General features: G+C 34.7%; 1 protein-coding gene and 1 pseudogene across 1 annotated transcript; one reads left to right on the top strand and one right to left on the bottom strand.

Moving 5' to 3' along the window:
- Nucleotides 1-25488: 25488 nt before the first annotated feature.
- LOC131415783 (killer cell lectin-like receptor subfamily I member 1) lies at nucleotides 25489-38213 on the bottom strand. Its single transcript, XM_058557597.1, has 7 exons — nucleotides 38084-38213; nucleotides 35503-35772; nucleotides 33297-33389; nucleotides 33084-33152; nucleotides 26608-26759; nucleotides 26155-26258; nucleotides 25489-25600 (listed from the first exon to the last, which is right to left on the bottom strand). Exons 2-7 carry the CDS (start codon nucleotides 35714-35716, stop codon nucleotides 25489-25491), a joined length of 744 nt encoding a protein of 247 aa, XP_058413580.1. The 5' UTR covers nucleotides 35717-35772; nucleotides 38084-38213.
- A 4832-nt stretch (nucleotides 38214-43045) lies between these two features.
- LOC131415587 (TGF-beta-activated kinase 1 and MAP3K7-binding protein 2-like) lies at nucleotides 43046-44670 on the top strand (annotated as a pseudogene).
- The last annotated feature ends 27419 nt before the right edge of the window (nucleotides 44671-72089 follow it).

The following is a 72089-nucleotide window of genomic DNA, read 5'->3' as shown; positions in this document are numbered from 1 at the left end:
AGGGATTAATGGTCAGCTGGGGTAACAGCCAGGGTTGAAGGGTAGCATAAAGGAATTGCTTTGTTGTGATGGAGCAGTTTGTCTCTTGATTGTGGTGGTGGTTATACAAACTTATGTATGTGGTAAAATTGCTTAGAACTATACACAAACACACATGAACATACACAAGTGAGCACAAGGAAAAACTGGTGGAGGAATGAGGTCAGCAAGATGGATCACTAGAAAACTCCAGGTCCTTGGTTCCCCACAGAAACTTCAAATGAAAAATATATGGACCAAAATAGCTTTGTAAGGGCTCTAGAAACCAGTTAAGAAGTGGTTGCAACCAAATGTTCAACCAAAAAGAAAGCCTGCATTCACAATAGTAGGAAATGTCACAGCATTTTTCATACCCTTGTCCCACCTCCTCCCAAGCACAGCAATGTGTGGTTGGGAGGAAACTGCCAAATTCCTAACTCCTCCCTCAGGACACAAGGAAAAGAGTGGAACTTGATTTTAGCATTCTTGCTTGTCTGGGGGCTGCTGGAGGAACTTATTTCTGTTTCACTTGACTAAGAGCACTTATGGGAATGGTTGCATAGTTGAATACCAGGTTGGTATACTAGTGACAGGTGATGTGTTACATTAGAGCTACAGGGTTTCGCAGTCCCATGGGCTCCTGAAAGCAAGATAATTGGGACAGAATAATACAGTAGAAATTGAAGTCATCTGAAAAGAAGCAGTAATGAGATTCTTAGGGAAATTAAGGCATTTAAAAGCAGCTATATATTAAGGGAACTGGAATAAAAGCACACAAACCAATCCAGGAGAGACACATCATCAGAAAAGGTTTGAGAGAACCATTAACCTTTATGCCAGACTAATTAGTGAAGGCCTCCCCCTGTACAAACCAGGCTGTAAATACTGGGAGAGGTGGATTTTTCTTCATGTGCTCAAGTCTCAATGCAATATTACAACGCATACAAAGAAACAAGGAAACATAGTCTACACAAAGGAGCAAAATAAATATCCTGAAACTAACCCTAAAGAAATGTAGTCCTCTGAGTTGCTTGCAAAGAATTTAAAATAACTTAAAAAAGATGTTCAATGAGCTAAAAGTGAACAAAGACAGAAATCTAAAGCTAAACAACTTCAAGAAAAGGATTTATGGAGAATATGAGAATATCAATGAAGATATAGAAATTACATAAAAGAAACAAATTCTGGAGCTGAAAGATACAATAACTGAATTAAAAATCTGCTACACGGATTCAGTAACAGAATTGATCATGCAGAGAAAGAATCAGTGAACGTAAAGACAAGTCTTTTGAAATTATTGAATCTGAGGAGAAAGAAAAAGAGTAAAAAGAAGTGAACAGAACCTAAATAACTTGTAAGACACCATCAGTCAGACCAATATACATATTCTGAGAGTCCTAGAAGAAGAGAGAGAGAAAAGGGCAGAAAGCTTATTTGAAGAAATAAAGGCCAAAAAATACTCAATTTTAAAGATATAGATGTAAAATATAAGAAGCTCAGCAAACTCCAAGAAAGATAAATCCTCAAAACCCATACTGAACATTTTATGATCAAGCCTTCTAAAGACAAAGACAAAGAGACTCTTCAAAGCACAAGGGAAACATGACTCATCACATATAAGAGAACCTCTATAAGATTATAAGCCAATTTCTGACCTTGCAGGACAAAAGGCAATGAGATGATGTATTTAAAGTTTTGGAAGAAAGAAAATGTCAGCCAAGAACACTATATCTGCCAAAACTGCTCTTCAAAAATGAAGGCAAAATTAATATCTTCCCAGATAAACAAAAGCTGGAAGCATTCATTACCAAAGACCTTCCTATGCTAAAGGGAGTCCTTCAAGTTAAAATAAAAGGATGCTAGACAGTAACTTAAAGCCATAGAAAAATATACAGTTCTTTGGTAAATGTAAATATATGGACAAATATAAAAATCTATGTTAGTGTAATTTTGATTACTAAATTCCACTTTTAATTATTTTATAGGATTTAAAAGTCAAAAGCATAAAAATAACTATAAATGTATGTTAATGAGTACACAATATTTACAGATCTAAGGAGTGGCTTCAATAACTTAGAGTGAAGGGTGAAGCTATAAAAGAGTAAAATATTTTTATGTGATTGAAGTTAAGTTGGTGTTGGTATTAGTTTAAAACAGGTTGCTATAATGTTAAGATATTTTGTGTAATCTCCATGGTAACCACAAAGAAAATACCTGTAGAATATACATAAAAGGAAAAAATAGAAGAGAATCAAAACATTTCACTACAAAAAAAATCAATGAAACACAAAGAAAGGCAGTAAAGGAGAAAATGAGGGACAAAAAGCAGCAAGACATATAAAACAAATAATAAAATGGCAATTGTATGTCCTTCCTCTCAGTAATTGCATTAAATGGAAATGTATCAAATTCCTCAATCAAAAGATATACATTATATGAATGGATAAAAAGACAGAATCCCACTATATGCTGTCTACAAGAGACTCACTTTACATCTAAGCATATGCATAGGTTGGAAGTAAAAAGATAGAAAATATATTCCACGCAAATAATAACCAAAAGAGAGCAAGAAAGGCTGTACTAATATCAGAAAAAATAGATTTTAAGTCAAATACTATTACAAGAAACAAAGAAGTACATTACATGATAATAAAAGGGTTAATTCATCAGGCAGATATAATAATTATAAATATATCACAGCTCCTAAATATATGAAGCAAACATTTACAAAATTGAGGGGAGAAATAGATGGATCTACAATAATAATAGGAGACTTCAATACTGCACTTTTAATAATAGATATAGCAACCAAAAGATGATCAATAAAAAAATAGAAGACTTGAACAACACTATAGATCAGTGGACATAGACACATCTAGGACACACTACCCAACAACAGTAGAATACAAATTTTCCTCGAGTTCACATGAAACTTTTTAGAGGATACAACATAAAATCTGAAGGGACCCTGAATAGTCAAAACAATCTTGAAAAAGAACAAAGTTGGAAGTGTTACACTTCCCTGCTTTAAGAGTTTATTGCAAAGCTAAGAGAATCAAAATAGTGTGGTACTGGCATAAACACAGACATATACACCAATGGAATAGAATAGAAAGTCCAGAAATGAACCCTTGCACAGAGGTCAAGTGATTTTCAACAAGGGTGGCAAGAACATTCAATGAAGAGGTGATGTCAGCATCATGGTGGACTGAATTGTTCCCTTTGTCTCACCCCTCTAAGTTACAACCAGAGGGACATCCATTGACAGCAAAGGACTCTCTACACAGCACACCAGAATGCCTGAGAGATCCATACACCTATACATCTGAAGGTGGGTGGACTGGACCTCCTGGAGGCAGCGGAACTAGGGAAGCAGTGATAGAATCCCCTGAGACTGGAGGTTTCAGGATCTGTGATGAGTCCTGTGAACAGAGGTCCCAGAAACTGAGGTAATGCCCATGAACGGAAGCTCCAGGATTTCAGGGAGCTCATGCTCCCAGAGTCACCAGGAATCACTGTGGGCCCATGACCAGAAACTCTAGCAACTGTGAGACACCTGTGGCCCAGCCCTCTCCCCCTCCCCTGGAAGCAGAGCCTCCAACACCAGCCCTTCCAGTAGCAAGGAATGCATCCAAGACATGGATACTTCCAGTAGTGGCAGTGGTACCTGTGACCTGAACTTTAAAAAAGTCCCCAGTGCCAGACACTAGATGCTGCAGGAGCAGCAACGGCACTCATGATTCAGCACCTACCCCTCCTCCAGAAGTGGTGAGTGCATCCCATGACCTGAGGCTTCAGGAAATGCAGCGGTGTCTGTGACACAGCCCCCTCTTTCTCCCCTCGTGTAGCAACTCTGTCCCCAGCCCTTCCAGCAGTGGAGGCTTCAGCCAAGAAGAGGATACCCCTGGTACTGGTGGCGATGCCTGTGACATGAGGTTTCAAAAAGTGGACTGGTGCTGGATACCAGAGTTTGCAGGAGAAGCAGCTGTACTCATGGCTCAGCCCCTCCCCCTCCCCCACCAGTGGTGGGTGACAGCTGTGACCTGAGGCTTCAAAAGGCACAGCAGTACCCACAACCCAGCCCCCAGTGGCAGCATCCCCAGCAACAACCATACAAGACTCCAGGCCCCTGGCAGTGGTGACAACACTCATGAACCCAGTACCTTTGGCAGTGTCACTGCCAGCACCTGTAGATCATCCGGGAGCAATAGCACAGGAAATGCACATGGCAACAACACCCAAGCCTATGGAGAGCCCAGATAACAGTGACAGTGAAGCCCATGACCCCTGTCCCCCCCAGCAGCAGAGGTGCCTGTAACTTCACCCCCTCTACTCATAGCATCAGAAACTGTGGACCCAACTAAGCTGAAGGTGGCAGAGGTGCCTGTGACCCAGTCCTCATCCCACTGTCCCCCTCCCCCTCCTGCATTGAGGGAAGAAAGACCTAGGCAGCCCTGAGAGCAGCAGAAGTGCTCTCAGCCTGGTTACCCCAGTGGTGACACCTGCTACTGCAGTGACATCATATTCAGTGAGGCACCAGTAACTTCAGAGTCACAAGCAGCACAAAAAGGTCACTGACAAAGCCTGAGGCTGAGGCAGTGGAGGGTGGAAAGTGCTGGATCTCAAATATAACCAGAAGAAGCTCAGAGTCAAAGTAACCAAAGCCTTACCCAAAGAAGAAAGGTGTTTGCTCCCACAAATGCACTGGCAGAGGAACAGCTCATCAAGCACCATGAAGAAATACAGTAAAATTGTAGTACAAAAAGAAAATGGCAACTCTCCAGAAACAAAACTTGAACTCACAGGAGGTGGTGATCTAATTGACAGAGAATTCTAAATTACTAACATGAAGAAAATCAGTAAGTTACAAGAAAACTCAGAAAGGGAGTTCAATGAGCTCAGAAATAAAATTAATGGACAGTAGGAGTACTTCAACAAAGAGATTGAAATTCTAAAAAAAAAAAACAAAAACAGAAATTCTGGAGCTAAAGAACACAATTAATGAGATTAAGAATAAAGCAGACAGCATCGAAAATAGAGCAGACCATATGGAAGAGAGAATTAACAAACTAGAATGTAGAAATTCAGAAATGGCTCAGGTGCGAGGTCAGCCCAGTGGCACGAGCAGTTAAGTGTACGCATTCCTCTATGGCAGCGTGGGGTTCACCGGTTCGGATCCCGGGCACGAAGTGACTCACTGCTTGGCAAGCCATGCTGTGGCGGCATTCCCTATAAAGTGGAGGAAGATGGGCACGGGTGCTAGCCCAGGGCCAGTCTTCCTCAGCAAAAAAAGAGGAGGATTGGCAGATGTTAGCACAGGGCTGATCTCCTCACAAAAGAAAAAAAAAAAATGGTTCAGGGGGAAGAGGAAAGAGAACTAAATTTTTTTAAAAATTGAGAAATTCTACAAGAAATATCCAATTTAATTAGGAAAAACAACATAAGGATACTGGGTGCCGCAGAGGAGAAGAGAGGGAGAAAGAAGCAGAGAGCTTATTTAAAACAATAATAGCTAGGAATTTCTCAAACCTGGGGAAGAAACAGGATATACAAATACACAAAGCTAATAGAACATCTAATTATCTCAATGCAAAAAGACTTTCTCCAAGGCATGTTATATTAAAACTGTCAAAAGTCAATGACAAAGGAAGAATGTTAAGAATGGCCAGAGAGAATAAAATAACTACAAAGGAATGCAAATAAGGCTATCAATAGATTTCTCAGCAGAAATTCTACAAGTTGGAACAGAGTGGAATAATATATTAAAAAATATTAAAAATATTAAAAAATAAAAGCTATCAGCCAAGAATACTCTATCCAGCAAAGTCATCCTTCAGATATGAAGGAGAAATAAACTTTTCCTCCAACCAGCAAAACCTGAGGGAGTCCATCGCTACTAGGCCTGCCTTACAAGAAATGTTGAAAGGAGCCCTCCTACTTTAAACAAAAAGGCAAAGGTATACTAGGCTTTAAGCAAGGTGATGAACAGACAGACAGAATCAGAAAATTGCAATTCGATATCAGAATAGGTTAGTAAACAATTATAACATAAAGGCTAAAGAGAAAGAAAACCACTTAAATTTGGTAACAAGGTGACAATACAAAAGGAGATAATTTGTGACCAAAGAGGAAAAAAAAAAAAAATAGACGGGGAAGAGAAAAAGAATGGAACCTACATAGGCAAATGGAGATAAGATGCTATCAGCAGAAAAAGGGCTATCTCATCTTTGAGATAGGTTTTATATAAACCTCATGGTAACCACAAAACAAAAACTCAGAGCAGAGTCACAACATACACATGTGAAAAAAGATGAAACCAAGAAACATATCACAGAAAATCATCAAACTGAAATGTCAGACAGAGACACGAGGAAAAAGAAACAATGGAAATATAGAACAACTAGAAAACAAGAGATAAAATAGCAGAATTAAGCCCTCATATATCAATAATCACTCTAAATATAAACGGATTGAATTCAACAATCAAAAGACAGAGAGTGGCTAGATGAATTAAAAAATGAGACCCAACAATATGCTGCCCCCAGGAAACACATCTCATCTATAAAGACTAATGTAATCTCAGAGTAAAGGGATGGAAGATGATACTACAAGTGAATGGCAACCAAAGAAAGTATAGGTAGCCATATTTAAATCAGACAAAATAAATTTCAAACCAAAAACAAACAAGAGAAAAAGATGGACATTATATGATAAAAGGGACATTCCACCAAGAAGACATAGCATTTATTAATATATATGCACCTAACATAGAAGCACCAAAGTATATAAAGCAACTATTAACAGACCTAAAGGGAGAAATTGACAGCAACACAATAATAGTAGGGAACTTTAATACCCCACTAACATCAATGTAATAGGTCACATAGAGAGAGAGTCAACAAGAAAACATTGGCCTTAAATGAAACACTAGACCAGAAGGGCTTTATATATATATAACATATTTATAATATATATACAAATATATATCTTTATAAATATAACCTATATAATATATACATATCTTTATATATATATAGTGTATATATATATACATTGTGTATATATACATATAAACACATATATATATTGTGTGTGTATATATATATGTGTATATATATATATATATATATATATATATATACACACACACACAATATTCCATCCAAAAACAGCAGAATATACATTCTTCTCAAGAGCACATGGGACATTCTCAAAGATAAACCATGTTGGGAAACAATACAAGTCTCAATAAATTTAAGAATATCAAAATACTATCACACATCTTTTCCAACCACAATGGTATGAAATTAGAAATAAACTTCAAGAAGAAACTGAAAAAGTCACAAATATGTGGAGACTAAATCACATACTATTGAACAACTATTGGATTAATGAAGAAATCAAAGGAGAAATCAAGAAATACCTCGAGCCAAATCAAAATGAAAACACACCATACCAAAATCTATGGGAAGCAGCAAAATCAGTACTAAGAGGGAAATTTATAGTAATACAGGCCTACCTCAAAAACCAAGAAAAATGTCAAACAATCTAACACTTCACCTAAAAGATGTAGAAAAGGGAGGACAAACAAAGCCTAAAGTCAGTAGAAGTAAGGAAATAATAAAAATCAGAGTGGAAATAAATGAAATAGAGACTAAAAGACAATAGAAAGGATCAATGAAACTAAGAGCTTGTTCTTTAAAAGTTAAACAAATTTGACAAACACTTAGCTAGACTCACTAAAAAAAAAGAGAGAAGGCTCTAATAAATAAAATCAGAAATGAAAGAGAAGAATTTACAATGGATACCACAGAAATACAAAGGATTATAAGAGAATACTATGAAAAATTATGCACCAACAAATTGGATAAACTAGAAGAAATGCATAAATTCTTAGAATCTTACAATCTTCCAAAACTGAATCAAGAAGAAATAGAGAATCTGAATAGACTAATATTAAGTAAAGAGATTCAAAGAGTAATCAAAAACTTCCCAAAAAGTGAAAATCCAAGACTAGATGGCTACTCTGGTGAATTCTACCAAACATTCAAAGAAGATTTAATACCTATCCTTCCCAAATTCTTCCAAAAAACTGAAGAGGAGGGATGTTTCCTCACTCATTTTACAAGGCCAACATTACTCTGATACCAAAACCAGACAAGAACAACACAAAAAGGAAAATTACAGGCCAATATCACTGATGAACATCGATGCGCACATCCACGACAAAATATTAGCAAATCAAATACAACAACACACTTAAAAATTCATACAACACAATCAAGTGGAATTTATTCTAGGAAAGCAGGGGTGGTTCAACATCTGTAAATCAATCAATGTGATACACCACAAAATGAAGATTAAAAATCACATGATCATTTCAATAGATGCAGAGAAATCATTTGACAAGATTCAACATTCATTTATGATAAACACTTTTAATAAAATGGGTATAGAAAGAAAATACCTCAACATAATAAAGGCCTTATATGACAAACCCACAGCCAATGCCATACTCAATGGTGAAAAACTGAAAGCTATTGCCCTAACAACAGGAACAATATGAGGATGCCCACTCTCACCACTCTTCAACATAGTATTGGAAGTCCTAGCCAGAGCAATTAGGCAAGGAAATGAAATGTAAGGTATCCAATTTGGAAAGGAAGAGGTAAAACTTTTACTCTTTGTGGATGACCTGATTCTATACATAGAAAACTCTATAGAATCCACCAAAAAATTATTGGAAATAATTAACAAACACAGTAAAGTTGCAGGGTAGAAAATCAACATATAAAAATCAGTTGCATTTCTATATAATAACACCAAACTAACAGAAAGAGAACAAGAATAGAATACTATTTACAATTGCAACAAAAGGAATAAAATACTTAGGAATAAGTTTAACCAAGGAGGTGAAAAACCTGTACTCTAAAACTATAAGGCATTGTTGAAAGAAATTGAAGAAGACATAAAAAATGGAAGCATATTCCGTGCTCATGGATTGGAAGTTTTAACACAGTTAAAATGTCCATATTACCTAGAGAAACTACAGATAGATTCAATGCAATTCCAATCAGAACCCCAATGACATTTTTCATGGAAATAGAACAAAAAGTCCTAAAATTTATATGAAACAAGAAAATACCCCAAATACACAAAGCAATCCTGAGTGAAAAAGAACAAAGCTGGAGATATTACAGTCTCTGATTTCAAAATTGAGTACAAAGCTATAGCAATCAAAACAGCCTAATAGCAGCACAAAAACAGACACAGATCAGTGGTACGGAATTGAGAGCCCAGAAATAAACCCACACATCTATGGACAGCTAATTTTCAACAAAGTAGCCAAGAACATGCAATGGAGAAAGGAAAGTGTCTTCAATAAATGGTCTTGGGAAAACTGACCTCAATTAAAAAAAAAAAAAGAAAGAAAAAAGAATATTTCATAGGGATGCTGGATACTTTCATGATAGCGGATTGTCCTGCTTTTAGTGAAGTAAGATTGGCCAGTGGGTTCAGACGTATTCAGCTTGATTTATCCACTAATAATGTTCTCATAAACCTTTCAAAAAAAAATTCAGTGGAGAAAAGATAGTATTTTCAACAAATTCAGCTGGATAAACTGGATATCCACATGAAAAAGAATAAAGTTGGACTCTTACCTAACACCATATATAAAAATCAACTCAAAATGGATTCATGACCTAAATATAAGATCTAAAACTATAAAACTGTTAGAATAAAGCAGAACAAAAGCTTCACAACATTGCATTCGGCAATGATGTCTTGGGTAAAACTCCAAATGCACAGGGAAAAAGAGAATAAATAGACAAATTAGACTTCATGAGATTTAAAATATTTTTATCAAATAAACTATCCACAGAAAAAATTAAGATTCTCTTATATATATTTTAGCATAGCTCTATAACTGAAAATCCATGTTCCCTGTACTCATTGCTCAATTTCACAAAATGTTAATGTTTTGTTTGGTGTGCAAGACATTAACTTCAGTGGGAATAAAGTATACTAACGTTTGAAATGTCAGCAAACTCTTTCTGTGCTGAAAGCGAGGCTAGCATTGGAAGCTTATGCTCTTTACATATTAATCTGAGACACAGGAAACTGGAGATATTTTTATATCTAGTTACAATGTGTCACATAACAATTTTACTATATTTAGTCACTTCTCAGAAATTTCAGAAGTCTCAGAAGAATTTCCCAAATGTACAAGTCTAATGCAAGTATATTGTCCACCCTTCACTACCTTTTCTACCTCTTCTTCGTCTTCAAGCCCATTGGCAATGTTACCCATTAGTTTTATAAACAATTGCATCTATGGTTTAATAGCTATATTTCTGTCACAAGATTTTTTTGTATCCACTGAAATAATAACACCTATGTCTTAAAATTTTGATAATACGATTTTGCCTGGGGAATGAAAAAAAGAAAAATATTTTGTAATTCAGGGCTTCTCAACAGACCACCACACCTGATGCAAAATGTGGATAAATCAATCCAGTAAATATTATTAGTGCTATCTGTGCTACAGTTTTGAATGTATTTGTGAAAAGAAGTTTACCTGCCTTGCTACTTAAAGAATTACTAAAATCAACGTCTTAATGTTTTCATTCTTTAATAACTAGAACTTTAAAAATACTTAGGATATTCACCCAAATCAGACAACTATGCATGATTTATGAAGAATTATTATTTTTTAAAACATCCTTGAGCAGAAAAAACAAGAAGTTTTATGTATAGTAAAATTAGATAAATCCGAGAAATAAATTTATTTCTTTTAAATGCCAAGAACCAACAAATCAGAGAACATGAAAAATGTGTTTTATTGGGTGAAAGTTTTATATTAATTTTTCCTTAATCATTTAATTGAATTTATTTGAGTAAGTACATAATACATTAACATTGTTCAAAATATAAAAGGTACAAAATGATGAACTGTGAAAACAAATTATCGTTTTCCATCTTCCTAGTCACTTATCTCAGAGGCAAACATGTAACTAGTCTCTTGGATATTATTCCATAGATATTCTAGGAAAATACAAACATATACAATCTATATGGTAAACCAAATGCTACATAACTGTACATAATAGTCCTGCTTCCTTTTTTAAAAAATATATCTTGTAGATTATTCCATATCAGTACATAAGGAAATGTCTCACTGTTTGTAAGCAGCTACAAGTATTACAGTCCTGCCATTTGTGATGACTTGGATGAATCTTGAGGACATTATGCTAAATGAAATACCAGACAGAAAGACAAATACTGTATGATATCACTTATATATAGAATCTAAAAAAGCTAAATTCAGAGAAATATAGAGTAGAGTGGTTGTCACCAGGGGCTAGGGGTGGGGGAAATGGGGATATATTAGTCAAAGACTATAAATTTCTAGTTATAAGGTTAACAAGTTCTGGGGATCTAACGTACAGCACGATGATTATAGGTAATAATACTGTATTGTAAACTTGCAAGTTGCTAAGAAAGTAACTCTTAAAAGTTCTCACCACAAAAAAAAGAAATGGTACTTATCTCATGGGATGAAAGTGTTAGCTGATGCAATGGTGGTAATCGTTTTGCAATAGACAAATGTATCAAATCAGCATGTTGCGAACCTTAAACTTACACAACGTTCTATGTCAATTATACCTCAATAAAGTTGGAGAAAAAATTTAATTCTTTATGATTATTGAAAGACACTATTACAAAAGTGAAAAAACAGGTGACAAATTTGAAAAATGTTTGTTGCAGATGTAACCAACAAGAGATTAATCGAGAATTTGTAAAGAATTCCTATCAATCTATAGAGAAAACTTAAGGGAAACCTAAGAGAAATAGGAACAGAAGCAAAAACAGGCATTGCACAGAAGAATCTGTTAGGCCAATAAACAAATATGTTTCCTTCTTCAGTTTGAAGAAGGAAATGGAAATTAGCATCATAGCAAGATATCATTTTACAATCATTCAATTTGCAAAAATAAGAGTGATATTATGATATGTTGTAGAAGCTCAACAGCCCTGGGATTGCTTATACATTGCTGGTAGGATATGAGATGTTATTATGGCTTTTAAAAATTTGAATATTTGAAAATCTTTTAATAACACTGTCCAATAGAAATTTCTGTAATGAGGGAACTATTTTTATCTCTACTGTACAATATGGTGGTCACTAGCCACTCATGGCTATTGAGCACTTGAAATGTGGTTAATATGACTGAAGAACTGGATTTTTAAATATATTTAATTTTAATTAATTTAAAGTTAAACTTAAATGCCACACACATGTACTCGTAAATCACATTCACCATGTTGCTTGTTGTTTAGAGAGAGAGGGATACACTTATGCTTACACGTAAATTTAAATTTTGATGCCCTGTTAATATATTAAAACCTGTTTTTCTTAGCCTGGCTAGAGGCTTACTGATTTTCTGGATCTTTTCAAAGAACCAACTTTTGATTTCATAGACTTTCTCTATTGATTTCACATTTTCAATTTCTTGATTTCTACTCTAATTTTTATTGTTTCTTTTCTTCTGCTTACTTTGGATTTAATTTGCTCTTTTTTAAAGTTCCCTGACATGCAAGCTTAGATTATTCGTTTTAGATCTTCCTTCTTTTCCAATATATGCATTCAATGTAAAAATTTTCCTCTAGGCACTGTTTTCATTGCATCCCACAGACTTTTTTGTCATATTTTCTTTCTCCTTTAGCTCAAAATATTGCTTTAATTTCTTTTTAAACTTCTGTGATCCATGTGATATTTAGAAATGTATTCTTTAATCTCTAAATTTTTTTTGAGATTTTCCACTATCTTTCTATTATTGATTTTGGTTAAATTCCTTTGTGGCATGAAGGAATGCTTTGTATAATTTCTGCTCTTTTAAATTTGTGCAAGTGTGTCTTATGGTCCAGAATGCCATCTATATTGGTGAATGTTCTGTATGACCTTGCAAAGAATATGCATCTACTGTTGTTGATCCAGTTGATCAATTGCACTTTTCAATTCAACCACATCCTTACTGACTTTCTGCCTGCTGGATCTGTCATTTCCTAATAGAGGGCTGTTGAAGTCTCCAACTATAATAGTGGATTTATCTGTTACTCCTTTCAATTTTATCAGCATTTGCCTTATGTATTATTGTAGCTCTGCTGTTAGGCACATATGCCTTAAGGGTTGTTACGTCTTCTTGGAGAATTGACACCTTTATCAATATATAATGCTCCTCTTTATCCATGATAATCTTCTTCCTCTGAAATTAATAGAGGTACTACAGCTTTCTTTGGGTTTTTGTGAGCATGGTATATCTTTCTCCATCCCTTTACTTTTAATCTATATGTGTCTTTATACTTAAAATGAATTTCTTGTAGACAACATATAGTTATGTCTTGTTTTTTTATCCACTCTGAGAGTCTCTGTGTTGTAATTGGTGTATTTATATCATTGACATTTAAAGTAGTTTATTGATATAGTTGGATTAATATATACAATATTTGTAATAGTTTTGCATTGCCCTTGTTCTTTGTATTTTTTTGTTGCTGTTTTTCAATTTTTTTACTTCTCTCATTTTAATTGAGCATTTATATGAGTCCATTTTCTCTCCTCTTTTAGTATATTAATTATGCTTTTTTTTTTTTTTTTTTTTTACTTTTTTAGTGGTTGACTCATAGTTTGCAGAATACATTTACAACTAATCAAAGTCCACCTTCAAATAACATTGTTTCAGATAACTACTTTTTCACAGGTAGTGCAAGTATCTTGTAACAGAGTATTCTCAATTCCTTCTTTAGGTCCCTCAGAATATTGCTGCCATTCATTTCACTTATCCATAAGCTACAGTCACTAAGTACATTGTTGTTATTAGTATATTGAACAAACTTTTATCTGTTAGATCAATCAAGAATAAGAAACATGCAGTGCTTCCTTTCTTTCTTTAGATCTTAGTTTCTGACCTATATCATTTCCTTCCTTCTGAAGAACTTCTTCTAACATGTCTTGCAAAGTAGGTCTAGTGGCCCAAATTCCCTCTATTTTTGTCTATCTGAGAAAGTCTTTATTTCTCCTTCACTTTTTTTTTTATTGATATTTTAATGGTTTCTAACATTGTGAAATTTTGGGTTGTACATTTTTGTTTGTCCATCACCCCATATATGACTCCCTTCACCCCTTGTGCCCACCCCCCACCCCCACTTCCCGGGTAACCACAGTCCAGTTTTCTCTGTCCATGTGTTGGTTTATATTCCACATATGAGTGAGATCATACAGTGTTTGTCTTTCTCTTTCTGGCTTATTTCACTTAACATAATACGCTCCAGGCCCATCCATGTTGTTGCAAATGGGACGATTTTGTCTTTTTTTATGGCTGAGTAGTATTCCATTGTATATATATACCACATTTTCTTAATCCAATCGTGAGTCGAGGAACACTTAGGTTGCTTCCACTTCTTGGCTATGGTGAATAATGCTGCAATGAACATAGGGGTGCATAAGCCTCTTTGGATTGTTGATTTCAGGTGCGTTGGAGAGATTCCCAGTAGTGGGATGGCTGGATCATAGGGCATCTCTATTTTTAATTCTTTGAGGAATCTCCATACCGTTTTCCATAGAGGCTGCACCAATTTGCATTCCCACCAGCTGTGTATGAGGGTTTCTGTTTCTCCACATCCTCTCCAACATTTGTTGTTTTTTGTCTTGGTGATTATAGCCATTCTAACGGGCGTGAGGTGGTATCTTAGTGTTGTTTTGATTTGCATTTCCCTGATGATTAGTGATGTTGAGCATCTTTTCATGTGCCTATTGGCCATCTGTATATCTTCCTTGGAGAAGTGTCTGTTCATTTCCTCTGCCCATTCTTTGATCGGGTTGTTTGTTTTTTTGTTGTTCAATTGTGTGAGTTCTTTATATATTATGGAGATCAACCCCTTCTCAGATGTATGTTTTGCAAATATTCTCTCCCAGCTGGTTGGTTGTTTGTTCATCTTGATTCTGGTTTCATTTGTCTTATAAAAGCTCTTTAGTCTGATAAAGTCCCACTTGTTTATTTTTTCTTTAGTTTCCCTAGTCTGGGTAGGCATGTCATCCGAAAAGATTCCTTTAAACCCAATGTCAAATAGTGTGTTGCCTATATTTTCTTCTATGAGTTTTATAGTTTCAGGTCTCACCTTTAGGTCTTTGATCCATTTTGAGTTAATTTTTGTGAATGGCGATAGCACATGGTCCACTTTCATTCTTTTGCATGTGGCTGTCCAGTTTTCCCAACACCACTTATTGAAGAGACTTTCCTTTCTCCATTGCATGTCCTTAGCACCTTTGTCGAAAATTAGCTGTCCGTATATGTGTGGTTTTATTTCTGGGCTTTCAATTCTGTTCCATTGATCTGTGTGTCTGTTTTTGTACCAGTACCATGCTGTTTTGATTACTATTGCTTTGTAGTATGTTTTGAAGTCAGGGATTGTGATGCCTCCTGCTTTGTTCTTTTTCTTTAGGATTTCTTTAGCTATTCGGGGTCTTTTGTTGCCCCATATAAATTTTAGTATTCTTTTTTCTATTTCTGTGAAGAATGTCATTGGGATTCTGATTGGGATTGCATTGAATCTGTAGATTGCTTTAGGTAATATAGACATTTTAACTATGTTTATTCTTCCAATCCACGTGCATGGGATATCTTTCCATTTCTTTATGTCATCGTAGATTTCCCTCAATAATGTCTTGTAGTTCTCATTGTATAGGTCCTTCACCTCCTTGGTAAGATTTATTCCTAGGTATTTTATTCTTTTTGATGCAATTGTAAATGGTATTATCTTTTTGAGCTCTCTTTCTGTTAGTTCATTATTAGCATATAGAAATGCAACTGATTTTTGTAGATCGATTTTGTACCCTGCAACTTTGCTGTAGTTGTTGATTGTTTCTAACAGTTTTCCAACAGATTCTTTAGGGTTTTCTATATATACAATCATGTCATCTGCAAAGAGTGAGAGTTTCACTTCTTCGTTACCTATTTGGATTCCTTTTATTCCTTTTTCTTGCCTAATTGCTCTGGCCAAAACCTCCAGTACTATGTTGAACAGGAGTGGTGAGAGTGGGCAGCCCTGCCTCGTTCCTGTTCTCAGAGGAATGGCTTTCAGTCTTTCCCCGTTGAGTTAGCTGTGGGTTTGTCATATATGGCCTTTATAATGTTGAGGTACTTTCCTTCTATTCCCATTTTATTGAGAGTTTTTATCATAAATGGATGTTGTATCTTGTCAAATGCCTTCTCTGCGTCTATTGAGACGATCATGTGGTTTTTATTCTTTGTTTTGTTGATGTGATGTATCACGTTGATTGATTTGCGGATGTTGAACCATCCCTGCGTCTCTGGTATAAATCCCACTTGATCATGGTGTATGATCTTTTTAATATATTGTTGTATTCGGTTTGCCAATATTTTGTTGAGGATTTTTGCATCAATGTTCATCAGCGATATTGGCCTGTAATTTTCTTTCTTTGTATTGTCTTTGTCTGGTTTTGGTATCAGGGTGATGTTGGCCTCATAGAATGATTCAGGAAGTGTTCCATCTTCCTCTATTTTTTGGAATAGTTTGAGGAGGATGGGTATCAAATCTTCTTTGAATGTTTGGTAAAATTCACCGGAGAAGCCATCTGGTCCTGGACTTTTATTTTTTGGGAGGTTTTTGATTACTATTTCAATCTCTTTACTTGTGATTGGTCTATTCAGATTCTCCATTTCTTCTTGGTTCAATTTTGGGAGGTTGTATAAGTCTAAGAATTTATCCATTTCTTCTAGATTGTCCAATTTGTTGGCATATAATTTCTCATAATATTCTCTTATAATCCTCTGTATTTCCATGGTATCCGTTGTAATTTCTCCTCTTTCATTTCTAATTTTATTTACTTGAGCCTTTTCTCTTTTTTTCTTAGTTAGCCTGGCTAAGGGTTTGTCTATTTTGTTTATCTTCTCGAAGAACCAACTCTTTGTTTCATTAATCCTTTCTACTGTTTTTTTGGTCTCAATATCATTTATTTCTGCTCTGATTTTTATTATTTCTCTCCTTCTGCTGGCTTTGGGCTTTGTTTGTTCTTCTTTTTCTAGTTCTGTTAGGTGTAATTTAAGGTTGCCTATTAGGGCTTTTTCTTGTTTGTTAAGGTGGGCTTGTATCGCTATGAGTTTCCCTCTCAGGACCGCTTTTGCTGCGTCCCATATGGTTTGATATGGCATGTTATCATTTTCGTTTGTTTCCAGATAGTTTTTGATTTCTCCTTTAATTTCATCAATGATCCATTGGTTGTTCAGTAGCATGTTGTTTAATCTCCACATTTTTGTCACTTTCCCAGTTTTTTTTTCCTGGTTCATTTCCAGTTTCATAGCCTTATGGTCTGAAAAGATGCTTGTTATGATTTCAATCTTCTTAAATTTATTGAGGCTTGCTTTGTTTCCCAACATATGGTCTATCCTAGAGAATGTTCCGTGCGCGCTTGAGAAGAATGTGTAGTCAGCTGTTTTTGGGTGGAGTGCTCTGTATATGTCTACTAGGTCCATCTCGTCCAGTTTTTCATTTAAGTCTAATATTTCTTTATTAACTTTTTGTCTGGAGGATCTATCCATTGCTGTAAGTGGGGTGTTAAGATCCCCTACTATTATTGTGTTGTTGTTGATTTCTCCTTTTAGGTTTGTTAATAGTTGTTTTATGTACATTGGTGCTCCTATGTTGGTGCATATATATTTATAAGTGATATGTCTTCTTGATGGAGTGTCCCTTTTATCATTATATATTTCCCTTCTTTGTCTTTCTTAACCTGTTTTATCTTGAAGTCTACTTTGTCTGATATGAGTATGGCAACACCTGCTTTCTTTTGTTTGCCATTAGCTTGGAGTATTGTCTTCCATCCTTTCACTCTGAGCCTGTGCTTGTCTTTAGTGCTAAGATGTGTTTCCTGAAGGCAGCATATTGTTGGGTCTTGCTTTTTAATCCATCCTGCCACTCTGTATCTTTTGATTGGAGAGTTCAATCCATTTACATTTAGGGTAATTATTGAAATATGAGGGTTGAATGTTGCTGTTTTGTCACTTATTTTCTGGTTCTTTTGCATTTCCTTTGTTTCTTGTCCCATTTGTTTTGGACTGCCAATTCAGTTTGGTTGTTCTGTCTTATGATTCTTCTAGTTTTCTCTTTGTTTATCATATGTGGTTTTAATTTGATTATTTGTTTAGTGGTTACCTTGAGGTTTGGGCGAAAAATCTTCTGTATGAGATAATCCATTATCTGATAGCCTCCTATTTCCTTATACTAAGTCAATTCAGTCACTTTCCTCTTCCCCTTCTAAGTTGCTCTTGTTATACCTTATTCTATCTTGTGTTGTGGCTGTGTGTTTACAGTGATGAGGTTAAATTTATTTTTGGTGAATTTCTTCCTTTGATCTTTGAGTTTAGTATTTAAGTGGTTGCTAACCTATTCCGGTAAAGATCTACTATTTCTCTGATTTTGTCTACCTACTTTTCTCCTTACTCCAAGCTTTGTGTTCCCTTTCTCTTCTTGTTTTCAGGCCTGAGGGCCTTCTTGAGTATTTCTTGTAGTGGCGGTCTCGTGGCCATGAACTCCCTTAGCTTTTGTTTATCTGGGAGAGTTACTATTTCTCCATCATATTTGAAGGATATTTTTGCTGGATAGAGTATTCTTGGCTGAAAGTTTTTGTCTTTTAGTATTTTGAATATATCATTCCAGTCTCTTCTAGCCTGAAAAGTTTCTGTTGAGAAATCCGCTGAGAGCCTGATGGGAGTTCCTTTGTACGTTATTTTTTGTTTTTGTCTAGCTGCCCTTAATATTGTTTTTTTGTCGTTGACCCTGGCTAGCCTTACCACTAGGTGTCGTGGTGAAGGCCTTTGTCTGTTAATATATATAGGCGTCCTGTTGGCTTCGCTTACTGGTATTTCCTGCTCCTTCCCCAGATTTGGGAAATTTTCAGCTATTATTTCCTTGAATAGGCTCTCTGTTCCTCTTTCCCTCTCCTCTCCCTCAGGAATACCTATAATTCTTATGTTACATTTTCTAATAGAGTCCGATATTTCTCGGAGTCTTTCTTCATTTCTTTTTAGTCTTAGTTCTCTCTCTTCTTCCATCTGGAGTATATCTGTATTCCTATCCTCTAAAGTACTAATTCTTTCCTCCATATTGTCAGCTCTGTTCTTTAAAGAGTCCAGATTCTCCTTTATCTCCTCCATTGTGTTCTTCATCTCCATCAGCACTGATAGGTTTTTCTTTATGATTTCAATCTCTTTTGTGAAGAAACTCCTAATCTCATTTAATTGTTTGTCTGTGTTGTCTCGTATTTCGTTGAGTGTTTTTATGATAGCTATTTTGAAATCTCTGTCATTTAGTTTATGGATTTCTGTATCTTCGGGGTTGATTTCTGGGTGCTTGTCATTTTGTTTCTGGTCTGGTGATTTCATATATTTTTGCATTGTGGTTCCTGTGTTGGTTTTGATTTTCCTCATCCTGGAAGTCTCTGGTTGCAATTTCCACCTGCCGCCACTGTCTGGTGGTAAAGGGCTGTGTAGTCTAAGACCCCTGCGCTCTGCCCCAGTTTTTCTGCTGCGATCCGCAGTTTTGTTTTGTTTTGTTTTGTTTTTTTTCCCCACTGCGATCCACGGGTCCAGTCCAGTTTATTCAGGTCTGCCTCGGACCGCTAGATCTGGTCGAGCTGCAGACTCCGGGTTGCGGGGAGGGGGGAGCTCTCTCTTTTGCCCTCTGGGTCCCTGACGTGGGAGGCTCCTCGTTTGCCCCTCTTTATCCGCTCTCTGGGTTGCTCAGATGTTGATGGTAGCCCTGTGTCTCCTCTGAGCCCTCTGTGCGGGAGTTTCCCACTGGCTGAGAGAGCCCGAAGAGCTACAGTTTCCCGCCGAGGGCCGCCCCTCCCCCCTCTCTGGGAGCCGCGCGGACCGGGATCGCTGATCTGATGGGGAGGGAGCGGAGTTCTCCTTACCTCTCTCCACTTCCTCCGGGGGCCCAGCACGTTCCACTCTCAGATGTGCGGCAGTGTGGATCCCTCTGCTCTAGCTTTTCACTGTCTGGGATTCCGTTGTTGGTCTGTGGCTGTTACTTTTGTTGTAACTTGTGGGGGAAGAATTCACGGGAAAGCTCACTCTGCCATGATGCTGACGTCACTCTCCTCTCCTTCACTTTTGAAGGCTAATTTCTCTGAGTGCAGAATTCTAGACTGCTGATATTTTCCTTTCAACATCTGAAATATTTTACTCCATTATCTTCCTGTTCGTATAGTTTCTGAAGAGAAGTCCTTGTTTCTCTATAGGTTTTGGGTTTTTTTGTATTTATCTTGCTTGGTATTCTGTGAATTTCCTGGATCTGTGGTTTGGTGTTTGTCTTTAAGTTTGGAAAATTCTCAGTCATTATTACCTCAAATATTTCTTCTATTCCTTTCTGACTTTCTTCTATTTCTGGTATCCCCGTTAAGCATATGTTATCACTTTTGTAATTATCACACAATCCTTGGATATTCTGTTTCATCTTTCATTTTTTTTATTCTTTGCATTTCAGTTTTGGAAGTTGCTATTGACTTTTCTCCAAGTTCATTTATTCTTTCTTTAGCCATATCCAGTCTATTGTTGAACCCACTGAAAATATGGTTCATTTTTGTACAGTACCTTTTTTTTATTTCCAGCATTTCCTTTTGTTTGTTTCTTAGAGTTTCCATCTCTCTTCTTACATTATACAATCATACGTCTATGCTGTCCATTTTTTCCATTGGAGCTCTTATCATATTAGTCATAGCTGTTTGAAACTCCAAGTCTCGTAATTCCAACGTATCTGCCATATCTGATTCAGGTTCTGGTGTTTTCTTTGTTTATTTAAGCTGTGTTTTGAGCCTTTTAGTATTCCTTGTATTTTGTTGTTGTTGTTGTTAAAATTTATTCATGATGTACCATGTAAAGGAACTGAGAGAAATAGACATCAGCGTCATTGTGAGACTTTTTGCTTATCTGGCTAAGAATTAAGTGGTGTATTATTTGCTACCGCTATAATTGTTGGAGACTAATATTTCCTCCAATTTCCTTGTTTTTGTCTCCCCTGTTGTCTTTGGGTTTCCCTAGAGATTTCTTGAATATGCTCTAAGATGTGCAGTTCTTATAGTTGCATTGCCATTATTAGGCAAGAGCTCTATTGATGTGCTGGTTAGATATGAGGGGAGGGAAATCATTCTATAGTTCTATAATTAGATCTCAGTGTTTTAACGAGCCTGTGCCCCTGGGCTGTCATCTTCACAAGTGCTTCTCATTCCCCTCCCCACACCTAAGGTGACACAGGAAGATTAGAGGGAGCTGGCATTGGTTATTTCCCTTCCTTCACGTGAAAAGCTAGAGCAGGCTGGAGTTGGGTATTACTCTTCCTTCAGGTTGGTTAGGCTTTGGTAAAAATACACTTGGTTAGGCTCTGGTAAAATAGTTTCCATTGAGGGCAGACCTTTTTTTTTCTTTTTTTGGTGAGGAAGGTTCACCCTGAGCTGACATCTGTTGCCAATCTTCCTCTACTTTTTGTATGTGGGTCACCACCTCAGCATGGCTAATGAGTGGAGAACGTCCATGTCTGGGACCTGAACCCACCAACCTGGGCCGTCAAAGTGGAGTGTGCTGAACTTAACCACTATGCCAGGGGGCCAGCCCCAAGGGTAGGCCTTGTGCTGAGCATATTTCAAAATGGCTATGTTTCCCTTCCCTGTCAGAAACACCACAGAGTTTTTTCTCCAGCCTTCACTATGACGACTAATAGGGTTCTTAGGGGTAAAACTTATGAAACTGTAAGCAACCATTAAGACTGCCACCTCCTTGAGTTTTAACTCTCATGCTTGCCCACACTGAGCTTCTGGCAATGTGTCAAATATAGTTTATCTTTTCCTACTCTGGTTCCTACTCAAGCAGGGATATTTGCTCCTGGACTTCTGTCTCCATGTCTGCCCCTCTGTCTCTCTAATGTAGGGGGCAGTAATTTGCCCTGTGATCTCAATTCTCTGAAGGATCTGAGAAGAATCTTTGATCTTCTGTTTGTTCAGGTTTTTTCTTGTTAGGGTGAAAGTGATGACTTTCAAGCTTCTTACATGCTGGACCAGAAACCAGAAGGCTTGATAAGCATTTTTAAACTTATTTTTCCTTCAGTCATTAAAGATGTTCTATGCTCTTTCCATAATCATTTTTCTATGATTATATGCAATATATTTTCTTCCTTTTTAAACTTCAGCAGTTTGACAATGATGTCTTTAGGTGGAGTCTTCCTTTTATTTATCCTTCTTTAGGTTTGCTGAACTTATTAAATTTTTATAAGTTTTATTTTTATAACTATATTTGGAAAGCTTTTAGCCATTATATCTTCAAATATTTTAAACAATAGAAATTTTCATTTCGTATATGGTTCTTTTAATTCTGGAATTTTTATTTGGTTTTCTTTCATAGTTTTCATTTCTCTGCTAAGATTCCACATCTGTTCATTCACTGTAACTCCATTTTTTTAAAGTATTGGAAGTGCTCTAAAGCTCTTTGATGCTAAATGCAAAAATGGGAGCACCTTGGATTTAGTTTTTATTGGCTTTTTTTATTTTTGACTATCAGTTACTGTGGTAGGCTGAAAAATGCCCCTCAAATATATCAGGTCCCATTCCCCAGAATGTGTGAATTTTACCTTATGTGGCAAAAGACATGAGTAGGTAAAGGATCTTAAGATGGGGAGATTATTTTGGGTTCTCTAAGTGGGCCCTAAAGGCAATCACGTGTATCCTTATAAGAGGGAGGTAGAGGGAGATTTCACACTGACATGCAGACCAGGCAATGTGAAGATGGGTAGAGAGAGATTTAAAGATACTGGTCTAAAAATTGGAGTGATGTGGCCACAAACCAAGGAATGCTGACAGCCTCCAGAAGCTGGAAGAGGTAGAGTGGATTCTACTCTGGAGAGAGTGTGGCTTCATTGACATCTTGATTTCAGCCCAGTGATACTGATTTTGGACCTGGCCTCCAGAACTATGATAAAATACACTTTTATTGTTGAAAGCCACCAATTTTTTGGCAATTGGTTACAGTAGCCACTGGAAACTAATACAGTCACATTTTACAGTCTATAAATGAGCCTGCATAATAATATTTACCTATATTTTGGATCTTGTGAATGACATGTTATAAAAACTCTGGATTCTGTTATGTGCCCAGTGTGTCATAGATCATGGGATGACTCTTCAGACACAAGGTTGACTTACTTACCTAAAACAAATGCAAAGAATAGGAAAAATATTGGCCTACTTTACAGATAGGCCTGTACAAGATACTGGCACTAGCTCTATATGGATAGTTGTTGCATTAGAATTCCACTTAGAGATGTCCTTCTAAGAAAGTGGTCAAACAAAAGTCAACCCAGTGGTCAGAAGTCCAAGCGGTCCATCTGTTTTTCGCTGTGTTTAATCCAATGCCTAATAACTGCAGACTGATCAGAGTCTTGGCAAAATAACATTAAGTTGAATAGATCTCTCAGAATAAGAAAAAAGTATGAAAATATTTCTCTACTACTCAAATTCCCAACAGAGTGAATCTACTGTGGAAGAAGATCTCAATAAACAACTGGATGAGATGATCACCCTATGGATTTCCTTTAGCCTTTTGAATTCCATGCCATTCAACAAGTAATCAAAGAAGCTTGCTATAGAGGCTAGAGTTATTGATGCCAGTTATCACGGGAATATTGTGTTGCTGCTACACAATGATGATAAAGAGAGCTATGCCTGGAACACAGGCAATTCTTTCAGGAGCTTTCCAGTATTCACATCTTCGATAATATGATTCAATGGGTAACTCTGGTAATACTATAGAGATACGGTTTTGGATACAGGTGCAATAAAGCTTAAGTCATGTCACCAGTTAACAAACCTGAGTAGGAAAAAGAATCATGGAATACATGATGAGACAGAAAGTTATGATTATCAGGTTTGGCCTCATAACCAGTTACACAGACAGGGACTATGCATATCATCTCCTTCCTCCCTGCCTTTCTCTGTTACCTTATGTAAGAAGGACTAGTGATGTCTAACATTACATTTTAAGTTCCAAGTAGGATCTTGACTGAACTGATATTACTCCGCTACCCTATGCTGGCTGAAAGATCTTTGTGCCATCCCTCTGTTAGAGGTGAGAGAATTTTTATCTGTATGAGGGGCAACAATTCATGCTAAGTGGAAAAAATGGTAGTGACCTGTTGGTTATTCTTGATTTGTAACACTCCACCCAAATCTATTTTTCATCTTTCCCTGCTCTGCTCCCCAATCTTCCTTCTCTATCTGGTTTTTGCTATTGTTGTTATTATCCTTAGTGCTGTCAAGTTACTTCTGACTCCTAGCGACCCTGTGTACAGCAGAGCAGAACACCAGTAGGTCTTCTTTTTGCACCATCCTCTCACCTTCTGGCACTGTATCAGACAATGCTCTACTACCATTCACAAAATTTTCATGACCAATGTTTTTGGAAGTGAATAGCTAGGTCCTTCTTCTTAGTCTGTCTTAGTCTGGAAGCTCTGTGAAAGCTGTCCACCATGAGTGACCCCACTGGTATTTTAAATATCAATGGCATAGCTTTCAACATCACAACAACACGCAGCCACCGTAAGATGACAACAGACAGACAGGTATGTGATTTCCTGACTGGGAAAAGAACCCAGGCCGGGGCACTGAGAGCTGCAAATCTTAACCACTAGAACATCACTCTAGCTGGCTACATAGTATATTTGGCCAAGGGACAGCATAGAAAAATTAGAAAGCAAGTGTCAGAGTATTTGCAGATTTTCATAATGCAAAGCCACCATGGTTCATTTCAAATTATCAACGTGAAGTCACTAAAGGCTGAGCTGAGAAGAAATGTACAAAATTGGCTCTCCAGAAATAGTGCCAGCTAACTTCAGTGTATCACTATCCAGCAATGGTAACGGCTTCTGACTATTGCTAGTCTCTGAGTTTCTTAATCATTCTTACCTTACATTTTTTTATTTCTGATTTTTCCATTAAACCTCTCCAGACCACCGTAAGTAGTACCTTCATTAAATCTTTCAAACAATCTGAAATGGTGTCTGTCATGCCAGAACCCTAATCGATGTAGAAACCTTTCTTATCCTTGTATTACTATGATTTGGCAAAGTTGTTTAGCTCATAAAATATGTTTGCTAACTTTGTTTAATGAATTAATAATAATATGAGCTGTGATGGGGAGGATAATTACCACCAAGGAATTTGTGGGTAGTAAATTTTCCTCACAATACAATTAAAAAATTCAAAAATTTAACTAAAATATTCTGATTTCAAAAAAAAAATTAGCAATAAATTATGAAAAATTTTATAAAAGCAACAAATAACCAAAACAGTTTGTAAATGTTTTATTAATTAGGATTCACTAACAACATGTGTTAGTAAAACAGCTGCTATATAGTAAACTCACAGATGTAACTTCTCCTAGATGAACAGTCATCCGTATAAATATATTTTCTCACCATATATGCACATTTGTGGTTCTTCTCTTTCAGAAAAGTTAATCTGTGTAAAAAAAATTAAAAAACAAGGTGTAGTATTTGCAAATGCCAATTTTAAATGCCAACTTTAAAATTAGGAAGAACAATCAAAATGAAAAAAAGTAAAACAGCAAATAAAAATCAAAATGAACAAAACAAAATACTCTGAAGTTCGAAGGTCGTTAATTACAAAACATTAAACCTAATAGAAAATATTAGACAGTGTCTAATCCTATCCTCGTTGTTTAAATAGAATTATGAGTCAAATAACAAATAACAAGAATATGATAGAGGTTTACAGATTTATAAACTTGACTAAAACTGTGCACAAATTTCTTCTAAGAGGCCAGTAAAGGTAAAAATGTAAATGTCCTAAAGATGAGATTATTTAGAAAGGGCTGGCAATTCTCTCATGAGTATCTCCCACATATTGATCCTCAAATACCATGATTCTTTCCTTTTTTTTTTTTTTTTTTGGTTGCTCTTTCTGTGTCCTACACGGGTAACACCCCCCCCCACACACACACACACACGTCCCACATACTCTCAGAAAAGGTCAGTTATTTTCATTGTACTTACAGGCTTTGGATCACTTTGGTGCCATCTTCCCATAACCAGGACCCATTGGTTTCATTGATTTTGAGACCTACCCATCCTTTCATTTCAAAGATTGATAAGATTTTCTATTGGGAAAAAAAAAATCAGAAATCAGAAATATGTGCATATTATAATCCACTCCTTCCTGACTCAAAGGCTAATGGTAAAATGTCTCCCAAGGGCTTGCACACATCCATTATTAGTAATAGAATTTTTCTCAAGATATTATCTTATTTTTTAATGTGTTTTCCTTTTAACATTAAATGTTCAAATGATGGAGTTTCTCTAATTTCTCCCTAAGAAAATTGAATCAAAGTAAGAAAATATCATACACTTTTGAGAATCTTCAGGCTTCCCAAATTATGGTGTTAATCAATAATGCTTCCAAACAAATATAGTTACAGCATAACACAAAAGCAGAAGTGTCTTCCCTACCAGCTCTTCATTGACGTCTATCTTCAGAAGATGGGAATTCAGCTCAGCACAGGCAGCATGGCTCTCTGGCCAGGTTTTGGGTTCACTGGAAAGATGATAACAACTATTTCCAAATCCAATCCAGTGATTTGGACAAAGATCACAGGAACATTCTAGAAAATATAAACATATAACATGTATACTGTGTACTATGAATAACTATTATCAATACAATTAGTAGTTCTTTGTGTTTGTTATACGGATGGATATTAAACAGAAAGCAAAATTTAAGTATTTTTTGTAACACTTCTGAGAAATTTTACACAACCTATAGCTAATAATAATATTTTGCTCATTTGTTTTTATTTTTCTGTTTAAAAATTGTTATAAAATTGCAACTATAAGGAAGATACATTTCAAATAATATTATAAGCATGTTTGAAGTGACTAAAATTATGTATGCATAAATATATGTATGCATTAAATGACTGAACAATATCTAAGTGTATGAACACAAAAGGCAATTAATGAACTATTCCAATTTTGGAGATATTTATTGTTGTTGATTTTAAATATATAAAATAAAATTCTGTAATTTTTTAAAACTTACTCTCCAACTATTTAATAAATATATACAATTTGCATATTTTTATAATCTTTTTATTGTCATCAAAACTACAGAGTTAAAGTTGCTTTTGTCCTAAGGAAAACAATTGCATTTTCCTCTCTCTCTCTCTCTCTGTAAAGAGAGAAGTTGGTTTGTATCCTTCCCATCAAGGACATTTCAAATATTAATATATATTTACCGAGGCAAAAAATACATTATTTTGCATTTTTATTAATTTATTGAGATAACATCAACATCATGTTCATTCAACATTATTTTTGCAAGAAGTATACAAGCTGAGAAAAAGAGATCAAGATCAATAATGTTAATATTTGTATAACAATAATATATGTATCACTACATCTATGTTTGTCATTAAGTATGTAATGATGTATGTATATCACAAATATCCCAGTCCTTGACTTTATAATCAATTTAAAACATTATGTGAATGCTTATAACAAATATCCTTTTATTTGTCTGCTAGTATATCTCTACAAGAATCTATGTGAGGTAAATAGTGAAGAGTAAAAATTATAATTTTTTTTTTTTTTTGTGAGGAAGATCAGCCCTGAGCTAACATCCATGCCAATCCTCCTCTTTTTGCTGAGGAAGACTGGCCCTGGGCTAACATCGATGCCCATCTTCCTCTACTTTTTTATATGGGACACCACCACAGCATGGCCCGACAAGCAGTGCGTCAGTGCACCTCTGGGATCCGAACAGTGGCGCCAGCAGCAGAGCACGAGCACTTAACGGCTACACCATGGGGCCGGCCCCTAAAAAGTATAACTTTTAATGAAAGAATATGTTGAATCTAATCATCATAATTTCACCAACAGTGTATGTCTTCCTTTAATCTGCTTGTTTTTTTACTAATTTTAAATTTTCATTTTTAAAAATCTATACCAATCTTTTAGATATGAAATAATATACCCTTGTATAATAAAAACATTGCCTAATTACCTGTGAAAGTGAGCATCTTTTCATATATTAATTATACTTCAAATTTCTTCTTTTGCAATTTTCTCTCATTTATATCTTTGCCTGCACCATCACTCTATAAGTTGTTTTTTCTCTTTTTCTTACCTCTCTCCCATAGATTATTCAAATGCATAGGTTCCCTTTACAGTCTTTCCAAAACACTTTAGCATGCTGAACAAAAACACACTTCTTAAATGATTTGCTGTGACATTTTGCTGCTCATTGTGAAAAATAACCAGAACCATAATACATTATTTTTTTTACTTCAATTTTCATGTTCCTGTTCTTTACTCACCCTCAGTGACCTGGATTTTCCTCTCTCAAATAAAACTTTATCACTTTATTCCTTGCCTCAGGCTTTATTTCTTAAAACATACAGGTAAAGATTAAGTTTGTGTTTGGCCCTTTTGTAAAAATCTATCATATTTTCCATATCAGTTTTTCATATGTCTTTAATTCCACTTTTAATTCCTTTAAACATTTGAAAAGCATCTACTTTTCGTCTGTGTCTGATACTTCTATTACTTGAATGTATTACCATCTAGTTTTGTTGTTTGTTATTTCAGCGTTATTTCAGCTAAGTACTGTTCATGATTTTTTCCCGTGCAATTTGGTGTTTTAAATTAATTTTTATATTTGGCAAACATCTGGACCTGAACTAGTGTTCTCATCTTAGATAGATGATCTACATGTGCTTTCCCTCCGGTGACCTGGGTTCCTACCAACCCAGCATCACACAGGGAATGTAAGTTTAAATTCTAAGGATACCTACCTAAGAAGTTAGAGAGGTCTTTATATTCAATTAGAACTTGAGCTAACAGAGAGAATTTTTCTTGATAACCTCAAGCTTTATGTTATAAACTAATTTTTAACTCTCTTGCTCAAGTTAAGTGAAAACCTCATCCTCTGTCTCTCTTGTTCAATCCAGACTGTTGAGTTATTAAAATTAAATATAACCCCAAATACTGGTAACTTCAGGGTCAGGATACCACTCTGGTTTCAAACTTTCTCCCTGTTTTTAGCCCTTGGTGATTTGCTTTGTTTTATTGGAAAAGTATATGTAAAAATAAAAATGTATTTTAAATTTTTAAAATTTTATCCATCTAGACACCTGAAGATAGGCAGGAGAAAAAGGTAAGCTGGGCTTCACTGACATACAAACACAGATACCTGAGCTGGTGAGCACCATCTTTTAGGGGAAAATCAGAGCAGCCACTCTGGCTCCCTATGGCCTTACAGTAACCTTGAACTTCCTCTCTCTTAGAGGAATAGAGCTGGAGATGCATCTATTAACTGTTAAAGTTAGAAATGCAACAAAAGCAGTAGTAAAGAAATAAGAAGTAAAAAGAAAAATAACAAGGAGGAGGAGAAAGAGGAATACAAAAATACAGAAAGAGAAAACATTAGCAGAGAAAAAAAGCTGACAATAGGTTTCAGTGAATCCCTAGAAGAGAGAAAACAAATGGTACAGTATTGATTGATTTAGCAAATGTGAAAAGGTGACAATGTAAATGGCCAGCATTTGAGAAACTAGATTATTTACTCCTCAAAAATCTTACGAAGATCAGATTTGGAGTGATAAAATATTGGAGGACAAGCATTAGGGATGGTGGAGAACGAAAATGGATTGAAAGTATGTTCAGAAACATTGGTTGTCCACTTTCCTACCCCACTTTAACCTCCAATCCCCCTAGTCTATTACAGGAACAGAAGTTAATTCTTTGGGGAATTGAAATCAACAGACCCAAGACCAGGGGTATCGAAGAATTAGAGGGCGGGCCTGAAGAGCAAGGCCAAAATGCAACAGAACTGAGATTCATTAGTGAATGGTGCTACCATCAACATCTTTTCTCCAAAACAACAGCAGATAAGTCTATAATCCCTAGAAGGAATAATAATATAAAATCCCTCTTTAGATACTATAATTTCCAGAAAGTAACATTTTGAGGGGGGAGGGAGGAGAGGGAAATGCTCATGACAGAATGGGCACTTGGCTCTGAGTAACCTCAACAAAGTGCCCTCTTACTCAAACAGATTTCCACTCAGCCTTTTTACTGCAGCACTCCAAAATGCATCTAAATAGCCAGTATTGGAAGACATTTGATGAAAGTCATTATCATGGAAAACAAAAACATGAAATTCAAAAATGGAGAGAAAATAGAAATAACGGAGGGGCAAGATAAAAATCCAGAACAAAATCAATATATGTAAAATTCTCTGGATTATATAATTCAGATTCCTTCAATGAAGAATAATCTCCTGTAAAAGAAAATGACAGAACAAAAAAGATCTCTTGGAAATCAAAAATAAGATAATTAAAATATGGGATAGGTACAAGCTAATGTCTGAAACAAAGCAGAATAGAAGCAAAACAGAAATGTAGAAAGCAGGATAAAGAGAGTCTCAGGATAAAAAAAGGAAAAAATGCTAAAAAAGGAAATAGAATGGAAAAGACTAACAAAGAAATAATAAAAATTCAAATTAATAATCCAACAGAAAATCAAAATAATAATTCAATTTGAAGTAGACAAGATTCCAGACTGAAAGAATCCAATGGGTGTACAATTAATATAAAAAATAGAAATAATAAATAACTTTCACACAAAAGCATATGATTGAGAAATTTCAGAAGATAGGAATAAAATAGGAAATAAGGTAAAAAAAATTTAAAACAATTGTAAAAATGTCACAAACGATGTCAAATAAAATAGTATTACACTTGTCAATAGTCACATTGAAGGAAGAAATCATGGAATGATGTCTCATAAAACACATTTTTTCAACCAACAATATCTTATAAAATGTATTTTTCAACAAGAGAGCAAAATAGAAAACTTCTTAAAGATAATTCAAAGACTCAAAAAGATATGACCCAGGGGCCGGCCTGGTGGCATAGTGGTTAAGTGCGTGCGCTCAGCTTCAGTGGCCCGGGGTTCGCAGGTTCAGATCCTGGGCATGCAACAATGCACTGCAAGTCAAACCATACTGTGGTGGCATCCCATATAAAGTAGAAGAAGATGGGCATGGATGTTAGCCCCCAGCCAATCTTCCTCAGCAAAAAAAAAAAAAGAGGACTGGCGTTGGATGTTAGTTCAGGGTTGATCTTCCTCACCAAAAAAAAAAAAAAAAAAGATATGTCCCATGAATTAATTCTAGGAGGTCATTAAGTTCAGAAAGAAACAAATAATCGCACACAAAACCTATAACAAATGAAAATATGGAATCCATGTAGGATCCATAACAGAAAAAATGGCAAAAGAAACCCCATGTAATTGAGCAGTTTACCTAGAGTGCAGTTAACCCAGATTTGGAATGGAGACTAAAGGGCTTTAGGAGAGAGGTCATCATGTGATCGTGACAGTGTGTTAACGAAAAAATGGGAAAAAAGAATGGAAAGCTATGGCCATTGTTTTCTTATTGATATGATAAGAAAGTAATTTATACTATCTAAAATGAATAACTCAAGTAATAGCAGTGTAAGCATATTATTTTGAAACATGGTGGTAGTAAAGAAAGAACTTGAAGGGTTGAGAGCATTTGCCTGTGAGGAACAGAACTAAGGGAGGAGGATAGGCAGCCAAGAAATCAGTGTTCTTAAGTATGTCTTCCTGTGCTATTTTTAAATCAACTTTATTAAGATATAATATACACACAATAAAATCACTGTTTTGAAGTATACAATTTGATGAATTTATTTATTTATTTATTTTTATTTTTTGTGAGCAAGATTAGCCCTGAGCTAACATCTGTCACCAATCCTCCTCTTTTTGCTGAGGAAGACCGGCCCTGGGCTAACACCTGTGCCCATCTTCCTCCACTTTATATGGAACGCCGCCACAGTATGGCTTGACAAGCCGTGCGTGGGTGCTGCACCCAGGATCCAAACCCCAGGCCGCCGCGGCATAGCGCAAGCACTTAACCACTACGCCCTGGGGCTGGCCCCACAATTTGATGAATTTTGACAAATAAATATGCCTCTGTAACTACCTCCCCAATTAAGATCTAGATTATTTTCATCATGCCAAAAGTTCACTCATGTTCCTTCCTAACTAATGCCTCCACCCTCCCACCTCACTCAAGCAACCATGGATCTGATTTACATCACTGTAGACTATTTTTTACCTTTTTTAGCAACATAATCCTTTAATATGAACTCTTTTGCAACTGGCCTCACTCAGCATGTTTTTGAGTTTTATCCATGCTGTATGTGTAAGTATTTCATTGCTTTTCACTGCTGACTAGATTATTATATGACTAAACCACAATTTGTCAGTCCATTCACAGGGTGATTGATATTTGGATTGCTTACAATTTTAAGTTATTATAAATAAAGTGTCTACAAACATTTGTACACATGTCTTTTGTGGACATATGTTTTCATTTCTCTTGTTTAAATGTCTAAGAATGGAATTGCTGGCAATGTGTGCCAGTACAGTGGCTCCAAATACTTACCAACACTTGTTTCTGTCAGTCTTTCCAAATTTTACCCATTTTAGAGTATGTGTAATAATAACTCATTGGAGTTTTAATTTTCATTTCTCTAGTTATTTCCCATTTGATTGACATTTATTTCCAAATGAGGTGAATGGAAATAAAAAAAACACCAGCAAGATGAATGGCTAATATTTGGCATTTAATATATTTTAAATCCCATTTTTCTCCTAATAATAATAAAATCACAAACAATTACTTCATATATATATAATACTTAGGATCTTTTCACATTCTACCATGTCATCTTTCTTATTTTACCCAATAGGAATATTTCCCTGTTAAGGGATTGGGCATAGATAAAACTGCATTTGTTTATCATGATTCATTAAAGGTTTGTGGTTTTCAGAAAAATATAACCTTTAGCCCCAATAATCAGAATCTCTGTTCTGGACTGAAAAGAGTTAATACTTACCACCATTTTTAGAAGATAGAGTAGGAATAAGTGATATTTTTTGGTTTTCCTCTTCTCTGCTAGAAAATACTATGACAAAAATAATAGTAGTAATTAGTAATGTTAATAAAATTATTAAGACAATGTAAAAATTCAGTCTTGATAGCAAATTAATGAAATATATTGCTGATGTACTTTTTGTGATAAGAACAAAATATTTTCTTAATTACTTACAGTTTGCAAGCAAGACACCCACTGTTGTCATCAGGATTATACACAAGACCCCTAAACTCCCAGTTGTCACTTGCCATGCCATAGATTGGTGGTCTAACAATAAAGAAAACAGAAACAATGATTAAGTTTTATCATTTCCTAGACGTCTTCAAATATGAAATTCAAAACCATTATGTTTCCCTCTCAGAGGGCAACTATCTGTTTTCTAATTTTTAATGTGTTCAACCTGAATAAAATTATTTCTTAGCCACAATGAGAACACCAGTTCTTTGATACCCAAATTTCCTTCCTGACTATAGCTCTTTCTTGACTATAGCTCTTTCTCTCCCATCTCACTTGAGGCCCAAGGTATGACACCTCAACCACCCTCACCAGCATCTTTGAGCATTCTTTGCCTAGTGTTCTACAAATTAACTCTGTGCAATCCTAAAATGTACTCTGTCTGCTAGTAGACTTGGAAATTAAATACATTTAGAAAAAAATTGTCATGCAAATAAAAATATGCATGCAAATAAAAACATTGAATTCTAAAATCCATGTGAACAATAGTATTCATTTATTAGTCAATCAATCGATTTATTAGTCAAGGGGAAATAACAAAATACGTTTTTCTCTTTGTTGAGATAAGAAATAATTGTCGTAAATTTTACCAAAGAAATATGGGAATATTTACCAAGTTTTAACCTAGACATATGAGGCTAGGAAACGCTGCTATAAAAAAGGGGTATTGCGCTGAAAGTTGGAGGAAAATAAGAACTAATTATTTCTTGAAGAATGATTTCCCTTAACTTGCTCACCCCCAAACCTACATATATGTACACATTACTACTCATATATTTATACCTTATTGTCATTACCTTCTTTTCATTTCAGAAGGTGAGAAATTTGTCCAACTCTAAACCTTTCATATAGCCTCTTTAGTCCTTGACACCCAGTCTCCTCTAGAACATTTATTCTCTAAGAGATTTCTCTTTCTTGCCAGTATCTTCATCATCTCTTTCTATAAACTTTGCCAGATTTGATGTGGGGTCAAATCTCTCAAAATTTAATATAATCCCTTGTCTTGGTTCAGGACTTCCACTTTTTATTGCCATTACTCTTATGTTGTTGTTTTTTTTTTTCAGCCAAAATTGTGAAAATGCTTTCTGGACTCATTTTATTCCCAAACTAAATGCTTTCAACTCCTTAACTCTTAGTTGTACCTTATATGCCTTTCTCTTTAATCAGCAAAAACTTCCATTGCTAAATCCAAGGAAATGATTTCCCACATGCAGTTTACTAGACCGCTATTCTTAGTTTGATGTATTTTCTCCTTCTCTTTGGTCATGTATTCACATGTACCTTCCTTGGATCTTCCTCTGCTCAAGTCTTACATGCTGCTTTTCTCTGATAGACTTTTTACCCACATCATCTCTATCTGCAATCTTAGCTATTCATTTAAGTCTTTCAGAACCTTTTATAACCTCTCCTTGGAGATCTAGCCTCTTAAATCCTATTTCATTATGGACATTTTCCTCTGAACTATGAAAAGAAAATTCAAATGCCATATTTGATCTGACTTTTATTGAATTAATCATTATTTTTCTTAACAGTGGGTAAGAAGACTAACTTCCTAATCACTTAAGCTAGGAAAGTTATTACAATATTATACTCATTTCTCACCTTTGCCTCCAATATCCAGTTAATCATGAAGTCTTCTAGGTTTTATCTCCAAAATATTTGTAGACTTTTTTATAATCTGTCTTTGTTCTAACACTTCTTTAAGTTTTTGGAATATAAGTGACTATCGCTCCTACATTTTTATAGGTCTCTTAGCTCCAGAGCAGGCACACAGGAAAAGTCCCAAAAATATTTGTTGGACTGAATAGGACTGAACCGAATTGAAGGCTAACATCAAGATTTATTTTTTAAATAATTTAAAAATAACATCGAAAAGAAGCAGTAGAATTTATTCAATCTCCATAGTTCTCCCAAGTAATGCAATTCTGTTGGAATTTGGATCAACGATATTGTGAAGGAAACAAACATATTGAAGGACTATTTAAGAGACAAACTATTGCATGGTAATATCCTAAAATAGTTAAGGAGAGTGCTGAATATAGAAAATTAGTGTAATGTGGCAATTTTACAATGGTTTTGAGAGAAGTAATCTTCTAAACCCAAGAATCGAGGCCTAGCTAATAACAAAATATGTGTAACACTGTACCTTTTCTTTTTTTCCTATCAAACCGTTTTTTGTGCTGAAGATGAGAAGAGGGAAATTTCAGTTCCATATATGTTACTTGCTGTTCACTTGATATGACATTGCTCTGGCCTGTCTTGGGTACTCTTTGCTTCTGTGGAGATTTGGAAAAATTCAGTTCTGTGTAGGTTACCTCATGCTGCTTTCCAATATCTTCGTTTTGCTTATTTTTAAGCATTTTTTTCTGACTGCTTCAGCTCAATCTTGATAGCTTGCTGCGTTTCTTTTGAATTTCTATGCAATAGAAATGTGAGGAAAAGAGTTAAGTGATCATTGTCTCAGATCAGGCAGTGAATAATGCATTCATTCTGATGTACAAGCAAACATTTAGATATAATACTAAAGAAGTAAAAAGGGAAAGAAATGTGAGTTTGAATCTCTCTCTCAGCTTTGCAGTGTTCCTTGTTCAGAAGAGTAATTTTACCCTCCTTTAATAAGGTTATATATTTCATTTCCTCTTGAATCAGTTTTTGAAAGGAGTGGATAAGTATATATATTTTTCCTTCTCAGTATTCTCTGTATAATGTATAATGTCAATAATATGTGGGCAATGCTTAAAACACACCTGCATTAATGAAGAATTGAATATTTATATTTGATATTAATGCTCTTTATTTCAAATGAGGTTGATATAAAGTCTATTATATCACTGAAATAATTTACTATTTAGTGGATTCTGTTATTAATAAAGAGAAAACTCATTTTTCTTAGGAACTAGGTATATTCTACATGTGTAATCTGCCAGCCTGCCGTCCTTTTTCTACCTACTCAGACCATATTTACTTATATACACACACTCACACAGAGAGGCACACATATACAGACCATCTAAGTTAATGAGACATTGCGAATGAACCACCAAAAATGAATAAAGAAAATAAGAAAGTAATTTACAAAATCCAATTTATTAAATCTTCAATCTCATTATTATATAAAGAAATTAAAGTTAAAAGAATAGAACAATTTTGACCCATGAGAACACTAAATAATTTAAACTGATACTTTTGGAGTTGGCAAATGATTGTAAACAGAAAGTTATTCATCAATATTTATTAAAAGCTAAAATTTGCAGGATTTTCACCAGCAAATTCCATTTAAAACAATTTGTCTTACAAAATATTTTTTAAATATTCAAAGTTATGCAGCACAGGTATTTTGTTTTTATTTCCTAAGAGTTAAGTTGGAAAAACAAACAAACAAAAAAGTTAGCAAATGAATTATTCACAATTAAGGGAGTTGTTGAATAAGTTACAACACATCTATACCCTAAAACACCACAAATTGTTTAATATGACAGACATTCTTGATATGTAAAGCAAAATAATAGATTTATAATGTGTTATGTTTGTAGTGGTTACTTGTAGGTAGAGTTTTGACAGGTTTGCATTACTTTCTATTTTATTAACAATTAAAGAACACATGTTAAAGCTACTTAAATGAAGGTGAAATTTTGAGTATTTAAAAAATTAAATAACAAATAATTTTATACATAGGACCTTTTCTATATCCATGATTATTTCCTAAGAGTGAACTCCCCCAAAATTTAAAAAAAACAAAAGAATTGAGATAATTTTTTTTTAAATGAAGGATATTTTTACACTTCCTCAAATTGTTTTCTGGAAGTTTTCACCAATTCATATATATCCATCAACTGATAAGGTAGTTAACTTAAGGGTATATTGGGATTGAAAGGATACTGCTGTTTAACTATTTGAGACAATTAAACTACCTTTTGTAACAGAGGAGGAAGTAAAATAACTATTGTTGAGAATAGATAATGGAATAAACATGGTCTAAGAAAAGTTTAAAAGTGATAGAATCAGAAGAAAAATTGGTTGAAAATTGGAGCACCAGATAGATTTAGATCACTAATTTCACGGCGTTTACTAAAACAAATTTTAGATAAACCAAAATTTTAAATGTAAAACATGAAACAATAAAACTAGCACAGAATTAAAAGAAAGTGCAGGTAAATAATTGTAAGTTTCTAGTCACACACAGGCAAGGAAAAGAGTTAGGCTGAGTTAAAAACAGCATTTTTGTTGATAATGTAAAAATTTTCAGCAATAAGCACATTAAGACTTTCATTTCATCACGAACATTGTAAGAAATACAAACTAACATATTAACGATGTACATTTTCACTTATAAAATCAGTATATATTTATAAACCAGATATAATCACACATAGTTGGACAATGTGCAGGAAAGCAGGTATTCATTTACACGGGCTTCTGGTTAATCTAAATCTTCCCTTTCTAGAAGATAATTTGTCTATATGTATCAAAACCAAATAATGAATGCACCTACTGGTCCAACATTTCAAAATAATGAAAAAATGATGTCTTATTCAATAAATTAATTTGAGAAAAGAGGCTAGACAGTTGGAAAAAAACAATAAGGTAATTTCGAGGAAAGAAACAAAATAAAAAGGATAGCTGACTATTATTTAATACATTTTGAGTTGATAGTTGAAATTAATATAAAAATGACATATATTTTTAAATTTTCAAGAGAAGAAAATAAGCAAAGCACTCGTACTCACCAACTTGAAGAATAAATTTGAAAATAAATTTTGTAGGATAATCATAGGTATGATACAATGTAAAATTGTTGTAAGCTGGAATTAATAAAATTATACAGTAGATAATCTGGTGTAAGAACCCCAGGCAAGATTTTAGGTTAAAAGTAACCAAATAGTGACTTATGATACTTTTTTAATCAAAGTGTGTGTGAAAAACTGCAAAGGAAGTTCTCATGTAACTGCTGGTTTGTAGTTTGCCTCCCCCACAAAAGACCTATCAGGGAGTGAAAATATTGCTTTAGCACGCCATGGTCTTGGTACTTTGAAAGCTACTTCATAAATTATAGACCTTTCAATTTAAAATGTTTGAGAAAAATACTAAATTTAAAGACTGCTTAATGAGAATATCCACATGTCAAGTCTGAGGCCTTATAGGAAAAGAAAAATAAACCAAATTGCCTATCATATTAGAGGTTACATGGAACAAGGTATCACAGGATACATAGAAAAGTATGTAGATTTGTCAGAATAGAAATTATATTTTTGGTTTTACTGGTTAAATTTTAATAAATAATTCTTAGTGATAGTTGATATCGCAACCCATGGCATGGTGTTTATCTTTTGTATATTATAGCATATAATATAGTATAATACAGTCTAGTATGTTATAATAAAAACTACATAATTTGAAAGACTTCAATGGTCATCAGCTTGTGGGTATAAAAGAAATTATTTTACTATAAATTTCCAAATTTGTGTCTCTTGTTAGTTTGTACCTCTTGACTCAGAACCATAGTACTGATATCATTCTCCTTAAGCCTCTCCCGTTTATTTATGAGTCTCATTAAAGTTCATTTTCCCTCTTCTCATTGTTGCCCACGTCCTCCCAGGCCTCCTCTTTATTCACCAGTGATGATGAATCACAACCTTCCGATCCATCAATGTCCACATGCATGATCCTCCTATCCTGGCCGCTCAGTCTCTTTGCCTCCCCATCTCTGACTGATTTCTCCACTCTGCCTCAGCCAGCTGCTCCCATGGGAACACTTTGGTCTTTGTCATACCTTTAAATGTTGCATCTCAAAAATGTCTTATTAAAGCCTCCCACCCCTCACAGACACCCTTACCCTTCTAGCTTGCCTGCTCATCTCTTTCCAACATGGAACGCTTTACCTCATTAGCATCTCCAGTCCTCCTCCAACTCTACTCTGTTGTAATCTACCAGTCTTCTTCTTCCTTCACTTTCCTCCATGTCCAACTTGATTCCATAATATGTTTCACTCTGCCAACAGACAAACTCCCTTGAACTTCATTGGGATCCCATTTGTTCAACAAAATTATTATCCTGTATATGAAATTAATTACTTGTTTATGTCAATGCCTGAGAAGCCAAGTGCTTCAAATTTATTGCAATACAAATTCCCTGTCACCAACGTGAAATTGCTTTAATGTTGCTGGGAGTCCTGTTACTTTTTTCAGGTCACCCCTCTTTCACATTCTCTAAAATTAATTTTATCGCACATTGGCCATTCTTAACAAATCTCTGACTCTTCCACATCCCTTCTTATTCTCAGAAAATGATCTACATCACAGATAAATAAAAGTCACCAGATTATCAGACTGAAAATCTCTCACCTGTCTCCCAATATGTACATGCATCTTATCTTCCTCTTCAATAAGGTCAATTTGGATCCACCCACACCTGTCACCCAAGAATCATACACTATTCATTACTCTTGTTTCCTTTTGAATATTCAATATTTTCTTAGTAATATCCTTCCCACCAGCTTAAAATTACATACAATTTTTAACCTTATTAGACCTCAAATCCCAATGTACTTACTACCCTCACTCTCTATCACTCTTAAAAAAGCAGAAGTTCTCCAAGTGATGTCTGCATTTCATCTCTATTTCTTATATTTTACTCTCATTACTCAAGCCATTACAACCTGGCTTCTGTCTCGATGACTCCGTTGCATTGGCCCTCTTTTTGGTCTTAAGTGATCTCTGCTTCACTAGATGGATCCTTTTATTTCTCTTTTAGTTGAGCTCTTAGCATTCAACACCATTCATCACTTTCTTCTTCTTAAACATTTCTTTCCTTATGCTATATTTTCTTGGTCTCTTCATCCACACTCATTGTTTCAATTGCTACCTATAAGCAAGTGTTTATACATATATATGTGTTGAAAAAATTTCTCCTTTAGGTTTCATTTCAGCTCATTTATTTCTTTGTCAATTAACATCTCCTCTTAGTGCCCCAAATATTGACAAGTAATACTCAACAACAGCTCTGAAACAAAAACGTAGTAAACATTCTCTTCCCAAATTTGTTCCTATTTAGTAAAGGTGACCATTTTTCAACTTGTTAAAAGCAGAGTTCTGCTTATCTCGTTCTGTGCACGTCTATGTCAATTACAAGGACTGTCGTATTTTAAGTAATAAAATATTCTCAAATTGTCTGCCTCTGCTCTGGCTCTGTCTTTGCAGTTTTATATGACACCATACTTGCTTCTATCTCTCTGCTCTTGCTACACCATTCTTCTTTAATGGTATGGGCCATTCTTACTAACATCACTGGGTCTTTGCCTGAAACACCCTCTCCCCCTTTTCTTTACCTAAGTAACTATAGGAATTCAATTTTTTAATACCTATTTTAATCTGTACTCGCCTAGGAAATCTTCATGAAATTCCTAAGCTAAGTCAATTTCTCATACCACTGTGTTCATAATTTACCTTTCCTTGTAGTCAATAATTAAAATTGTAATTTTAAAATAACTTCTGTAGTTATTTGACTGATAGATATTTTCTCCAAAAATTCTAAGTTCCATGAGGATAGACTCTATATCCATTATTGCTTATCATTTTATGTTTTGACATATAGTAGACACCCAAAAATGCAACTTAAATGAGTGAATCAGACAATAAATTATACAACATTCAATAAATTGTGTTTAAATAACTAACTGGATATACTTTTGGAAAAATAAACTTAGCTCCCTATGTCTAAAAACTTATAGGTTAATAAAATGCTAAACATAAGTAACATATATAAGAGAAGAAAACATGAAAATGTATTTTTAATCTTAGAGAAAGGCCAAGAAAAATACAAAAAAAAGACAAATTTTAAAAATAACATATTTGGTCAGACAAAAGGAAAACAAAATATTTATAATTTATGTAACACAGTGATGTATAGTACACATATATTAAGAATACCCACAGATCAATAAGAAAAAGACAGCCAACTTTCACAAATAGGCAAAAAGTGTAAATAAAAATTTAATACACACACACAAGAAACCCAACAAATCAATTAAAAATGTGAAAAGATGCTAAATTCTCACAGATAATAAGGGAAATACCATTTAAATAAACCAAAGATCACTAATTTTGGCCACGATATTGGCAAAAGTTAATGAGTTGCTATATCAGAAAAGAGACACAATAAGATTGGCAAATGTGTTCCTTAGGGGTTATTAGAAAGGTTGAAGTATAAAAATTACAGATTTGTTTTGTACATAAATTTCTCATACTAAATAATAAGGTAATGGTTCTGGGGAGTCAAGTCTATAAAAAAATTTTCATGTATCGTGAGTGAATGTCTTTTCAAAGGGGAATGTTTACTTATATATTGTGTACCAGAGAATATTACAGTCATTTCAAACAATAAGGATAATACATATGCAATGATATTGAAAGAATTCCAATATTTATATTTTTAAGAATAAGCCATTTATTTAACAAGATAGTTCATTCTGGGTTAGTGAGATACATATGATCATGTTTATGGGGAAAAAAAGAAAACCTTTTATTTCTTGAAATATGAAAAAATTCATATCCTATATATATTATATATAATGTATATAATATATTATATACGATATATATATAAAACATATGACGAAGTCTAATAGAAATATAATCAATTTCTTCCTAGAATGGTTCCCCAGGAGTCTTTCCCACCACGGACAATACCAGTTCAGTTTTTAAACAATAAGTTTGCTATTTTTTATTTCCAGTTGTCTCAGAAATGGAACCAAAATTATATGAAATACTACTGTAAAAAATAATGGGGAATAGCCACGGCAAAAGAGAGCAAGAGCTGGGACTGGGAGTGGGGTTAGGACAGGGGTGGGAGGAAGGGGAAGAGATGACGATTGGTTGCAGAGAGCAGAGGAACCGCATAAGCTGGAGTTCAGGATTAGGAGTTGAGGAGTGGCGATGGTACCCAGCTGTGTTTTGACCTGTAACAGCAGCTGCATCCCTTCTTCCTCAGTTCATCAACAGAGACTAAGCAGGGTGGAACCCAGTGCTGAGGTGCCCCCTCTGTGGTTGAAATCTGAATGTGTTACTGTAGGCGGCAGGGATAGGAAAGAAAAATGCTTGGACTGATGAGATGAGTACTATTTCCTCTAAGGCCTAGAACTGCCTCCCATACAAATAGTCCTGATCAGGGGCCGATCTGGTGGCACAGCGGTTAAGTTCGTGCATTTCGCTTTGGCAGCCCAGGGTTTGCCAGTTCTGATCTTGGGCACAGATCCTGGGTGCAGACCTACTCACTGCTCATCAAGCCATGCTGAGGCAGCATCCCACATAGAGGAACTAGAAGGACCTACAACTAGGATATACAACTAGGTGCTGGGGCTTTGGGGATAAAAAAAGAAAAAGAGGAAGATTGGCAATAGATGTTGGCTCAGGGCCACTCTTCCTCAAAAAAAAAGTTACCTTGAAAAAATAGATGAAATACCTTACAAACAAACAAATAGTCCTGATCAAGCAGCATAAAAATGTCCTAAAGAAGCCATCAAATTGATTTTCAGATTTTTACATGACTTGTGATTTAACAGTCTACAGAGAAATTCTATTTCTATTAGGTCTTACATAACAGCTTATAGTTGACCAGCATTCTGACTGGGTATCTCAATGTAATCCCATGTACTCTGACAATTCTGTTAACCTGAAGTTGTTGTATCCAGGTGCATGCTCCAGAATCATAATAACTTGGATATCTGCTGTGCAGTGTTCTCTCAGGAGAATACAAAGTATGTTTATTGTGAATGGACTTTTTTAACAAATGATTCTGGAATTTCTGGTCAGTGGAATCACATGATTTCACTCAACCTGGATTTGCAGTCACGGAACGTTCACCACATGGAAGAGAAGGGAATAGAATCAATGGAAGTTGAACCTGAGACAATTCTATCAACCTTTACAAACTGGTCCTGTTATTCTAGACCTAATCCTTTATCACATAGCTCAACCTAAGAGCCAAATTAGCAAGGCCACAAGACATCTCACATCTACATGCCCATCAATTCACTTACTATTCCATAATCACCAGCAATTCATTCAATAGCTCACAGTCTTCTGGCAATAAGCAGTATAACATTCAGAATATTTCAACAGAACCTTAAAAATAGCACATTGAAATCAAACTTGAATTACCACAAAGAAACAATTCTTCAAAATTACATTACTGTAGACCTTAAGCCTCCAGAAGTTTCTTTTTGGTCAATAGCTAGACTTTAAATAGAAATTAGCTCACTGTTTACACAGCTGCCAGCCCCCTAAATAATGATATGGTGATATCCAGTAGTCAATCTAAGATCTATATTTTAGCTAATGCCACCACAGGAGATGAATAGGTCATGGGGAATCAGCCCACATTCTTTACATCCACAAACTCTGGAGCATCTGCTGCCTTCAGGTAATATATCTGGACAAGTGAGCATAGTCCTACCTTTCTTCATCACCATCCTCTCAAAAGCAGAGCCATAGGCACTATCTGCAATTTCTCCTCCAGTGCTGGTCATTCAATCTAATACAAAATATACTTTCAAAATTACAGTTTCTCCAAATAAACCTCCTGCAATTTCACCAGGAATGATATTCCTACTTTTGAACTTACAAATAAGGCAAACTATCCTGGTAATTATATAGGAACAGTATCCAGCGCCTGATGGACCCCACGTTAGCACATGTGGCTAGAATAAGTGAAGCATGAAAGTTGAGTATGGCATCTGATGCTGCTGCCTACCACAAGCTTTATTGGAACACCAGAAGATCAGAATGGAAAAACTTGAAAGAGAACTTGAGATTCAAGAGAGAAAGCTGGATAAACTAAAATCTGAGGTCAATGAAATGATGAATAATATAACTCAGAGGCACTTGAAAAGATCAAATTTCGTATCCCAAGTACCTGAACTTAGAGAAATGCAACAGTTGAGAAGTTATAGTAGACAGCTCCAGATCGAAATGGACTGCTTAGAGAGATTGATTGATCTTTTCCAAACCTGAGAACCACATTTTAATCTCAGCACTATGCATAACTTTTATAACAATATCATATTTATAGATTCAGTGCCACCAAAACCCAAAGATCAAAGGTCCACCATCAAAACACCAGAATCTCAAGACATAGAAGATGATGAGTGAGCTCAGTATAATTCCACTGCATATATCTGAACCACCCAGCCTTTAGCCATTGCAAACAGCATAAGATGCCAAGGTATTTCTTAGCCGAAGGCCCTATATCTTTTCTAAAACCACAACTAAAGTTCAAGGAAATATTCTGTCATCAAGAGAAAAGTTTCACTGATATATAGGATTTTTCAAATTGAAAGTGTGACAAGATAGTGTTGTGCTGATGTTAAATGTCAGCCCACAAAGCTAATAATATCTTGGCGTAATGTTACAGGCAGTTAAATTCATAGCATGAAAAATTATCTGCTGAAAGACTTGGTTGTACTCTGCCTACAGTATCCTATTATGGATAATTCTCAACATTTGATATTCAGTGCTTGGGTGTTCCCAACAACTTTTCCCTTCATCTCACTACTGAATTGTGACAAGAGGAAGGAATAGAGTGATAGCTTTTTTTATTTTTAAACTTTTAGTAAAACACTTTATACCCAAAGAAAAGGAACAAGGTTCAACTATTTAAACTGCTTAGTGCCAAGGGATAGGGGAAGAAATAGAATAATCTGTGGTACTCTTGGTCTTTTCTTTATCTTCCTGAAAACATCTTCACTCTTAGAGGCTAGCATCTAGGATCTAAAGATGTTAAGCAAGCAGCATGCACTATCTATAAACTACGCAATGAAATACCCAAAAGCTTTCTGTCTTGAGTCTACTTTAAGTGATTCCTTGTCTTCTGGATTATTTTCTCATGTTCCTATTTGTATAGCGTAATATTCTTTGTTAACTAATTTGCTTTTTTTTCTTTCAGTGATTAAACATGATCATGTCTCTTTTTAAGCCTTGACTGAAAGAAACAATGTTTTAAAATCAAATGGCATTAATGAGATGAAACTATGTGCAAAATAACTTTAGTCTACTTATTCTGTACTTTGCTCTCGTAAGTGCTGGTGTTCTGGGAAGATGTGCTGGTACTGCAGAGTGGATTGCAGAAAATATGATGAGAATTATGTCCCTAGGACACACTATATACTGACTTTAGCAGTGGATGACATAACCATTGTGTTTTGTCTTCCATAGGGAAACTTAAAACAAAAGATATTTTCAAAGCAACAAGGTTAAGCTGACTTCATCTACCTGCTGTCTGGAAAAGTTTCACAAGAGATTATTGAGAAAATAAAATTTCAAAAAACCAGTAACAGCAGCAGTATTTACAACATTTTTTTTTTCTAATCTTGTCTTGGTGACAGTATCATATGTATTTATAAATTTAGTCCATTCACATTTAGAACAACTGAACAAAAGCTGAAAAAAAAAATAGCAAACTTGGACATTGAAGCGACCTCAAGCGTCTTGTATTTTGATGATAAACTTTATAAGGAAAATAAATAATAAGATGGTCAGGAATGTATATAACTGAATGAAATAAAGAGAAAGAAATAATATTATGTATTTTAAAGGATAGAATTAGAGAATTATGTATCAGTGCTTAAAATGAGGCTAAATGAAGTGCTAAAATGTTGCAAAAGACAGGATACAGTATACACCGTTACTTTCAGTAAATGTTTGCAAGTGGATGTTTAAAAAATAACCAGTTTGTTTAATGCCTCTTTTCTGATGGATGCTCCTTATATCAACTTCAAAGCCTTGACTTACAGGCTTTGCATTTTGTATATGGGAAGAAATATTACAATTTTGGTAAATTTGATGGTAAACCCAAATCTCTTGCATTTAATACCCTTTGTTAAAAAATTAGGCTTTGATTTTCAATTTCACTTGCAGTTCTGTGTGAAGATTGAATTGTTTTATTAATAAAAACTTATTTGGCTATCTTAAAAAAAATGGGACATATTGACTGTGAAGGAAGACAGAGATACCTGTCTAATTAAGAAAATATTTCATTTCACAATATAGATTCAGACAATAACCTCACTCTCATCCTCAGTCCCACTTCCCTTCCCATGATTATATTATATATTGACTATAATTCTCTACTTACAAATTATGCATGTTTTTAAGACTCTTGATATATTTTGCAAAATTATTTTTCAAGCATTTTATGTCAGCTCACCCTTCCATGATGACCACATAAGAAAGCCCCTCAAAAAATGTCATTTTTTAAATGAATTCATTTTATTGTATGTAAATTACATTGTAGTAAAGTTGCTGAAAACAACACAAATGGAGCACACATTCTGCAACCTTGCTTTGTCTTTTAAAGAAATTAAAAACTGAGAAAAATATCATCTTCTTAAGACATATTAAATTGCATCCTATTATTTTTAATATCCTTCATATTATAAGTATATTTATTTTTACATTGGTTTTTTTAATCTATGAAATTCTCCCTTTATGGTAGAGATACTTCACCAAATAGAGATGAAAAATATTAACTTCTGGGTTTTCATAAAACTCATCTATAGTTCATTTTTTTTGGATATGTTTTAAAATTTAGAGATAAATAGATTGATAGGTCTACAGATAAATAGACATTTCAAAATTGTTAATTTTCTTTGCCAGAATAATGTATCACTAATACACAATTCCCCATTGATTTCATGTTATTTCTACTTATGGTAGGGTCTATTTTAGTCTTATCTATTCCTTGCTTGTGGGGAATAATCAAAGAATAGATAATGGTTATTAATTTACTGTTGATTAGCTCACCTTACATAAATGAAAAGCCACTTTAATTATTTAGTTTTATAATATGCTTAGTGTTTATTCAAGCTAACATCATTATTGAGTTTTATAAAAATTTATTAGCTAATCTTAGCTATTTGTTCCCCTATATGAACTTCACCTATCTAATCTCTAATACCAAGTTCTATAGAATTTCTATTAGGACTTTGTTCTGCAATTTACTTTATGTATAAATTGATCTGGAAAGAATTGTCATCTTTACAGTATTTGCTGGTGTGTTATTCCTCAAGTTAATCCAGATGACTTCAGTTATACCATACAAAGCCACAACATTTTTTATCACTTTGATTACAAGAGATGAGCTTCTATTTTTTTAAAAAAGCATGTATTTTTATTTATTTATTATTCTATCCTTCTATCATTCCACTTATTCACATAACTATCCATCTACTTAATTTGGGAAATAATTTTAAGTTATGTATTTCCTCTAAAAGGAGTAAATTACAGTGGGGAGAAGTCAAGATGGTGGTGTAGGCAGACTCTGAACTCCCCTCATCCTGCAGACACAGCCAATTTGCAACAATTCTTGGAAAAATTACCCCTGAGAGAGAACTGAAAACTGGATATGAGGACCTCTTGCAACAAATGACAATCCTAATCGAGGTGGAAAAGGCAGAAATTCACTTCTGGAGAGAAAAAACACCACCTTCACAAGCCTCAGTTTTTCATGGCCTCCCAGGAGCAGTCCAAAGGTATGCAACTGGTGGGGCCCTGAGCTGGGGAGCACCCCCGCTGTAGGCATTTTGTGGACCCAGCACAATCGAGACAAGTGGCATAATATCTGACTTTGCTTGCTGCTAAAACATTGGGGAGTCCCCCCAGAAAAGCTGGTTCACAAAGAAATTAAAACCAGCTCTTAAAGGGCCCATGGACAAACTCACCCATTTCAGAGAACAACCTAAAAACAGGAGAAAGAAAGGTGCACAGGCCTTTGGGGAAAAGAGACTCACCTGATAGGCACTGAGTGCATCTCGTGGAGAGATGAGACCTCTCCAGGGACTGGGACATTGGTGGTGGCGATTGTTGTGGCATGGTGTGGGCGTGCTGACACAGAGGCTGGCAGATGGCATTGGAGTTCTCCCTGGGGCCTGCTAGCCCAGGGTCTGCCCCAAACACCAGATCACCGATTTAATCTAGCTCAGCCAGGGCAGGCAGCCTGCCGTAGGGACTTGCCCCACCAGACAACAAGCCCTTGGGCAACTTGTGGGGCTGCTAAGGGAGCTGCCTGGATTCTCCACAGCCTAGTGACTGGGTCTGCCTCTGTAGGGCAGGCTGTGTGCAAGGAGTGGGTAGAGAATGTGGGGTGGTGGTGGAGAATGTGGGGTGGTGGTGAAAAATGCGGGGCTCCTGCCTTGGAGAGACTGGGTCCACTTCAGGAGGTTGGGGCACGCACACAGGACAGGACTGTGTTGACTGTGTGTGTGGACCTGTAGGTGGTGGGGCTTCTCAGCTGAAGAACACTTGTGCTTCTCAAAGAGTGACATAGGGGGTTAGCCCCACCTTCCATAGCCTGAAACAATTGGGTGTTCCCATGTCTGAGACCAGCCTCACATGGCTGCAATCCTCAGAGAGTTGACAAGGGACCTAAACGCTAGAGGCTTATAACAATTGTAAGCACCTGAGCCTAACAACCTGCCACGCTGGGGGCCTACTCACTTAATAGAAGTATGGCAACACAAATGTGTTATTAGAACTTGCAGTCAACTGTGCTGGCACTCCCCACATCCAATAAAGAGAATGAAGGGCCCACAGCAACTACATGCAGATGAGCATTACAACAGCTCACCAGGGGCATAGCTCAGCCTCCCTCGTCACCTACTGGAAGAACAACCCTGCCACAACAGCAGGACACACATAGCCCACACAGGGGTCACTTCTGGAACATTTGCAACTGGAGAGGAGAGGGAAGCACACTGCAAGGCCTCCTAAGGCATCACTTATATGAGGTCACCTCTCTAAGAGCAGGAGACATAGCTGACCTACCTAATACATAGACACAAGTACAGGGAAAGAGGCAAAATGAGGAGGCAAAGGAATATGTTCCAAGTAAGGGAACAGGACAAAACACCAGAAAAGGAAGTAAGCGAAATAGAAATGAGCAACCTACCCAACAGAGAGTGCAAACAAAGAGTGTTAAGGATGCTTACTGATCTGGGGAGAAGAATGGATGATCTCAGTAAGAATGTCAACAAGGAAATGGAAGATATAAAGAAGAACCAATCAGAAATGAAGAATACAATACTGGAAATGAAAAATCACTAGAGGAACTCAAAAGCAGAGTAGAGGATACAGAAGAACAGATCTGTGAGCTGGATGAAAGACTAGAAGAAATCACCCACGCTGAACAGATAAAATAAAAAAGAATTAAAAAGAGTGAGGACAGTCTAAGGGATCTCTGGGACAACATCAAGTGCACTAACATCTGTGTTATAGGTGTCCCAGAAGGAGAAGAGTGAGACAAAGGGACAGAGAATCTATTTGAATAAACAATAGCTGAAAACTTCCCTAACCTAAGGAAGGAAACAGACACCCAGGTACAGGAAGCACAGAAAGCACTAAACAGGGTAAATCCAAAGAGGCCCACACCAAGACACATCATAGTTAATACGTCCAGAATTAAAGATAAAGAGAGAATCCTAAAAGCTGCAAGAGAAAGACAAGTTACATACAAAGGAAACCCCATAAAGCTATCAGCTGACTTCTCAGCAGAAACCTTACAGGCTAGAAGAGAGTGGCATGATATATTTAAAGTACTAAAAGGAAAAAACCTACAGCCAAGAATACTCTACCCAGCAAGGTTAACCTTCAAAATAGAAGGAGAGATAAAAAGTTTCCCAGACAAGCAAAAATTAAAGGAGTTTGTCACCAAAAAACCAGTAGTACAAGAAACAGTAAAGGGACTTATTTAATGTGAAAAGAGAAGACCACAAATAGGAAAAATTATCTATTTCCATGATAAGAGGGGAATGGATACAAATGCACAAAAAAGAGCTTAGATATGGTATCAAAAACGTACAATGTGGGAGGAAGGGAGTTAAAGAATAGAGCTTTCAGAGAGAGGTCAAATTACAGAGACTATCAACTTAATATAGACTGCTATATACGTAAGTTACTATATATGAACCCCATGGTAATCACAAAGCAGAAACCTATAATAAATACACAAAAAACTAAGAGAAAGGAACCCAAACATAATACTAAAGAAAGCCATCAAACCACAAGGGAAGAGAGCAAGAGAAGAAGAAAGGAACAGAGAAGAACTACTAAAACACCAAGAAAAACAAGTTAAAAAATGGCAGTAAGTACATACTTATCAATAGCTACTTTAAATGTTAATGGACTAAATGCTCCAATTAAAAGGCATAGGGTTGCTGACCAGATAAAAAAACAAGACCTGTATATATGCTGCATACAAGAGACACATTTCAGGCATACAGACATTCACAAACTGAAAGTAATGGGATGGAAAAAAATACTGCATGCTAATGGCAATGAAAAGAAAGCTGGGGTAGCAGTACTCATATCAGACAAAATAGACTTTAAAACAAAAGCTGTAACAAGAGACAAAGAAGCACACTACATAATGATCAAGGCAACAATCCAACAAGAGGACATAACACTTGTAAATATCTATGCACCCAATGCAGGAGCACCTAGATATATAAAGCAATTATTAACAGACATAAAAAGAAAAATAGACAATAACACAATAATAGTAGGGGACTTTAACACTCCACTTACACCAAAGGATAGATCTTCCAAGCAGAAGATCCACAAGGAAACATTGGCCTTAAATGGCATACTCGAAGAGATGGACCTAGTAGATATATACAGAACATTCCACAAAAACCAAGGAATACACATTCTTTTCAAATGCACATGGTATATGCTCCAGGATTGATAACATATTAGGCCAGAAAACAAGTCTCCATAAATTTAAGAAGATTGGTTAATATCAAGCATCTTTTCTGACCACAATGGTATGAAACTAGAAATCAACTATAGGAAGAAAATCAGAAAAGCCACAAATATGTGGAGATTAATCAAAACGCTACTGAGCAATGATTGGGTCAACAAAGAAATCAAAGGAGAAATCAAAAAATACTTGGAGACAAATGAAAAGGAAAACAAGACGTGCCAGCATTTATGGGATACAGCAAAAGCAGTACAAAGAGGGAAGTTTATAACAATACAGGCCTATCTCAATAAACAAGAAAAATCTCAAATAAACAATCTAGCAATGCACCTACAGGAATTGGAAAAAGAAGAACAAACAAAGCCCAATATCAGTAGAAGAAGGGAAATAATAAAAATAAGAGCAAAAATAAATGAAATAGAGATTAAAAAAATAGAAAAAATTAATAAAACCAAGAGCTGGATCTTTGAAAAGGTAAACAAAATTGACAAACCTTTAGCTAGACTCCCCAAGAAAAAAAGAGTGATGGCTCAAATAAGTAAAATCAGAAATGGAAAAGGAGGAATTACAACGGACACCTCAGAAATACAAAAGATTATAAGAGAATACTATGAAAAGCTATATGCCAACCAATTTGACAATCTGGAAGAAATGGATAAATTCTTAGAATCATACAACCTTCTGAAACTGGATCAGGAAGGAATAGAGAATTTGAATAGACCAATCACCAGTAAGGAGATCGAAACTATAATCAAAAACCTCCCAATGTTGTTGCTAATGGGATGATTTTGTCTTTTTTTATGGCTGAGTAGTATTCCAATGTATATATCTACCACATCTTCTTGATCCAATCATCAGTCGAGGGACGTTTAGGTTGCTTCCACTTCTTGGCTATAGTGAATAATGCCGCAATGAATATAGGGGTGCATAAGCCTCTTTGGATTGTTGATTTCAGGTTCATTGGATAGATTCCCAGTAATGGGATAGCTGGATCATAGGGTATTTCTATTTTTAATTCTTTGAGGAATCTCCATACCGTTTTCCATACAGGCTGCTCTGGTTTGCATTCCCACCAGCTGTGTATGAGGGTTCCTGTTTCTCCACATCCTCTCCAACATTTCTTGTTTTTTGTGTTGGTGATTATAGCCATTCTAATGGGCACAAAGTGATATCTTAGTGTTGTTTTGATTTGCGTTTCCGTGATGATTAGTGATGTTGAACATCTTTTCATGTGCCTATTGGCCATCTGTATACCTTCTTTAGAAGAGTGTCTGTTCATTTCCTCTGCCCATTTTTTAATCGGGTTGTTTGTTTTTTTGTTGTTCAGTTGTGTGAGTTCTTTATATATTATGGAGATTAACCCCTTGTCAGATATAATGATGGGCCTGGAGGGTATTATGTTAAGTGAAATAAGCCAGAAAGAGAAAGACAAACACTGTATGATCTCACTCATATGTGGAATATAAACCAACACATGGACAGAGAAAACTGTATTGTGGTTACCAGGGGCAATGGGGATAGGGGGTTGGCAAAAGGGGAGAAGGGAGACATATATATGGTGACAGACAAACAAAAATATACAACTCAAATTTTCACAATGTTATAAACTATTAAAACATCAATAAAAAAATAAATAAATGAAAAAATATCACCCCACATTCATTAAAAAAAAAATCCTCTCCCAAAACAAAAGTCCAGGACAAGATGGCTTCCCTGGTGAATTCTACCAAACATTCAAAGAAGACTTAATACCTATCCTTCTCAAACTCTTCCAAAAAATTGAGGAGGGGGAGAAGCCCCCTAACACATTCTATGAAGCTGACATTACCCTGATACCAAAACCAGACGAAGACAACACAAAAAAAGAAAATTACAGGCCAATATCACTAATGAACATCGATGCAAATATCCTCAACAAAATACTAGCAATTCACATACAACAATATATTAACAAGATTATACACCATGATCAGGTGGGATTTATTCCAGGGATGCAGGGATGGTTCAACATTTGCAAATCAATCAATGTGATACACCACATTAATAAAATGAAGAATAAAAATCACATGATCATCTCAATAGATGCAGATAAAGCATTTGAAAAGATACAGCATCCATTTATGATAAAAACTCTGAATAAAATGGGTATAGAAGGAAAGTACCTCAACATAATAAAGACCATATATGACAAACCCGCAGCTAATATCACCCTCAATGGTGAAAAACTGAAAGCTATCCCTCTAAGAACAGGAACCAGACAAGGATGCCCACTCTCACCACTCCTATTTAACATAGTACTGGAAGTCCTAGCCAGAGCAATCAGGCAAGAGAAAGAAATAAAAGGGATCCAAATTGGAAAGGAAGAAGCGGAACTGTCACTGTTTGCAGATGACATGATTTTATATATAGAAAACCGTAAAAAATCCACCAAAAAACTTTTAGAAATAATAAACGAATACAGTAAAGTTGCAGGATACAAAATCAACATACAAAAATCAGTTGCATTTCTATACACTAACAACAAAGTAGCAGAAAGAGAAATTAAGTATACAATCCCATTTACAATTGCAACAAAAAGAATAAAATACCTAGGAATAAACTTAAGCAAAGAGGTGAGAGACCTATACACTGAAAACTATAAAATATTGATGAAAGAAATTGAAGAAGACACAAATAAATGGAAAGATATTCCGTGCTCTAGGATTGGAAGAATTAACACAGTTAAGATGTCCATACTTCCTAAAGCCATCTATAGATTCAAGGCAATCCCTATCAAAGTTCCAACAACATTTTTCACAGAAATAGACCAAAGAATCCTAAAGTTTATATGGGACAACAAAAGACACTGAATAGTAAAAGGAATCCTGGGAGAAAAGAACAAAAGCGGGAGATATCACACTCCCTGACTTCAAAATATACTACAAAGCTATAGTAACCAAGACAGTATGCTACTGGCACTAAAACAGACACACAGGTCAATGGAACAGAATTGAAAGCCCAGAAGTAAACCCACACATCTATGGACAGCTAATTTTCGACAAGGGAGCCAAGAATATACAATGGAGAAAGGAAAGTCTCTTCAACAAATGGTGCTGGGAAAACTGGACAGCCACGTGCAAAAAAATGAAAAGAGACCATTACCTTACACCATAAAAAAAAATTAACTCAAAATGGATTAAATACTTGAATGTAAGGCCTGAAACTATGAAACTTCTAGAAGAAAACATAGGCAGCATGCTCTTTTTCATCGGTCTTAGCAGCATATTTTCAAGCACCATGTCTGACCGGGCAAGAGAAATGATAGAAAAAATAAACAAATGGGACTACATCAAGCTAAAAAGCTTTTGCAAAGCAAAGGAAAACATCAACAAAATGAAAAGACAGCTTAACAATTGGGAGAAGATATTTGCAAACCATATATAAAGAACTCATGCTTCTCAACAAGGAAAAAACTAACAACCTAATTAAAAAATTGGCAAAAGACCTGAACAGACATTTCTCCAAAGAAGACATACAGATGGCCAACAGGCACATGAAAAGATGTTCAGCATCATTAATTATCAGGGAAATGCAAATCAAAACTACAATGAGCTATCACCTCATGACCCTCAGAATGGCTATAATTAACAAGACAGGAAACAACAAGTATTGGAGAGGATGTGGAGAGAAGGGAACTCTCATACACTGCTGGTGGGAGTGCAAACTGGTGTAGCCACTATGGAAAACAGTAGGGAGATTCCTTAAAAAATCAAGGATAGAACTACCATATGATCCAGCTATTTCACTGCTGAGTATTTATCCAAAGAATGTGAAAACATCAATGTGTAAAGATACTTGCACCCCTCTGTTCATTGCAGCGTTATTCACAATAGCCAAGACATGGAAGCAACCTAAGTGCCCATCAAGGGACGAATGGATAAAGAAGATATGGTATATATACACAATGGAATACTACTCAGCCATTAGAAACGATGAAATCCAGCCATGTGACAACATGGATGGACATTGAGGGTATTATGCAGCGTGAAATAAGTCAGAGGGAGAAGGTCAGGTACAGTATGATCTCACTCATTAAGTAGTAGATAATAACATCAAACAAACACATAGAGACAGAGATTGGATTGGTGGTTATCAGAGGGGAAGGGGAGAGGGAGGAGGGTGAAAGGTGTAATTAGGCACATGTGTGCCGTGATGGATAGTGGTTAGTATTTGGGTGGTGAACATGAGAACATGTAATCTATTCAGAAATAGAAGTATAATGATGTACACCTGAAATTTATACACTGTTATAAACCAATGTACCACAATAAACCAAAAAAAAAGAAAAAAAGGAATGTGGGTGTGGTGGCAACAATATTTGTTTGTGTGTTTGTGTGCTTATGTGCACGCACGTATTTTAGGTAGTCAGGAAATTAGAGGGCAAGAAAAGATGATGCAAGATTAGAATTCCATAGAGTCATTGCCTGTTATGGGTTCTCCAACATTTTATTAGTTTGAAAGGAAAATATGTTTTATCCCAAAGTTAAATTAGTGTTTTCCTGTTGCATGATTGAAATTATGACTTCAACCTAAGGGAATTTTATAAATATATTAATAATTATACCCAAGGTGCCATTAAAGGACCCTTTTCCTTAGGGCTTAGTAATTCTAGACTTAAGAATGAGTTCAAGTGTCACTGAATCAAAGAGTGCACAAAAACATCAAAAGATAAAAATCTTTATATTTAAGTGGGATGTTATAAACCTCATTAAATTATAACGATATTTATTAAATGAAAATAAAAGATAAAAGAAGTAAATTACATGCCCTGTGAGAACTTCGTGCCTTGCTCAAATCTGTATCTCTAGCACATAGAATAGTGCCTGGAACAGAATAAAACTCAATAAATGTTTAACAAATGTATTAACATATTAATGAGGTAAAGTGTTAGGTTTTAATTACTATCAGAAATAAATTTAAGAGATGTGTTGAATGATTTTTTAGATGTGTTTTGAGTAGTTTTTATTTTAGATATAGCTAAAGAAACAAGTGAATAAATGTAAGAATAATTTAAAAATAGAATGATACAAGCTCTGCACAATACCCTCTGAATCAGTTGCATGAAACTCTAACTAAGACCTATCATCACACTATAGAAATCTGATATCCACCGTACATCTTTAGTTTTTCTCATTGGTTCCAGCTTAATCACGATATAAGATGACAACTTGGAGCTTATCTACATTGTTTAATTATCTTCTGGGCTTTTGCCTAAGAAAAAAAAAATTTAATGTCAGTACCACCTAAAAACAATTTGTAACATTTGATTAGAAAGAGGGAGGATTAGGACTTTAACTCTTACATAATTGTGATATGTATTTAAATTCTCTGTGAATTTGCAACGATACCAACATTTTGGGTTTGTCAAGTACAGTTTCTTTGTTGCCATTCCTTGAGATTGGAATCAGAGGACAAACCGGATTAAGAATTAGGTTAAGACAATGAATGAAGATTTAGACAGAATTAATTTAAGATATATCTGGAACATCAGATACAATCAGTAAGTAGTTGAACATAGAGTTTGAGATATAAATATTGGAATAATTAGTATGTAAGTATTGTATGAAACCCGAGAAAGAGTCACGGTCTCCTAGTCTCTAGAGTAAGAAAATGATAAAGGCTATATAACTCAGAGATAGACCAACATTCACAGTCCTAAAGGAAGAATGGAGACACCACAAGGGAGGAGAAGAAATGGTCAGAGATCTTAAGAGAAACCCAGGATGGAAAGCCATCAGTAAAATTTAAGTAAGAAGAATTCAATCATGGTAAATCTTTTAAGGAGATAAATAAATATTGAAATTTCGTCTGGATTCAGAGAGTAGAAGAGTTTTGGTGACCTTATAAGATCAAGTTTTCTCGAATGTCAGAAAAGAAAGTGTGAGCAGAGCACTGAACTGGAGAAGACGGGGCGAGACATGTGCTCATTTAGATTCAGTCCAAACAGGTTCTAAGTTTCTGGGAGACCTTATCTATGAAACATTTTCCAATTTGTTGTCTCTTCTTTATCCTCACGTTATTTGTCTTACCTGATGTATCATTTCCTGTGGGTTCCCATCTCTTTACTTTCAGTTGTTGTGTTAATATTCCTAACTACAAGTTTGATCATGCCACTTTTCAAATGATTCAATCGGTGAATCTCTACTTCTACACTTTTTTGAAGCATGCATGTAAAATAGTATGAGTAATAAACAACTTGGTTCTAAATCAAGGTCTGAAAATCAGAGGGAGTGACTTGGTGACGTACACTTTGGAAACCATTAGAGAACACCTTTATTTAAATTTCCATCCTGTCCTAATATGTTTGAGATGCAATAGCAACATTAGTTTCTCCTTTTACCTAGGTTCTGACAGTGACTTCCTGAATTTTTAAGATGGTGCCTGTGGCCCCTTATGTACAGTATACAACGTACAATTTATACCAAACTTTTCCTCCAGATCTACAGAAAATTCATCCTGACATTTTCGGGCTGTGTGGTACAAGAGGTAAAAATACCCAAACTTAATTAAATATGTTGTTTGATACTCATTAATTCATTCACTAAACTAATAATTATTTAGAATCTACAATGTAGCCAGGTCTCTGCAAAGCACTGAAGAGAGATAGATACTGAAGTTCAGTTTTTTAGTCTAATTGAGAAAGATATGGAAATAATTATAAGTAATTGTGTAAGGGGCAGTGATAGGGATGTGCAGTTTGAAAGAGAACCACAAAATCAAATCCTGGCATGAGTTGAAGTAGAACAGAGGTTAGAAACAGTTTTAAGAGATGGTATCTGATTTGAATCCTAAAGAACCACGAAGAGTAAGAGTTAATGATGTAAGTTAAGGGAAACGCAGACAAAACAAAGAAAACAACATAAAATTGTAGACAGAACAAGCAGTCCTCGTGGCAGCATAAGAGATTAAGAGGGCAATGAGAGGAAATGAGACCGGAAAGATGGCAGGAGTGAGGAACAATCTTGTGTCTCTTCAAGCAAGTTTACTTTATTTCATTGGTAACAGAAGCTTACTGGGTTGCATAAAAAATCTGATATTGACTGATTTGAGTTTTACATGTATAATTGGCTGCTGTGGAGAAATGGAATTGACATTTCAGACAAGCAAGGAAGGTCATAAGGAGACAGTTGTAAGATACCAGCAGCAGTTCAGGAGAAACATTATATGTGTTTTAATGAGGAATATTATGATAGGAATATAAAATAATAATTAAAGCGATTAATAATAATAGTAATAGATTTAGTAAATTTAAGAGTGATCCTACCAGGCCTTGATGAATGACTAAAGTCCATGAGACTGAAAAGGAAAGAGGAGAGGGAAGGTCAAGGATGATATTGGCATTTTGGGGGTAACTGAGTTGGTACCGATGGTCGAGATCGCTTAACGTTGGACATGTTTAGCATGAAGTGCCTATCCTCAGAGTTTAGGAATTCATCCCACCCAAACCTGGAGTTTTAAAACACTAAAGGATAGCTTTAAATGACTAGAGTGGGCCTACTCTGCTATATATAAAACAAGTAAGTAGATTGAGTTTCTGACAAAAACATTGATTTACTTCTTGAAGTCTCTAGATAAAGATTTGAAAACCGTGACTCCAGCTTGGGATCTATCCTGTTCAGAAGATCTGCTTTTAAACAAAGACAAACCTGTATTTCTTCCTGTTTCCTAAGTCTGTCTCAGAACAAAAACAAAGGTTCTAACTTAGAATCTTTGCTGAATACATCAGTATGAATTAAATTAATTAATATGTCAATGTTCACATTGAAAAAAATATATTATTTTCATATATACCCCAATTTAAACCCCATTAAAATCCCTGAAATATTTCATTAGTAAAAATCGCAAACAGAAGATTTCACAAAAGCTCTTTGATCTGAGTGTTTAGATTAATATATGTGGTTAAGTCTATATGTTCTAAGTCCTCTAACAAAATATATTTCGATAATTAAGATTTTCTTTTTCAAATAAGCATCAGAAAGTAACTAATTTTCCTAATAATAAGACTATATACAATTGAAATATCAATAGAGTTCAAACTGAACTCTATTTCATGAACTAAATTTCCCCCTTTACTATGTTCTAACACAATAACTCAAAGGTATGCAAAAACTTACCCTTCATTTGTGAAAGAATAAGGTACTCTGCTATTTTGCTCTGAACTTATAAAGACACACCCCTTTTCTTTATAATATTGTTAGTCCTTTTATTGTTAGTCTTCTATTATTTATGCATCTTTTATTGTTAGTCCTTTAAGATTCTAAAGGCTTTCTCCAAACTTCCCAACTTTATACACACCTCAGAATAAAAATGCCAAATTTTACAATTTTGGGCTAGAGAATTTTCTAGAATTTAGCTAGATTTATGTAGCTATTGTGTAGATTTAGCTACACATTTAAGAAAATCTTGCCAACGGAGCTTTCAGGAATTTGGCCTTGTATTTCCCCTTTCTTTCTCAGTGAGCCTATAGTTGATTTTGTATCTCACACACCAAAGACTCTCACTTCTGTTAGGGTAAAGGGATTTTGACAAATCTATTTTCCAAAAGGAAGGCAAAATCAAAGAGCTAAGCAGTAAATACAGCATTGAATACAAAGATTTATTAGAGTAAATAGTATTTTTTATATTAATCCCCATAAATCTTACCTCTGTGTACAGGAAATTTCAAATTTGTAAAGCATAATTCTTTGGTTCTATAATTAAAATGTTAATTCACAAGGCAAATTACTTTTAAAACAAATCACTTTTAAACAGCATAAAAAGGAAAAATGAATTAGTCTTTTTAATATTATCTTTTTATATTTTGATATTATTTGCAAAACCAGTACAAAAACATACAAAATTTTATACACACAGGAAAATCCACAATATTTTACAAATAGACCTGATATGTTTAATTAAACAATTAAACGTTTTTTAAGAAAACATCCTTCCTTAGCAGAATAAGAGATTTAATATTGGCAACAGATTTCTAAAGTCACTTTTAGTCACTGACTCGCAATCATAGATTTAAATTTCTTCTGGCAAATCTATTTTGTAATACTAAATTTCCTTTGTGTATTATTGTCTTTGTAAATGTAGTCAATGGTAATCCATTAATTAATGGCTATTAATAATCATTTCTAATAAAAAAGTGATTGAACTTTTATATAAGCCCTATCAACTAATCCCTAAGCTTTCAGATTCCCCTCTCCATATGTATGCATGGTCACACTTTGTATGCTGACAATTATGAAAGCTTAGTCTTCTTTCTTCCTTATTTCTAACATATCTGTGAATATCTTTAAATCAATCTCATTTTCTCTGCTAGTGTCTTATTCACTTTGTTGCTCTGCAAATTTCCCTCATTTTGTCCTCTTCGTAGTTTTCTGTTGTCAAGAAGTATATTTACAGAAATAGCTTGATTTCAAACCTTTCCATTAATCAATTCACACATAATTCAGCTCATCGTTTCAGCCAAATAATTAGTAAACAACACCTCTGACCATGTTGATGTCATAAGCTGAGCTACACATACTCTGGAAGCCACACAGTCCACCACAGCCTTGACAGTGGGAGTGCTTGCTGTAAATCTACAGGTGTGAGCAGAGGCACCTGCACATGCTCACCCACTCACGCTCACAGTGATTTTTCTATTTACTCTTCTGTCATACATATATCCAGTTTTGGTATACATTCAGTTTTATTGGTCATATTTTACTTTTAAGTGCTTGAAGTGGTGTAAGAGTTACCCCACCTCCTTTTCAAATCCTCATAGCCCCTGAGAAGCAATAAACATTTTATCTTTTCATTGTTGTTACTGATAGAGCATATGAAATACATTAAGACAGAAAATAATGTATCTTTGAGCATGTTGTGTCTTGTTCGAAATATTTTTTACACTCTTTCATTGGGTCAAATCTTAAACATCCCAGAAACCTATTTTCAGACAAAGACTTTCCACTGCCTGCATTTGAGTGAGGCCCACTTGACATACTCCTAACGAAGCCTAGGCTCACATTTACCATTGTCTTATTACTCTGCACTGTAATGTTCATGTCTTGCTCCTCCGTAGATTACAAGTAACATATGTTAGAAGCCTTAGGACTAACACAGTAACTGGCCATGTATGTTAACTCAATAAATGTGAGTTCAGTGAACAAACAAATGGTGGAGATTTTATGCTTTTTCCTAGAACTTCTATTCTTTCTGTACCACAGATAGAAAAGCAACAATAATATTTAAGATATAACTCAGATAAGTATCTCTCTTGATTTTTACTTTTCTGACAGTCATAATTTTTAAAGTGAATGAAGAAAAAGAGAAGCATTTGTGAAAGGTATATAAAATACAATCAATTAGAATCCAATATTTTTTTAAATAAACCATTTGGAAAAATTTAAGTGGTTAATACAGTTTCTGCCTCTTCTGCCTCTTCTACTTCTACAAGCAGCTCTCCTCAATACTAGATTCAACCACCTGCAAACTAAAGTAAAACTGCTTATATTAAACTGTAGTCAACGTAGTAAATGCAGTTAAGAAGTATTAAAATGGAAAGCATGACTTAAATGTGAACAGTCTGCAAATATGATCCATTTGTTTCTATTTTTAGTTAACAAAAATCATTCAAAGACATTAAAATTGTTGATGTGCATGTACGTAATGATAGAGTATAAAATACATGAGGCCAAAACTGATAATACTGCATGAAGAAACAGACAAATTAATTCTTATAATTGGAGATTTCAAGACATCTCCATCAGTAATTGACAGACACAGCAAGCAGAAAATTAGTAAGGATATAGTTGACCTGATAGCACTATCAATCAACTTGACGTGATTAACATTTATGGAATAATTCATCCAACAACAGCAGAATACACATTCTTCTCAAACTTGCATGGAACATCCACCAAGGTAAACCACATTTAGAGCCCTAAAACACACCTTAACAAATTTAAAGGAAAAGAAATTATATGAAGCATTTTTACAGACCACAGTGGAATAAATATAGAAATCAATAATAAAAGATAGCTGAAAAATCCCTGAATAATTGGAGATTAAACAACACATATAAAAACAAATGCATCAAAGAGGAATTCTGAAGAGAAAGTAATATATATTTGCAACTAAATGAAAATACAACTTATCAAAATTTGTGAGGTGTAGCAAAAGCAGTGCTTACAAGGGAAATTTCTGGCATTATCTGCATGTAATATAAAAATAAAAACATCAAGAATCCAAACTTCCATCTTAAGAAACTAGAGTAAGAAAAGCAATTTAAGCCTCAAGGAAAGAGAATAAAACGTATTATAAAAATTAAAGTAGAAAAAAACAAAATTGAAAACAGAAACCAAAAGAGAAAAATCAATGCAACCAAAACCTGGTTCTTTAAAAATGTCAGTAAAATTGATAAAATTCTAGCTATGCTAACCAAGAAAAAGGAGAAGACACAAACTACTAACATCAGAAATGAAAGAGGAGACATCATTACAGATTACATCCAGACTGTGTGATGTTAGCATAAGGGTAGACGTAATAGATTAGTGAAACAGAATAGAGAGTGCAGAAAAAACAACTAGACTTGTGGTCAATTATCTTTTGACAGATGTTATTTCCTTTTAATATCTGTGTGGTCTGTAGCTACGTCTACTTTTTCATTTCTGACTTGCTTTTTTTCCCACCTTTGTCAATCTGCCTAGATGTTTATCAATGTTATTAATCTCTAAAAAAAAACAAACTAGTTTTTTGGTTTACAGATATTCTCCATTATGTTTCTGTTTTATTTTTTATTTTTGCTCTTATCTTAATTATTTCTGTTCCTCATTGTTTTACATTTAATTTTCTATTCTTTATTATATTTTCTTAAGTGGAAGCTTAGTTAACTGATATGAGAACTTTATTTTCTCTTAAAAGCCTTTAATGCTATTAATTTCTCTCTAAGTACTACTTTACCTGTATCCCACAAATGTTCATATGTTGTATTTTTATTTCCATTCAGTTCAAAATATGTTCCATTACACACAAATTGTAAGCTTGATATGGTCACACAGATTTCTGAAAATCTCTTTATTTTTCACTAATTTGGGGAGGGAGTGCTTCTTCAAATTATATAACTTCTATAGACCTCTCCTCAAGTTCACTGACCTCTTTTTCTGTTACCTCTGTCTGCTGTTCAATCCTTCCAAAAATATTCCATTTCAGTGTACATTGTAGCTCAGAATTTTCTTTATGTTTTATAGTTTCTCTTTCTCTGCTGATATTCTCTGTATTATCATTGTGAGTATATATATTCTTTGAATATATTTATAAAAACTGCTTTAAATCCCTTGACTGTTAATTGCAATATGTGCTTGATCTAGGGATTGGTTTCTCTTGATTGCTTTCTAAAATATGAATCCAATTTTCTTGTTTCCTTATGTGCTTAGTGATTTTTGATTGAATACTGGGTATTATAAAAGGTATGTTTTTGAAACTCTAGATTCTGTTACATTCCTCTGAAGAATGTTTTTTGCCCTACAGTCAGTCAACATGGCTGTAATCAAACTCCAAACTCTTGCTCCATTGTATTGGCCAGCAACTGAAATTCCACTTGGTTCTTTCCACTTCCACGATACCCTTTCTCACTGGGCCTCCTTCAGCTCTCCTCTGCACCCTGTATAGTTACATTCTTAGCAAAGGAGTCTAGTGGACTATATTAATATATTTGGGAACTCACCCTTTCTGTGACTTTTTTTTTTCCAAAATCCCTCCTTAAATTTCTATTTTTCTTTCAGACCAAAATGTTTTTCACTGACTCCTTAAGCTAGTAAACCTGCAATTTTCAGCCACCAAACATTGTGGGTATTAATGAGTACTCTCAGACAAAAATCTGGAAATCTTGCAGTTTTAGTTTGACATTTGACTAACGTTTCCAAAATAAATTTTTCTTTGGTATTTTAACTAATTTACCTATTTTTTCTCAAAAAAGTGTGCATCAGTTGTAAATGATTCCATTATATCCTGAACAGGAAATCCTCCCAAATAATTTTAATTGTCACAGTTTTGGATTATGGTTTTATATTGAACAATGACTCCAACAGAATAGGTGACATTTATTGTGTTCTAAAAGTAATGGTACTAACCTGCTAATCAAAGATAAGAAAAATAATTTTAGTCAGATGGAATAGCGTGAACAGAATAAGACAGGGAAATGAGATGAAGAGTCTGCATTTCAAATTCCTCCTTTGTCAGTTTTAATGAGACGGGAACCTGATTTCCGTCAAAATTTCAGCTCCTTTGCCATTTCTGAAATTCTGAAGAAAAATAGTAATTATTCTCTTTATGTAGAAATCAGTTTCTTCACAGTGTTTTCCAGAATATGTATAAAGATATACCTATTTTTTAATTAATTATTTTCTCTATCTTAATTTTCCTCTTGTAATTCTCTTGTATTTTCTCTTGGCATCAGTGCTATAAAAGAATAAAACAAAATAAAATAAAATCAATGTTTTCACTTCTCAACTTGGCTATGTATGGAAATTTCCTCTAAGAAATAATTTTCTTATGACAGAAAGCATATATCTATACACCTATCATCTTTTCTTGGGGTAAATTGTGATTAAATTGAGAAGTTTGGGTTTTTTTTTTTTAAGCAAAATTAGAGAACTACAGCTGTCTAAGAAAAAACTAAAAATTGTCTGCTTAATTATCAAAGTGAAAGAAACAGAACATATATCAGCTATAGCTTTCTTAAAAATTGTTTCAGAAATTGGAAACTACGTTCTTGGTTCTTCAACCTTCAGGGCCTCATTCTTAGTTCTTACCTTTATTTTCCAAGTTTCTGTGATCTTGACCATCTGATTTTGAACATTTTCTATTTTATTGGTCCAATTTTTCTGAAGTCTTTTGTTGGCCTATAATTGTTAGAGATGTATGACTTGTAATATTTTATAAAGAGTTGTTCCAGCATAAATTATGTGATAATGTATCCAGATGTAAAGATACTGTGAAAACACACATAAAGAGAAGAAACTAGAAAAGCTTTGGTGGTCAGAAGGACTCACGTGTGTCATTTGATATGTAGATATAAACAAAATCCAAGCTAAAATTTATTGAGGTACAAAGTGATTTAACATTGTATGTTTTCAGAAAAATTTTACACGAGGAAAAGTGTATTTAATAAATATTTTTGTAAGAAAATGGATGTTGAAAGAGACTAAAATAAAGGATGGTCCTAGGAAAAAGCTTGTAGCTATACACTCCATTATTTAAATGACAAAATTCTTTATAATAATAGGTGAGTGAAAATGAGAAGACAGAAGAACTGTTACATTTCTTCCTATTTTTCTTTGCATCTTGTGAATTTTGGGTTCAAGTGTCCAAATTTTGTTTGTTAGGATATTTAAATCAGAGTGTTGTGTTACAGTTTTCTTATGTTTCGTGGTTGGTTTTTATGGGGGCATTTTCACCAGCTTAAATGTTTTGATTCTCATTTTCTGTGTTCTTCTTACAATATCTTCACATAGGTGAAACATACATTTGTGAACTGAGATGGTATTTGGAGTGCTTTCTTGGATTCCTAGGTCAAGAGTGTCCTCTTCTGTTCAGATACTGCATTGCAGCCTCTTAAATGGATAGATGTGGAGAGAGGAAAGAAAGCGTTTTTTAAAATATCATTTCATCTAACATATCCTAAGATCCTCCCTACTGGACACGCAAATACTTGCTTCTCTTTCCCTTCACTGCACAGATTCCAGATGCGCTTCTTTCTTCCCTTATACCCTCTTCTCCCCAGAATACTGCCTCTCCAAGATTGACTTAAGAGTAAGGGCTTAAAACACATTTTTAAGTCCTTTCCTTCTACCCAGAACCTGGTCTACTGGGACTCCTTTTCAGGATTTTCACAATTAGTGTGGCCTTCCTCTTTCTAAGGTAGTCTCGAGTTTATCTGAAATCCCTAACACGCGATAAAAGGTTAGTTAGAAATAATTACACTGGAAACTGGTAGTTATTTTTCTATTTACAAGTAATTTGAAGTTTTAGTGTTCTCTGGCTCCTAGTCATGCTAAATTTGTGTGAATTTGTGTTTTTATTTTTTCATGTGATTTGTATAGTTTTTAAGGCTATTTTAGAGGATTTGGATTTAGACAACTGTCATTATCTGTGTATCAATCTTCTTTAGATGTACTCTACCCATTTCTGTTTCTGAAATTATGAAGGAAAACAGTAACTATCCCTGCCTTGATTTTCTTTGCTCTTGGCCTTCATGTCATGAAGGAACAACAAAAAACATGTGGAATGTTATCGGGGTTTTGCTTTTCTACAACCTGGTCAATTTCAGTAAATTTGCTTAATTTGTTGTACAGAAATTATAGCCCTATCAATCTACAATGTATTTTACTGATAAAGAGTAATTATACTGTCAAGAAGATATTTTATAATAGCAAAGACAGAGAATTACGGCCATCTAACAGAATGTAAAAATTTAGATCACTTAGTTGATTATCAAAGCAAAAACAGAATGAAACATGGAGTAACCAAGGTCTTCCTTGACTACTTTATTTAAACATGCAGTCCCTCCTTTGACACTGCAAAGTATCCTTCAGTGCTCTATTTTTCTCACTAGCACTTGTGATCATTTAGTACATATATCATTTACTCATTCACTGTCTGTCTTTTTTCCACTATAATGTCACTCCATGTGGACAGTGACTTTTCTTTGCCTTGTCCATTTCTATATCCTCAGACCCAAGAGAGTGCCGGGCATAAAGGGGATGCTCAATAAATATTTGTCGAATGAATGAATGAAAGAATATGTCCTTGAAACTTAATATAATTATAATCTTAAATTTGGTTCAAGAATACACACTACATATAGCTCAGATGAAAAGACTGAGACAAAGAAAAAGATAAAATAAAGTTTATTTGGTACGCTCTGTTATGACATTTCTAGTTCTAAATGGTGTCGGTATAATATGTCCAATACATTTCCTATTAAAATTCCATTAAAATGACTGTAGAAAAATTAATTACTAATATGGACAGTCAACCTAATGCTGCTAACCTCCTATTTGCCAAGCACCCAGCTCCAACAGTAGAAGTGTCACATAGAGAGAAACACACCATGTCCCTACTCCCAGAATCAGACCTGTGCTCAGAAAATTTGCCCAGAGAGAGAAATAGGCCATAGAACAGAGTTGCAAATTGCTTCCTCGAGGAATTGAGGGTTGTGGGAGACAGGGTACATGGACCTCAAATATGTTCACATCCTAATTCCTGGAACCTGTGAATATTGTACCTTATATGGCAAGTCCCAGGTGAAGCGTTTAATTGGCTAAACCTATTTCACAGGCCGGGATTCTGAAAGAGGAAAAATTTCTCCTTCCCTTTCATCTTCTTTGGCGAAATGCAAAAGATATCTAATAATTAAAGTCAAACAGTGCATTACATTCTCCTGGTCTCCACTATTGTTTTAGTGTTTGCTGCTCAATCTTGGTGAAACTTGGGTCTTTACAGGAACTATTAAATGTGAATTGTTCTTTTTCTTAGCTCTAAAGCTATAAGAATATAATATTCATAGCAATCAGTAGCCATCTTGTGGCCTCAAGTGGACATTCTGTCTAATAATGTAGTCAGTCAACATAAGACAAGAGATTTTAAATAATTTTTAAATTTGGGCAAAATTTTTTCATGACGCTGAACTTTCAGAGTGTCACTGGCAAATGTAGATTATTTTTAAAACATAGATCATTATCTCAAAACCAACTTCCTGTCTGATTTTTTGGTCTTCCTGACTTCTTTACTTTTTGTTTTTATTTAGTGATTGTGAATGAGAAACCTGACATGAACTTTTCCTCATCTTTGATGTTACCCCATGGATGCTTTTTGTACAACTACTCAAAAATAATATGAATAAAATGACTGGAATTTTCCTGTAGTGGATTTTTCCTCCTGCAAATAAAATAACATCAAGTTAAAGTCAATCTCAAAAAGCATATGCAGCTTGAACTTTCTTAAAACATTGCTACTACCACAGAAAGAAATAAATCTTGCTTCTTCCCTGTATGTCTTTAGAAATTATCTGCCATTTCTTCTTTAAAACAAAACTTGTTCAGCACTTAAAGAGAATTTCAAGAAATAAAAATTAGGATAAAAACCATAACATAGCTATTTATTTTGAACAAAAAAATCAAGATATTACTAGTATTAGATATTTATCCAATTAGCTATATAGATATTCATCTTCTAATTTAAAGCAAGAAAAATCTTTAGGGCAAAATTTTTCATTGTGTTGACTTCTTAGAAGTATAGTAGCAGGCTTTTTATATAAGATTTATTTTCTTGTATACAGACTGTATATAGACTTCATTAACCATATTTGTCTGCAGTCAACTGGAAAAAAAATATTTCTCTGATGTTCTTGGAATAAATAATTCAAACTTTTTACCAGTCCTGAAGATAGTATTGTGACTATACATCCCTGAATACTAATGCTGATCTAAACATAATTCCCATATATACTGTTGACAATATTTTCCTTTAAGGGTTTAAGGGAATAAATCTGGATAATCAAAATTTTTCTTCTGTGAGTGGAGAGTAAATTAAAATTTTTGTGTTTTTCAAAGTTATGAATCAACAGACTCATAGAAAAAAATCCTTCATACAGGATTTAAGTATAAAAAGTTACATGTACATATATGTACACAAATTCTTGAAAAACTTAAAAATAAAAAAAACTGCATCTGTTAAAACAACTGAGAATGGGCAGGTTAAGACTCACGTCCTTTAAAATATCTAATACTTATGTGAGTTAATATTTGATACAGTATTTGTCATCTTTCTCTCCCTGTTCTTTCTTGAATGTTGGGGAACAGAAAACTTGCCTTTAGATTCATAGACTACTGGGTTTAGAGGGGCTGCACCCGAGCGTCTGATCCCACTGAACTTCTCAAGGATCCTCATTCACATCTTGACTTGATTTAACTGATGAGATCCTGGACTTCAAGGTGAGTGCATTTTGAATGTGGGGAGAATGTGAACTGTGTCCCTTGGGTGGACTGTTGAACATTGTGTTTCCAAAGTCAGCCACAAACATATGTCCCTTCTCATAGGCTCTCTGCTATGTTTTACTGTTTTTGCTTCATCAAAATGTGTAGTCTATTTCCCTTCTGCTTGGACTGGTCTTATGATTTGTGTGAACCAGTGAAATATGGCTTAATTGAATCTGCATGATTTCTGAGTCTAGATTACAAGACACTTGAATCTTTACTCTCACCACTTGGAGTATTCCCTTTTGAAAATCAGCTAGCATATTCTATAACTGGAAAGGTTACCTGTGAAACTGAGGAAGGATAAATTAGCCATGAGTTTCACAATTATTTCCAGCAGCAATTAATACAATTACTACCGTAATCTTAGTTAAGATATAGGAATTTCTTACATAGAAATATAGGACAGAAATTAAAGAAATAGATGAAAAAATAAGTAATCCTAAGAAGTGAGGCAAGTTAAACAGATAAATAAACATGGACTGCTAAATGTAAATAAATGTATTTTTCTAATAAACTGAAGTTAATATCATTTAACTTTTTTCTGAATTCATATTTTGCATAAAGTATTTACCAAATAAAAAGAAGATAATGGAATTGTGTGACTCTGTATGTGTTGTGCATTCTCATTGAGACTTAGTTTCTTGGTCTGTAAAATGAAGAGTTAGATAACTAGATAATATGTCTATACCAAAAAATGACTTTTCAAGTATGAGAAGGATAACATATTGCCCTTCTTTTTCTTCTTTCATATGCTTGTTCAAACCAGCATCAGCATTGTCTTATCAGCAGACGTCTTCATATTCAAAATCTTAAGATATTCCATTGCCTATCTCTCAGGGGCATAGCAAAATTGAAATAATTGTTTTGTATCTTTATGATAAATGCTAATTACCATTTTTAGCAAATTAAAAAATTACTGGATTGTCATAGATAATTCTACTCATAAAGAATACAAATAACTTATTAATCCTCACTTAGCTTATCAAAAAACATTTGCTTGAATGTATGTTTACCAAAACAAAAAACCCCTCTAAACTTGGAAGAAAAGATATTATCAATAAAACAATTGAGGCAGATATTGCTAATAACCATTCACGTCAACACCATTTTTTCCTTTTCTAAACTAATAGAAGAATCAAAGAATACACAGTACTCTATATAAATTAATTTTGTCAAAGCATCCATAGGCAATTAATGAAGTTTATATTAAAATAAAAATATAATGGTGTGATTTTAAGAACTGAAGAACATCAAACTTTTGAATCTCAGCAAATGTCAATACTTACTTCACTTGTAAATTTAGCATAATCTCTATACTTTCCAATTACATTTATATAATTTAATAATATGTTCTAATTATTTTAGCTAAAACAAAACAGCCAACTGAGTATTAAATATTCTATTTTATTTGGGTTTTAACATTTTGTTCATCTTTCATATTGTTTCTTATTTGTTTTAAGCATAATAACAGTGTGGATCCACCTGTTAATAAGTCATTTTCTCACTATTATTTCTTGGAATTAAGAAAAGCAACAGTAGACATTCTATTCTATTTTATGAATAAGTATCTCAGCACACTGTTCTCTTTGAAAAATAAATTCATATTGATAAAGATTTTGTAGTCTCTATGCTCATTATCACTAATTATCAGGGAAATGCAAATCAAAACTACAGTGAGATATCACTTGACACCTGTTAGAATCGTTATTATCAAAAAGACAAGAAATAACAAATACTGGTGAGGATGTGGAGAAAAGGGAACCCTCATGAACTATTGGTGGGAATGTAAATTGGTGCAATCACTATGGAAAACAGTAGAGAGATGCCTCAAAAAATTAAAAATAGAACTACCATACGATCCAGAAATTCCACTTCTGGGTATTTACCTGAAGGAAACAAAAGCACTAATTTTAAAAGATATATGCACCCTTATGTCAATTGCAGAATTATTTACAATAGTGAAGATATGAGAGCAACCTAAGTGTCCATCGACAATTGAATGGATAACGAAAATGTGGTTATATACAATGGAATATTATTCAGCCATAGAAAAGAATGAAATCTTGCCATTTGTGACAACCTGGATGGACCTGAGGGTATTATGCTAAGTGAAATAAGTCAGATAGAGAAAGCCAAATACCCTATGATTTCACTTATATGTGAAATCTAAAAAAACAAAACAAATGAACAAAACAAAACAAACGGAAACAGACTCATAGATACAGAGAACGAACTGGAGCTTACCAGAGGGGAGGAGGGTATGGGGTTGGCCAAAATATGTGAAGGAGATTAAGAGGTGCAAACTTCCAACTATAAAATAAATAAGTCACGAGGATGTAATATACAGCATAGCGAATATAGTCAACAATATTGTAATAACTTTGTATAGTGACAGGTGGTTACTAGACTTATTGTGGTGATCACTTCATGAGGTACACAAATGTGGAATCACTATGTTGTACACCTGAAACTAAGATAATATTGTATGTCAATTAACTTAAATTTAAAAAAAGATTGTGTAGTCCTTTCTCACTACCAGTATTCCTTAAAATACTGGAAATATTAGACAAGGGTGTTTGCTTCAAATTTATGTTTAACCTTTGTTCAGTTCAGATAAAAATTTTGACTAAGCTAACTCGAATTACTAAATGCATTTCCATTACCAATAACCATTGATAGTTTCTTTCTTTACTCAAGCAAGAATGCAAAGCCAATGCTTTTATGTTCAACTTTAGTTTATTTTCCAGGACATTACAGCAGGCATAGAATCTCGAAAGCGGTAAAGAATCCCTTTTATTTATGCTTTTGCTGAAATCATATCTGATCTGAATTCAAATGCCCTGATTGAAACAGATATTATCCCTGCACTGTTGCCAAGTGGAGGGAAAAAGTCTAAGGAGAGTTTGGTCTCTGTCGAACATTTATTATTTTAGTTGGAGAG

This window comes from Diceros bicornis, chromosome 17, assembly GCF_020826845.1.
Source record: "Diceros bicornis minor isolate mBicDic1 chromosome 17, mDicBic1.mat.cur, whole genome shotgun sequence".
Taxonomy (NCBI): Eukaryota; Metazoa; Chordata; class Mammalia; order Perissodactyla; family Rhinocerotidae; genus Diceros; species Diceros bicornis.
The sequence above is the reverse complement of the archived record's forward strand: the minus strand, read 5'-3'. Positions and strand labels throughout refer to the sequence as shown.

Coding starts and splice junctions, on each gene's coding strand:
- LOC131415783 (XM_058557597.1), bottom strand. CDS start 35,716: ATGCTTAAAAATAAGCAAAACGAAGATATTGGAAAGCAGCATGAGGTA. Junction 26,760..33,083: donor TCTATCTTCTAAAAATGGTG/GTAAGTATTAAC, acceptor TATATTTTCTAG/AATGTTCCTGTGATCTTTGT. Junction 25,601..26,154: donor ACCAAAGTGATCCAAAGCCT/GTAAGTACAATG, acceptor TTTTTTACACAG/ATTAACTTTTCTGAAAGAGA.